The sequence below is a fragment of the Aplidium turbinatum genome, chromosome 15 (genome assembly GCF_918807975.1).
Source record: "Aplidium turbinatum chromosome 15, kaAplTurb1.1, whole genome shotgun sequence".
Lineage (NCBI taxonomy): Eukaryota > Metazoa > Chordata > Ascidiacea > Aplousobranchia > Polyclinidae > Aplidium > Aplidium turbinatum.
The window spans coordinates 15,964,103-16,036,191 of NC_137486.1; the positions used below are offsets into that span (position 1 = coordinate 15,964,103).

Sequence of the window (72,089 nt, forward strand, 5' to 3'; positions counted from 1 at the left end):
AGCTTTAATGTAAAATTTTCAAATTCATTTATTTTTTTCTCTTAGATGTAGGTGTAGCCTATAGTTGTTCCTGATGAGAACACTATGTGGTGTCGGATTTAATATCCGACACCACAACGGTGTCGGCGTTGAATTTAATAGTGTACTAGTGTTTTCTTTTTTTTCTGTTTAATAGAAGATGTTAAATCCGAGTTACTGAGTGTTATGCGTACGGTAGCCTATCTGGTAGGCTACAACAAGTCAAGCTCTCTACCAAGACTCAAACATAACATCTTATTAAAACATAATAAAATTAATCATCTGACCAATAAACTTTCTTCATTGACTTTTGCATTCACCACATGCCTAGCAGAGGTGAACGAAGTCGGTTTTTTTTACTCCGGCTGCGCTCCTGCTTCGACAATATTCACTACGGCTCCTGCTCCGAAATTCATTTTGAAGTGAAATAAGCGTGAAACTACCGTTTTCAAATGGTTGCTTTAAGAATTGGCGCTCCATTGCTTTAAGAATTGGCGCTCCAGTTGTTTCAGGAACGAGGAGGCGACTGATTCTTAACTAGGCTAATTCATCTACTTGTTTTAAAGTATCAGGTTTGGTGGCCGTGCTTAACTATATTAATAGATGCATATACCGAAATATTGGATCCTTTCATGCACGTCTTAAACCATTAAGGTTTTGCCACCTTTTCCTTTTGTTGGTTTTGTTACTGTATTTCTTTTTCACGATATCATTTCTTTTGCATTCTGACAAAGAAAAATGAATTGAATTGAATTGAATAGTTTTTAAAAACAAAAGAAGCCCAAAAATACCCGGGCTTTTTAAAAAAAGCCCAGGTTTTTCTCAACCCTGCTTTTGCTACACTATGCCCCTCCCCCCCAAGAGAATAAACAACTTTTATGATTTAATTTAGGGTGCTTTTAACAAAACATTTTTGGACGTAAAACATTAAATCACCATTTTGGGCCCCTAATTTGTGCGCAATTAATTAAATTACCTTTTTGGGCCCTTTTTCTACATTACGGGCCCCCCAAAGACTACAGAACAACAACTTTTATGCTTGAATTTAGTCATTTAGGATGGTTTTAACCAAACAATTTTGTGCGTAATCTATAAAATTACATTTTTGGGACCCCAACAATTACAGTTTTGGTCCCTCAAGGGTACGCCGTACCCTCCGTACCCCCCTCTCATAGGCCTTGGTTGGATCCGCCTCTGCCAGTACTCGAATATAATTCTTGAAAGTCTACTGACCACTGTTTTTGATATTGTATACAAATGTACTTCGGTCATAAACGAATCGCCACAAAGACGTTTCAACTTTCTTCTACCGTGTTTTATGATCTCAAGCTGTCGCGTTTAGAACTGATTGCTCTTTTTGTGGCAACACTGTGACGCTTGTTTTTGCTTTTTTCTCTTTTCACAAAGTTTTTGCATTGCTCGCCCAATTGCACTCTCGTCATTTCAAGAAACTTTTCAGATTGTTGCGGGAGGTAGCTGAACAAGTTTGTAAAATTTAGTGTTGGAACAGGTCAGTTATCAATACAATGAAGATATCCTTGTGGATTTTCATTGGGCTGTTGGGTATAGTTCAGGCGATAACAGTCGAAGATTTGTATCCATTCAGCGAAGAACATGACAACAGATTGCCAAGTGGAGACTCTGAAAGTTCGCACAAACTTGCTCTGAGCGTCCCTGCAAAATTCTACGACAAAGAGTACGACTATTTGTGGGTAAGTTTGCTATTTTGTCCGATTTTCTTTCTTTAGGACGTTCTCTTTGATACAATGCAGTGCTTGTACGCTTCCTCGAAAGCAAATGAACAGTTGCGAAAGGAACCTGAAAATTAACATGCCAGAAACTTGAATTCTCGAAAGGTTAACTTGCTATGATGCCATACGCAAACTGCACTTTGGTCATAAGTTTTTGTGGTTTGGTATCCGCACATGTAAATATTGCCTCCAAGGTTGATATGTTACATGTTTTGTCTTGTTGCAGCTAACCGCAAATTTGAGCTAAATTTAAATAATCTAACATAAATAGAATGTACTGTTTATCAGGCATTTAATTGTAGATTTTTTGCGTTGAGTGGATAGCTACAGGCCAGGCTGTCTATGATGCTAAAGCAAGTGCTAAAGTAATAAAATTGAAAACCTTATTGCGTTTGTTGGTTTTGTATATTTAAGATAGACTAAGTGGTTAAAATAAAATAATCGCAAAATCCAATTTCACTTTTGACTTCTGGTGATGTTAAAAGTTGAAAACAACATTTTTTTAATATAGTAGCTATAGGCCTATATAGTGCACTGTTTTTTTGTTTTTTTTTTGTTTTTGGTTTAACCGACGACTTTAAAAAAGTGGATTCCTGTACGCAAATTGCGAAGCGTTATTACATTTTTTCCAACTATACGATTATTACTTTTCTGCAGCCTAGCGGCGTGAAATTGGTAGCCTACTGTTTGAACAAGTGAGATTTTTACGACGACCAGGAAAATTAACCTTTTTTTTTTATCTTGGGCGTAACCGTAAGTCCATGTTTATAGAAACGAATCTGACACTTTTGCAAGAATAAAGCTTCAATAGTGAAATTGTTTCAATCGATAAATATTCACGCTTCATTTCATCTTCTAACATGTTTTTGTCATACGTTATGGCAATGTTTATAGTTCAATGGTGAAATAAGTGGAAAACTTGTAGAAAACACGTGAGATATAAATAAATCGTTGTATATCTGCCACGGACATATAGCCTACAAGAAAATATCCAATTAAAGTAATGAATTTTCAAAAGCATTCTTCAAAATGGCATGACTAGTTTGTAGTTTGTTTGAAACTGAATTACTTGAGAGATACGTTTGTCCTACTCAGTTTTGGCTGTTCTCCAGTAGCCCTTATTGTAGTCCAAGTAACATGATGATTGGTCAATCTGGGAAAATAAAAAGATAGACCATTAGCCCCAAAAGCTCAAACGAAGAAGCAACGTACATTTACAACTACAGCACTTCACAATCAACCAAAACAGTGACAAAAATAGCCAATTCATCTCCTCAAGGGATTTGATAGACAATTGAATAGGCCTATGTGCTGTAGGCTCATATCCGAAACAATTAAGTTTTTATTTGATATGTGAAACAGACTTAAGCAATAACACCATCTCCGATGCTGTACGAAAAATTTAAAAAGTGGACGCAAAAGCATTTATTAGAAACTTTTACTTGTAGGCCCGTTTCACAACTCTTTGACATCTCTCTGTAGGTATCATAGCTAATACAGCCCTCGATGTACATTGTACAATGATGTTCCAGTTTGATCGATTTCGTGCATCTTGCCAAATTTTAGTAGGGCCAAATTTTAGTTTGGCTTTTTTTTGGCTCCTCGACATATTTGTTCCTTTAAGTTTTCGTTCTTTCACCAATGCCATAATGATGCCAGTTATTTGTAAAAAAGCGTTAATCTAAAAAGCGTTAGTCATTACTTGCAAACTTTACTAAAGGAGCCATGTTGCTGCACAAGCTTATGTTTGGTTTTGGGACAGCAGTTGAGAAGCAGTCACATACTTCGTTACCTAGGTTTATTTTTTCAAGTGTGGTGAGTTGTAGCTATGCATTCCATTGCACTGTGAAGCTGTGTGTTAATTTGGTGGCAATAATTGTTTTTTAAAGTTGCGCAATTATGGCACTAACCTGCAAAAAGCTTTGCATCGAACCCTTTCAAATAAAAACTTTTACGTAACACGATTACAGATTAACTCCGTAAAAGCAAATGTTTGATAATTGACTGCCGAAACGGCTTCTAATCATGCACAATTATCATTGTCTTTTAGAAATTCAGTCAAAACTTGACAGGTTTTACTTGTAAATTCTATCACATTACAAATATACAAACCGCGGTTTGATCATGAATACAGTTGGTAGACACAACGAAAGTGAAGGTTATCTACTTTTAAAATTTTCGTTTTTGTTTTAGAATTTAGCAGCAATTTACGGTTCATTATCATGTAGAAATGCATTTTTTTAAGAAGACCTTGACCTACTTTATAGTTACCTTATTGTTTCCGATTCATTACCCTTTCATGAAACTTCAAAACTGCGTAAGTTATAAACATAGTTTGAGGTTATGGCATGTGCTTGGAGACCCCTCATTAGTCTGATGCAGACAGACGTTTCCTGATTATAATTAAATTGCTACAAAACTATGGTTTCCCTACAAAGCAAGCCTACGGAAACCGTGTTGTTGGCAATGCTGAGGTCAGCATTGCAAAGTCTCATTGAGCGGGACGGAAGCCTGAAGCAAAATGACGCCATGGTAACTTTCCCTCAAATGCTGCAAATGCTAAAAGATGTTCCTTTTCACAAATAAATCAAAAAAATATCAATAGGAAACTACAGTTTGTCGATCAACAAAATTGAAGATTTCTAATTTCAACTGAACATACAATTTTTCGATGACACGGCGGAAGATATTCACCATAACAGGAATAGCCTACAACTTTTATCTAGAGTAGTTGTTGGTTCGTTCTACGACGGGCATCCGTCATGTCGTTTCAGACATAAATATCTGAATCAGAATACGTCAGGATACTCCGTTTGTCGCCGAGCACAGCTGGTGTTTATATAATACTGTAATGACACCTTTTCCATCCGGTACATTGGATGATTGAAAAAGAATTTTTACATTTGTAAAGTCTGTTTTTTCAATAGTTAAGTTATAAAATTTTACATTGCCTGCTACTTCACTGCTTCGTAGAGCTAACAGCAAACCACAGCACTCAATGAAAACACCTTTTCGGCAATGATAGAATCTGATTTTAAGAATTATATGAATAAATCTAAACCAACCAACTTGAGTACTGAAAAGTTTGGGTGTTCATCAGGAATTGTCCTGAATCAGGATCAGCTAAATAAGTTTCAAAGTGATAAACATTTTCGGCTTTTAGGTTAACACCGACGGATACATTTCTTTCGACCATCAGACGAGGGATGTTCTTTCATCAAACTTTCCTTTCAATGAAGCGTTGCTCTCGCCGTTTATGTTGGACCTTGACACCACAAGCCAGGGACATATTTTTTACAGAGAGAGCAATGATATTGGGGTTCGATTTCGTGCCACAGCGGACATTCGACGAGCTTTTCCTTCAACTGCTGCTGATTTCGACGCTGAATCTGTGTTCATTGTCACCTGGCATGAAGTTGAGGGCCGATCTTTGACAGGAGAGGTCTGAATTTAGTATTTTTTCGTTTATTTAACTTTTCATTCAATCATCTGGTTTATAATGACCGTCGAGATTCGTTGTGGCATGTTCAATTGATGAAGTAATACCGGTGAGCCCCGAGTACTGTACACTGAAACACGTGTCTATCATCATCAATTCCTGCTTCACTTTACTGCTGGACTCTGTGTTGCTATAATTTTTAAAAGTAGGACGTTATTCTTGGACAAACTAGTCTAACTATCAAAGCGTTTTTTTATTGGAAAGAAATCTTTAACAAGGTAAAATTCAATGTAGAGTTAAAATGGCCTTCGTGACTAATGCAAATAAATGAACAAAAAGTTTAAATTAATTTGATTTAGTTTTATTTAATTGATATTGAAGCCATAATTTACTTTGTGTAAGTTTTAGAATCTTTCAAAACTCCTTCTATTGATTTTGTAGACTGCCACATTTACATTCCAAAGTGTTCTTGTGTCCAACGGTCGTGACACCTACGCCATATTCTTGTACCCGGAAAACAAAATGGGAAGTATCCCAGCAGGTCAAAAGAGAAAATCTGCCATGTTCCAAGCAAAGTAAGCATTTTGACGCTGCTCTTACCACAGTTTGCTTGTATCCTGCTGATATCCCAAGGCAATGAACACATTCGTTGGTGTATAGTGTTTGGTAATATACTATAGGCTCAAAAGTGTTTGCTTTCTATACTATAGGCTAGTTCTTTTTTGTTTTATTGCGACTTTTTTAGTGTCATCAGATAATTTCACTGTCTTCCATGGCTTAAAACAACAAAATTATGAAAATAATCGTCAAAAACTAGTCCAAAGTAAAATATAAAAATACACCGTTCATGCGCAAAAGCTTCCAAATAGTAAAAAAAGCAAAAGCAAATGTTTAAAAACTCCTTCACCGTCATGTTTAACTGTGATTAATGTATCACAGATTCTTTATTGATTCAATTTATTGCAGAACTGGATTCAATAAGGGTGATGACCGTTATTTGGAAATGTATCCTGTCGACAGCCTGGTAGAGTAAGTACAGTAACTTGCACAAAACCACAAAATATTTTATAAGATATCGTTGTGCGTTTTTCAAGGGTAGCAACGTAAACGTAATAAAATGCAAGCGCATTCATGGTGACTTTACTTCTCTAAATTTTTTCCAGTGAAGGTTCATCAATTGATTTGCGCATTGCAATTTGGTGTAACATCAATCCTTTGTTATACAGCGGTTGCTTTTTGAAAGTAGTGATTTACTTTTAAATTCATTGTGTGTTGGAAATCATTGTTCATTAGTTTATACTAGCAAGTACATTAGTCAATCATCATTAGTACATTAGTCAATAGAGCAAATCAAAATGTAGTAATTTTCTTGCCTTCTGTTGTGGTTTGCGGTTTCCATGTATCTTTTAATAAATATTCTTAATAGTTGAACGTGTTTTGTCTGCCACCATAATACGTCATAGTTTAAACTAGTTTATGTAAACAGACATCAAAACCCATGTTAACATCAAGTTCATTTTCATGGATATTTGACTGATTCTCCTTTCAATGTAGTACTGTCAAAAATTATAGAAAAGTTCTTAAAAAAAGCAAGTACCATCCCTCCTCTTGATTAATAAAGTTTTTTTCTACTTACCAATTGCACCAGTTTTGTTAGCTCGGCTGGAATTGCGAACTCTCTTATTTGAATCGATCTTGACGCGATTGTTAATTGACATTTTGTTAACTTTCTGCATGATCGAAAAAGAATTTTTACATTTGTAAAGTCTGTCTGTTACAATAGTTAAGTTGTTAATTTTTGCATTGCTTACTACTTAACTGCTTCATAGAGCTAACAGCAAACCACAGCACTCAATGAAAACACCTTTTCCGTAATGATACAATCTGATTTAAAGAATTATATGAATAAATCTAAACCGAATACTGAAAAGTTTGGGTGTTCATCAGGACAATTACCGTTTCTAACACAAGTTACAATGTTCATCTGATGAAAGTGAAAGTAAATACGTCAGTGAAACAATAGATCAACCTGTTTGTTGTTGGTTTTACTTTCACTTTCATCAGATGAACGAATTTCATTTATGATCAGACATTGCATTCAGTGGCGGCTCGTGGTCTCAAAACATGGGGAGGCTGCATCAACCAGTAGGCTAACCCAGGCCCGGATTTAGGGGGGGGCAGAGGGGGCAGTTGCCCCGGGCCCCCCGACTTTTGAAGGGCCCCCCTATGTGGAAAAAATGTGATTTTGTGTTATTTTATTCCTTTTGACCTTTAAAGTTTCTACAAAATGCTGTGCAGTACTGGACTGATGCTACTGTAGACATAGAGATGGTTTCTACGCGCCGTAGGCGCGAAAAATTTTTTGCACGGGGGCCCCCCGATCTAAAAGTGCCCCGGGCCCCCATCAGCTAAATCCGGCCCTGGGCTAACCTAATATAAATAATTATAAACCTGTACCGGACTGAGTTATAAATGCACTGAGTTAGGGTTAGTAACACAGTAACATGTTCTTTTAATTGGCTGTCGTTTAATGTTTTTATCATTTAAAGTAAACTTTTGATAATGGCTTGAATTTGGTCAGGTTTAGGTGGCCACCAGATGGAGCTAGTACTATTATGGGACTTGGTATTAACTTAGTTGGTTAGATCTATGCTTGTGCTTTCCTACGATAGCAAATTTGTTGAAATTGAACTAAAAATGAATAAATGGGAGACAATTTCCTTCAGGTGTTTTTCAGTGCATTTCCACCCCGTACTTCCTCCTTTATAATAGTCCATTCCAACCTGCGTGACGTATCATGACCTCATCATCCAGAGGGAAAGGGCACCAATAATTACAGTAATTGGCTTTACTTTACATCAAAACTAGTCTGTCTCAGTGACTTCTCAAAACACAGATCAAGTAAAGTAACCTACGATCCCTTCACCTAATCACCGATAGCTTCCACACGCTTTCCCTAAAGATTTACGAGAACCAAAGTTGGAATCTCTGACCAGGGTCTGTTCTATTTGCAGTCCCTGCAGCGCTTGTTCAGTGATGCTAGAAAACTTTTTTCTGAAAAACCTACGTCATAAAAAAAAGAACAAGCAACACCGGACCTGCAAAATTTGCAGACCCAGAGTTGCCAATTAATGTTTGCAATACAATTTTTTTTTATTACAAAAAAAAAATATTTAGAGTTTTTTAATTCTTCAAGCGAAATAAATTTAAAAAAACATGGCAAAACTATCTATATGCAATATAATTCACAGATGCACAAAAATGTTGGGGGGCCGCAGTCCCTTATGACGAGCCGCCACTGATTGCATTTACTAGAAGTTTAGCTGCAACACATGATGATTTATAATGATGAAGTTTTGTCTGTTTAGCTAATGCATAAATCTTCATGTGGTAACACATCTCTTCAAAGCAATGCAAGGGACCGTAGTCAACTGTTTTTAAACTATCAATTACAAACTTGCAATAAGGGAGAGCATAGAAGCGGTAGAAGATACCCTAAATTTTAGGGTATCTTCTGTAGGTAGGTAGCTTCTGTAGGTAGCTAACCTATATTTTAGGGCCTAAAATATAGGCCCTATAGCTTAGGCTACTTTTATTTTCATCCTTTTTATAACTCTTTGAAAGTTTAACATTGATTTTGCATTAGAAGAGGTTGCTTTGGAACTTTTTTAAACTGTTTAATTTTTTAATTTAATGTATAGCTACTGATTTTAATTTTTAGTTACAAAAACACCCGCAGCAAAGGAGAATGGATTTTTCAGATTGGCGGTGGAAGAGTAAGAGAAAATAGTGACGTGATAGCTCCTGAGAGAGTACGTCACACAAAGCGGCAAACAGTGCCTGTCATCAACGTCCAAGACGTTAACCGTAAGAACACAATGCCAGTTCTTCTCATTAATACTGTATTATTGTATTACTGTGAGGTTTCACATATTTCGGATAAAGATTTCTTAAAGACAAGTTATTTCATAACGACAAAATATCAAGCAAGTCAAGCTTGGTGGTCTCCTTTAGGCATGTCATTAAGAGTTAGTTCCAAAGTGTTACAGTTCCAGAGAGTTAGTCGGCTGCATAGCCGAGTGGTGAGAACCCTGGAACGGCAATCGAAAGGGCGCCGGTTTGACACCGCTCAAGAGCATGCGGCTGTGTCTGTGGCAGGACACTTAAAGGCATGCCTGAAGGTGGACACGAAGATTGGCATCCTTGCCTTTCCGTCCACTTAATCTAAATCTTCAACCACCGGGTGTAAGCCTGGATACGACATAGCCTACATACATTAAGAGTTAGTGATCTGGGAGTTAGTAAAAAAATTGTATAGGCGACATCAGGATGAAAGCCTTGCCAGCTGCATAGCCGAGTGGTTAGAACCCTGGTACGACACTCGGAAGGTAATTGGTTCGACACCGCTCACGAGCATACAGAGCTATGTCTCAGTAGGACACAAAGACATGCCTCAACCACCATGCGTAAGCCTAGATGCCATGACAATATTAAGCAACTTAAATCCACCGATCACATTACAGTCGAAGACGATGACGACGACGATGATGATAATTTCCAACCTCCTGTTTCCCCACCTCGACGCGCTCGAGACTTCTGCTCCCGTTCTCAAGAACCATGCGTGGCTGAAAATTCAGAATGTGTCAATTTTGAAAGAGGCTATTGCTGTCGGTGTTTGTCTGGACATTTCGGCAACGGAAAAGTTTGCTTGAAAAACGGTAAACAGTGAGGTTTATTGAAACACAATAAAGTTATTTTTTTTCGTTGTTTTATTATGATGTAAAGTGTGCTGAAGTTGTTGTGGTCGTTTGAGACTCTTTTGGACAAGTTTTATAACTCAACATCAAGTGAAATGTTTGAATTACATAAAAAGGATTGTCCAAATCTTGTCTCATCAAATTTGCTTGGGCATATAAAAGCGACCGATTGTTTGTTTATTGATTACCGTACGGTATGTGTCTGATCTGATGCAGACGCTGGCGATTGTGGATTTAGGCCTATACATTCGTTAGACTTTAGTAAATGTTTATTTATAAGTTATGTTGTTTTCTATGAACCAGCGTAATTTTTCTAACTTGCAATGTTTTGCAAAACAGTCCAGTTATTAGGTTAAAATCTTAGCTATCCCACCATGACTTGAAGCAGGGTAGGCCGATTCATTTTTAAAACTTTTATTACGCAATATTCCCTTTGAGATTACGCATTTTCATAGTGTTCAAAGTTTCAATGAAGCATTAAATTAAGAACTGGTATCTTTTCTCTGTTGCTTTCTAGTTCATCAAATGCATACTGCAGCCACTCCCAGACAGCAAAATTCGTCATTTTACATTGATTCAAGGTTTTTACATTGATGCAACAATCTGGGCTGCTAATCATTCTAGTCAGCTAATTACATTTTTACTTTGATATACAGTAGTTCTTTTTTTCATTGATGCAACGTTTGTTAATTTGCTGACTAGGCTGTTTTTGTTGACCAAAGTCTAATGAAGTAGTTCAATACATTTCAGATGAACCTATGAGTGTGAACGGCAACGTATCTGGTGTAATTGACGTGAGAGATGCCAGTGGCTCGGTCGAACGTATTCAGATTTCTAATGTTGCCTTATTTTCTTACGTCATAACAAACGAGGGTCGAGCGTACACAGCGATCAGTGGCGTTGATGCCAAGCTTGGTTTCGCACTTCAACCGATATCAGCGATTGGGGAAATTATTGGCTGGCTATTTGCTTCCACTTCACCTTCAGCCCCCAATGGCTTCCAATTTACAGGTAAGCCTGTTTTGTTATTGATGTTCAAAACTTTGATTCTTGGCTTACTTAAGATTGTTTAAAAATTAAGTAACCTTACTTGCTAGCGCTGAGCCCAGGAAGGTAGTTTAAAATTGGCCGTAGCTACATTTACGGTGCTTTTCTCTGTGAGTGTTGCCAGATAAGAAATTCTACACAAATTAAAAAAAAACTTGAAAACCGTTAAAAACGAATCCTTGTAAGTTGGGAAATTTTGAAGTCCCGGGCAGAAAGTAAAACTTAGGAATTTTTCCAGATTTTAAAAATATCTCAAACTTGAGACAAAAAGATTTTATCTGGGAACACTACTACGAATCAAAGCTCTTTGATTGCACACCATGGCAAAAATCACCGTAACAATAGCCACTTCTTTCAGAGTTTAGTATTCTTCTAAAGTTGCTCTTGCATCTTAGTTGAAGAGCAGCCTCATGTAGGCGTTCTCAACCAGAGGCAAACCTGTAAGAAGTGGAAGATGTAAGATTTTCTCTTGGAGTTAAATTGTCCTAATTGTTTTCTTGGCGTAACAAAACTATAAGCTAATCTATAATAAGACGTTGATAGCAATCTGTATTTTGTATTTATTCCGACATTTACTCCCAACAAACACGACTAACTTTTTCAAGGAGCTAAATTTGGTCTTGCAAACGTTGAAGCCCAGAATCATGTTGCTGCAAACAGCTCAAACAAAATGTAGCCTACGAAAAATTACAAAGTTTGAGACAAAATCCAAAATTTTCAAACAAACAAGCGCTAAATAAACTTAAGCAAAAAAGAAGCTTGGAAGAAAGTTTTCGAGAAAAAGAAATTTAATTTTCTTTTTTCAATGCCATACACTCAAAAAGCTCTTGAAGGCAAAATCTATTTCCGGACAATTTGCTCGAGATGAACGAGTTTAAATGTTCAAGAAACTGTGACTGATATTATTAACCATAACTTCCTGATTGCTTCTTCTGGGCTAGCAATAGGCTACATCGGTAGTAGCCGTTCGTTTGAACCTTTTTCTTCCGTAGAATAAAGCTACCTTGCCTTGACATTTAGCTCAGGTAACCACCAATATTCGAAGGGTAATGAATAAAAAGCTCATTAGCTCATTGTACTGACAAGCGGAATAAAGCAAATGAAAACGAAAAACTGCTTGAACCTACGACTTTAATTTACGTTCTTGTTTAATTGGCAAATCGACTAATTTCAATGTTTCTTTCGTCCCACGCAGGTGGCAGTTTTCAACGTCGGGTGAATATTAATTACGACCAAGGTGGCTACAGATTTGCAATGACCCAGAGATTCCTTGGGGTTCGAGAAGAAGAAAACTCTGATGGGAATGTCATTGTAGTTGACACAAAGTTCGTCGGGATGCTGCCTTCTATTCCTGCCGATGCTGAAGTGACAATGGGCGATTTTACTGAAGATTATGTCAAGTCTTCCCCAGGTAAAGTATCACAACATTGTTTCGTAGTACACCAACAGTTCGTCCGCCCCGTCGGCCCCGCTAGCTCAGTGGTTGCGCGCCCGGCTCAAGATCACGCGGCGCTGGTTCGACTCTCCGGGTGTGCGCTTGAGCAACGCATTTCAGGACTGCTCTCCATTCAAAGGCACCTAGTGAATGGAATAATTCCCCGGCAACAACACTTCAACATCCGGAAAAACTTCACTCTGTCAATCTCGGTAACCGGCCGTGCGCCAAGAGCCTCAGTATGCGAAACTACCAGGAATAACCATTAACCAATCAAGGCTTTGTCAGTTCGAGGATAAAAATTCAAGAACCAACCGGTTAACTATGGGAACAACCAATACACAAGCGGATGTTTTATTCGTTTATGCTTCAGCAGTTGGCGACGGCACCTTTTCTGATCATAAGTTTTGTGCCCACAACAAAGAAGAACGTCACATTTTGTGTCTACAACAAAAAAGAACGTCACATATATCACTGTTTTTAAAAGATTAAAAAAGAAGAACGTATCATCAACTCATGACAAGCTTTTCCTTGTTTAGTTGTTGGCAAAATCTTAAAAAATTATTTGTTTAGTTTTGTACACGCCATTATTAAGTTGTACAAATAAGATCTGACGTCATCAGAAGATGAATAAATTAAAAAGCAGATGAAGAAAGAAAATAGCAAACAACGTTTCGCGTGCCCCAAGCTATTTGGCCTCATTAGCAGTTTGCTGATATGTCAAATTAAACTTCTTGTATTTGTGTCACTTTTTCATTTCTTGGTTTTATTTGGTCTGTCGATCACATATCAGTTTTCAGAAAGTAAAAGTCGTAGTTGAGACAACGTTAATTTTACATGAAAAAATAAATTGATATCTTGTGAGTGTTGCCAGAGTGAATGATTGCAAATAATTGTTTTGACCTAATGAACGCAAACGTACAATCAGTAACAAGAATAAAAAAAAATTGAATAAGGCCGTTCACCAGGCATTTAGTTAAATAACATGATATGCGTTCTTCTGGTGCAAGCTGAACTATCACAAGATGTATAAGGTTACAATCTGCTTTAATTCCGACGTTTCGTCAACCAGACACCCTGGCTGACTTGAAGAACGTCAGTCGTGTCTGAATAACGTTGGAATTAAAGCAGATTATTATCAATTTATACATCTTGTGATAGTTCAGCTTGCACCAGAAAAAGTATATCATGTTGTTAATAAAAAGGCTTAATATTTTTCACCAAATGACATAAAGTGCTGAAAATGTTTGCTGTTTTGTAAAGCGACAATATATTAAGCATACGTAACATATGTGTATACAACTATACATAGCATACTGTAATTGCAAATATTTTGTGGCTAGGTCGTATTTCCACCAACTCTTCTCGCTCGTACACGATTGGCGATGTAACTCACACCTACCGCATCACCCAAGATATTATTTTCAGCGAGTGCAGAGATTCAATGAAAAATGTAAGTTTGATGAATTGTTTCTCTGATCTGGTTGGTGTCAATCTTTTCGTTTTTAATTGAATGCTGGTAGACCTATTTAAAGTTAAATCACAAACCGGCTTTTCGAGCCAAAACTTATTTAATTTTCATGCAGTTAACCTTTCCTGTTATGTTTTTTATGCAGTTTAACTTTATTAAATGTACCCCCTTAGAAGGTTAGTAGAAAAATAGTTTTCTCCTAAAAGGTACACCAAGACAAGAGTTTCGATAAGTGTTGCTAATATTAAACGTTCTTGCACATCAATCGGTTGAACTTTAAAGGCTATGCAGTAGCCTACTATTGTTAACATTATTTGGTGTTATAAATTAATTTCTTGCGTTCTTCCGGTGACGTGTGGTAGTTATTGTCTATCTTACGTTAATAGTTTGTTTATTCTGTATTATTCAGCAATGTAAATCCTTACATAGCCTACTTGTTTTGTGCGCCAAGTGATTTGGCCAAGCAAGTCGTTAGAATACAGTTTGCAAACAGTAGTTTATAGTTAAGAATTACTCGTTTGTTTTTACAGATTCAAGAAACTTTGAAATTGCATGTTTCTAAAATTTTCCTTAACTTCCACGAGACTGACGACAATGTAAGGTACGCCCTGAACACAAAGATGTCTTCCCCAGGTAAATTATTTGGTTTTAGATCAGATAAACATAAAATCACACAAAATAAACTAAATGATGCATGATCTTGTAGTTTCAAACGTAAAAAAGGATTGTGCAAAGTTTTGGTTTGAGCACGGAAACACTTTTCTATTTGGATGCCGCCCAATCTCATGCAAAGCGCGGTGTCGTTTGCAACTAAGATCTTGCTGCTGATGAAAGAAATAGCAAATCCATCATCATGTTGTTACCTTTAGTTTGAAGCAATTAGCAGATAAAACGACGAAGAACTATCAGCGGCTATGCCAAATGCCAATCAATTTACATTCTTTAAAAACTCATTTATCCAAGACAGCATATCACTCGTTTTTTGTATTCAACGTTTGCAGACGTTGAATCAATTTAAAAAAACGACTGATTAGCTAGTTGGGACTAGTAGGCTAGTTTAAACGCTGTCCTTTTATCTTTTGCCTTCACCATTAATTAAGATACATGCGAAGGCTTCAAACACCTGGAAAATCAACAAGAAAGTGTGCTTTGTGTTTGAACAACTCTAACGGACGTTACTTTTCATCTTAACTAAGCTTTGTTATGCACACTTCGTATTCTTCGTTCCCGCTTTGTGCAGTTGTTCTGCGGTTCCTAGATTTGCAACGGCATCTTACTACAAGGCTGTCATCTCAAATTAACTCAATTCAGAGAAAACATTTTGAAGTTTAATGGTTTTGTAAGCTGAAGAAATTGGCTTTTCAGACAGCAGCGCTGTGCCTTCTCATCCCTGTGAAACAAGAAGGCATGGATGCCATCCAAATGCTGAATGTGAACCTTTGGAAGGGCGAGATTTCGTCTGCAGGTGTCGTCCTGGTTTTGCCGGTGACGGAAGGATTTGCGACGACTTTGACGAATGCGTTCGAAGTCCATGTCCTGCGCATTCAACCTGTTTCAACGAGCCAGGGTCATATTCGTGCGAATGTGATGAGGGGTATGAAAAGAATGCTCGAACTCAGCAATGTGAGCTGGAAGGTACGAAGTGGCATTTTGAAAGACAAAATTAAAAACAGTTGAAAGTACCCTTGTTATAACTATTCTTTCGTTGGTGCATCGTTTTTATCAACAATTCAAGTGTAGTAGCCTACTACGGAATTACTTTATCCATCGTCTAATTTTCTTGGTGACAATTGGATGACAAAAAAACAAACAAACGAACCTAACGGACAGAACAACCTGCAGCTTCCGTTCCTGCTCCAGCCAAACTCAGACCATCTTTTTGAACTCCGGCCCGGAACCGGAGGTGTGTGTGCAAACTGCATGTGTGCCTGTGGTCAGTTTCATAACCTTGAATGAATCTTTTTGTATCGTTGTGGGACTGCAGTGATGCAAGAATAGGATACACATGGTACCTGATGGCTGATATCAGGATGGATATCAGGATGGATGGTACCTGATATCAGGTACCTGATACCTGAGGGCTGACATTGGTCAGCCCTCAGCGCCCAAGAAAAAATCAAATCCTCAGATTGTTTTTCAAAAAGGTGTAACATAGTACAACCAATGCAAAATGATTTGTTCATTTTTTTCAGAACTATTCATTTTACTCTCCCAAAGTCATTTCCCATAAATCTTTGTTTATCACAAATCTTTAATATCTTTAAAAAGAATACTATATCGGGTGGATAGAAAACTTTTCTAAATTTGAAATTTACCCAAAAGTTTACTCCTGAATGGATCCTTTTAAAGAACCCTACACATTGCCATCATCATTGCCTGTAAAACCAACATCCTGCTTCCGGCCTCCGCCCAAAATGTTACCTCCGGTGCATCACTAAGCGAACCACATTTTTCTTATAAAATTCAGAAATTTTCCTGTTCTCATTTTGTTAACCAAGTAGGTAGCCTAAAACCTACCGCACACAATGAGTTTGCAAACATCAATTAACATTAGTGCTCTGATTACAATTAGTAAACTGATTTCACATGCTAATGCTTTGCATACGTTGTATTAACGCTTAAGTGACATAATTAATTTTTTGAATCTCAGTTGTGGATTATTGCGGTAGCAGTTCGAATAACTGCGCCGAAGATGCGACATGTACCAACCTTGAGCGCTCATATCAATGCTCTTGCAATCCTGGATTCCGAGGAGATGGTTACACTTGCGAGGCTGTCGGTACGGAAAAAAAATCGAAATATGACTCCTTGTATTTCATAAATCATTTCCTTAACAATTAGAGTATTTCGCTCCCGATGGTTAAGTGCAGGGCCGTTGAGAGGATATTTTGGGCCTGATACAAAATGAGATCGTCCGGCCTACCTCTAAATCAAGACACTTCTTTGAAAATGCAATATACCCAAAGAACATGCGGTAGTTTCTTCAAGTTCCTTAGACCCCTGGAAAGGTTACGGTCCCCTGATATTATCACGGGCCGGATGCAAAAGTACCCTCTGGACTCTTCGGTCAACTGTAGCCTACTGGAAAAGTGAAGAGTTCTGTCAACAAAGAAATGACAGAATCAAGCAATGAAGGTTCGAGTCTCAGCGTGTGCAGACATGCAGTGCAATGCATTTCAAGAACAGTTGTTTTAGCATCGCTTATTTGGGTGAAGAACTTTGCAAACAACTTCATCTGCTTCTCATATTGCCAGTAGGTGAGACCAACGGATAAGGTTGCTTGTAAAAAGCAAGCAAAACTACACAATATTAACGCAGAAAGGCCTAACTGGTTTGCATCAGTGATGGTAACCTACTTAAATCATTTAAACTTGCGAAACCACCAGAATTATGATCTCAATGAGGATTTACCATCCTGAGGATGAAGATTTATTAATCAACCAATTTCTTTTGAGTATCATGTTTTGGCTCATCCCTTTTATTTTCCTAATCTTCACTTTAGAATTACCACCTGGTTTTCCAGAATGTCCTGGTAATCAAGTGTACTCGAATTGTGCCAGCTGTTTCACAACATGCGATGAGAGATCACGTCCAAAGAGGTGCACCTTGCAATGCCGCATGCAGTGTACATGTCCCTTGGACACGTTTTTGAACGGAGATATGTGTGTAACCGCAGAGCAATGTCCAGAGCGTAAGTTCTTCATCTTAACCAAAATATCTCACTTTTGTATACCTTGTGGCCTACCAGTAGGCAGTGATTGGCATTATCGGCGATAATTTATCGGCGATAATTATCGGCGATAAATTTTTATCGCTTATCGTTGTCGCTCAATTATTTTTTCAGTTATCGTTTATCGTTATCGCCAAAGGCAATATTTGATTATTGCCGATAATTAATCGCCGATAAATTTTATTTCGGATCAACGCACAAGTGGAAAGACCATGAAAAGTAATATTTTTACTAGCCACCTAGTTAATGAAACTAAAATTAAAACCAGTTCTTCTTCAGTGCCTGAAGTGTATGTGCACAGGTCGTTGTCAAGGGAGGGGGCACGCCCCCTGCAGCGACGGCCTTGACAACACAATATTTTTTAGAGTTGCAAATTGCAATGCAATGAAATGCATGCAACAAGTCTCTTGTTGTTTTGCTGCAATCGGCAATCGCGAGTTAATTTTACAATTAAAATGTAAGCGCACAGACAGTATACAGATTCCTTTGAAGCGAAGCGAAAGAAATTGGCAAGTGGTTTGTGAAAGTGTCGCAATACGAGGCGCTTTTACATCGGAAACATGGTCTTTCGCGCCACCTCACGATCAACTATTTTATTCTTGTGTTTTCTTTTTTCGTTGGAAGTGTTAGTTTTTAGTAATTGTCGTAAAAAAATAAAATCCCTCTCGTCAAAACATGAAACTAACTGTTTTAAGCGCATTAAATCTTTAGATGAGTAGATTAACTAAAATTGCAAGAACTTGCCTTGAGACGTGCGGTTACGTCACAAACTCAGTTTAAAAGACAAAATTCACACACAATAACAACACAAGATCGGTTATAGACTATAAGGTCGAGTTTTTTCTAGCTTGGCGATATAACTTTAATCCAAAAATAATAACCAAATTCGTAAGTGCCATTTAACTTATAACGTTAACCCATTTGTGCCGAAAGTGAAAGTTGGCTACTTAAAAAAAATTTCGGAAAATTTAAATATTGCATAATTATGACCTGAAGAACATATCACAATTATTTTTTTCCTAATTGTGTTTGTTCTTTTTAAGAAAAAAAACGTCCTATATATAAGACGCTACGCAAATCCGTTATCAAATTTCACAAGTTTCTTGTGCGTAATGCTTAAGCGTTATTACATTTTACTTATCGCTCAAAGTGATAAATGGGAAATGTCTTGTTCATGTCTTGTCATGTCATTATTGTCATCGAGCATTTTATTAAAATAAAAGTTCAAAAACTTTGAAGATGAAAATTAGCAAAGTAACACAATATCACTGAAAGAAGTCGTTGCGGAATATGATATTGCTTGAAGCATTTGATAATTGACATGCAGACCGACATCACATTTTTTGCATCTTGTAGTAGTTTTTGCATGACAATAGGCGCATCGAGTTGCGTGGTAAAATCAGGGATATCTAAAGAAAGGGATACGAAGGCTTTTATTACGTCTGACAATAGAAGGGCTTTTGTTTATCGTAAATAATCTGTGTTTATTGTAAAATGACAATTGGCACCCGACAGTAGTTTAATAAATCTTGTTATGATAACTTGCATTGCACTATTAGCATCAAGCCTGGATATTCACAGCATGCTCATGGTTGCTTGTTAATTCAACTACCCATATACTTTCTTTACATCTAGCCTACTGCAAAGGCTTTGTTTAAAAAAACAGCTTACTGGTAACTTTCCAACTGTCTTTGTAAACAAGTATTCTCTAAATATGCTCTATGTAACGCTTACTAACTGTCTTTGGTAGCTGACTGTACCAGTTGCACTACAAAACTTTCTGCAATTTTGAATAGAACCTCATATTTCACGCGCTACAAACTACCGCCCTGGTAGTGTCATGAGAATAAGGCAATCACTGCGAGCCTTCGTATCCCCTTCTCTAGATATCCCTGGGTAAAATTATGCTAAATACAGTATAACCTTTCTCATTTAGGCTACCTATGCGACCTAGCCTACCTCAATCAAATATTTTTATTCCCACTAATACAGTACCTATATTGTAATTCTTATCTCAACAACTCAGCGTTCTGCCATTGCTTTAATGAAGGTGTTCACAAAGAAAACAAAAAAAATTATCTGAAATCATCAGTAAATTACAATAAAAATGTGCATACTGTGGATTTCACAGTATGCACATTTTTACTACCAATAACGTTTAAGATTACTGATAAATTTTCAAGCATTTTGCGTTTTTTGGAATTTTTTCAATTATTGCTGACTTTGCTGCAAACAGCCCGTAGAAAGCAAAATACAAAGTTTAGAATTTTTTATGGTATTTTCATTTGATTTAATTACTTTTCCTACTGCACGTAAGCGGCAGTTAAACTCAATTGATAAAAGCATCCAACTGGTATCTGAAGGTATAATTATAAGCACGGCGGTTACCTCAGTGGTTTGATTCTGGATCAAGAGGTTGAAGATTCGATACCTACTGTCGCTGTTGCGATTCTATCCATGCATAACTTACAAAGTTTTGTCCCTTTACAGTATATTATGTTCGATTTTTCGTCATGTTGATGAAAACAGTTCGTGCTGCATGGGATGGGGTAGCGCTAATCAAGAAAAAAAATTATCGTTATCGGACATTATCTGCGATAATTTATCGCTTATCGTTATCGCTTAACTTTTTTTTGATTTATCGTTTATCGTTATCGCTTTAGGCATTTTTCGTTTATCGATTATCATCGCTTAACTGAAAAATGAGTTATCGCGCCCAACACTGCCAGTAGGCTATGCGGAGCAGTCATTAGTCTTTTCCGTTTTCAACTTAAATATTGTGGGTTTGTACAACATACTTATTAGAAGTGCTGTAAAACCAATTAGCATAGCTTACATTTTTTTTTCAATGTTTTGTTACAGTTTTTGATTCATGTTTGTTGCTGCTGTGCATCGCAATTGAAATGTCATTTCCAATAATAAAAGATTACCTTTATAAAGACAGCAAGAGGAAATAATAGTAGTAGCCCACAAAGGCTCAAAGCCCTTGCATTCTATCACAATTCTTTCTAGTTCTCACATGTAAAGATACTTTGAAAAGATTGATGACGTAGTTTATTGGCATATCAAATGTAAACAGTCAGATAAATGATCGAATAGTTCTACTTGTGAGATGATAGATGAAATGCTTAAACTGACGATTACTTTACCACTTCCAGCACGTAAAGAAATCACATTCTAATCAGCAAACGTTTTTGTCAATTTCAAAATAAATAGAGACCACTACTTGCAACAGCTAGTGGCCGAGTGGTTTCGCCGGCTCTGGTGCTGGTAGATCTGAGATCGATTCCAGGTCGGGTCAAACCGAAGACTTTAAAAACGGTACCGATTGTGTTCTATCCTGCATAGCGCAGTGAGAATGAGTCGGGTAATAATGTGATAACATCGTAAACCTGATATAAATTAAAAATGAGCCCTGTCGCTAAAAGACCTTAGCTGTTGTAGAGCGACAATAAATAAAAACCATAACATTATTATTACTTGCAACAGCTACTTTACAATTGGCAATAACTTCCACTTTTACAATCTATTTAATATCGGCTGGAACTCTACAATCGTTTTCAATACACTTTTCAATCACAACTCTAATCCTCATACTACACAACTCTCAACAAAACTCTGATAGCTTCCAGAGGCTATGGTAACATCACAAAAATTCATTCTTCTGGTCAACAAGTCAAAGAAGTTTCCAGAATGTCACGTACACAGAAACTTTCTAGAAGCAGATTTTACAATAACAGATTGCGTAACTAAAGTTTGCTATCGGTCAGTAATCGTCAAAACACCACAGCAGAAGTACGCAATAAAATAGTTCACTTATTCCAGAACAAAATGTAGTTTTCGCCCGAGCTACGCATATTGATTGTGACACACTGAATAAAGTGGCTGTTGCATTGTCAGTACAATGCCTTTCAAAAAGGTGCTGCTCTACATCTCCATTACTTTTATTGCGTATGTTGTTGCATGTTTTAGCCAGAGAAAAATCACGATGCCAAAAAGCCTATGACGCAGCCGAGAGGCTTCTCAACGAAAACCCTACTTTGCAAGACGGGCCTGATTTTCCAACGTGCTTGTCCAATGGATTGTATGCTCGAAAACAATGCAACGAATTCACTTCTACCTGTTGGTGCGCGGATCCAGAGACAGGAGCTAAAGTCATTGGCACTCAAACTGGTCTCGGATTGGGCGATACTTTAGATTGCGAAGGTAAAAAACTGATCTCAAAGTGGCACTTCTGTAAACTTAAACGGTTAAGCGTTGACCTACCCTTTTGTCAGAGTTATTAAAACTAATATAGGCCTACTGTATCCCAGCAGTGAAATGCATTTTAACTAAGTTGTAATTTTATCTTTTTAATATCCAGACTGTAAAGTGAACGTTTTGTTTCTTTAACGTTAGATTTTCAAACCTTTGATTAATTAGTTAACATTATCACACAGTTTTACGTGATAAATTGATAACTCGTTTTATCAAATTTCAGCCATTTTAGACTTATTATGTATGTTAGATGTCATTGCTCTGCCCGACAAGCCCTGTAGTAGGAAACGTGCTGAAGTCGAACGTTTTCACCGAAACAACCCTAACATCCAAGACGGTCCAATTTACCCAAAATGCACAGATGACGGTAAATTTTCCCCAAGACAGTGCAATGGTTTCACCCAGGCGTGCTGGTGTGTTGATATTCAGACAGGAGCTATAATTCCAAACACAATGACATTACCAGGAGAGGGTGCGGGCCTTGACTGCTTTCGTAAGTTACTCAAAATAAATCTATAAAAGTTACATTTTAATGTGAGCAAAAATTAGCTTAGTCTATAGCTCACCACTGTTCATAGTTACCACACGTTACGTAGATTTTAATAGACGGTTTCATCTGGCAATGCTACTGTTGCCTAATCATCTTATAAGCTTTCCAATCAATAGGTTTTCACATCATGTCTTTTGCACCAGTCAAACTTACCAACTGTTTTTGATAAGTTTCCGCCTCGTTACTAATTGAATCTTTATTTTTTTGTCTATAACGGAGAGTTTTTCGAATTATTATTTTTTTTTCTAAAAGATTGGGTTAGGGTTTTTAAGTATGGATTATTTTTCGACTTTAAAGTGTTGTTACAATCACTACAGTACTGTTGTTAAGTAGATTTCATAGAATGGTTAAAGGATCCTTTGATTCTACGTAAACCGACTTTTTATAAGCTATAATTTGTATATAGTCATTGAGTCAGCTGTTTCTATTATCTTTGCAAACGTATAGCTCGCTTTAACAAGTTCCGGTCTATTTTACTTGTAACTTATTTGGTAGCTGCCATCACTTCGCACGACCAGTCCCCTTGTATTCTGAAACATGCGGAAGTTGAGGAAATCCACCGAAACAATCCTGACATCCAAGACGGTCCAATTTACCCAAAATGCTCAGACGACGGTACATTTACCCCAAGGCAATGTAATGGTTTCACCCAGGCGTGCTGGTGTGTTGATATTCAGACAGGAGCTATAATTCCAAACACAATGACATTACCAGGAGAGGGTGCGAGACTTGACTGTTCGGGTAAGACACTGAACTAAATCTACTTTTTAATGTAAGCATGGAAATGGATTTTTGACCAATGTAGGCCTATAATTCCTTGTATGATCTGTTTTATCTCCGTTGCTTGCAATAATCCTAATATTACGAATGGCAATTGACTGTTAGACCTGTCTTCATGGTCGTCTCGTCTTCCTGTCAGCATGAGAACTTGCAATGTATGAATGCAACTTGTATATTTCAAACATGTAGGCTACTCTTCCTGTTTCATTTCAGTTTGGTTGAGTTTGTTTTTTTGCTGACCATCACGACGAAAAACAAGGTAGGCCTATAAGCTACCAATCACAACAGTGGTCTAGAAAGAGGTAGAAGCAACAAGTATGCTTCTGGTATCATAAAACATTGATTGATTGACTAAATGTAAAGTTACGATTTCATTTTTTTCTGTTAGCATATCTATTGCAGTTGTTTTATACTTAATGTTATGTAAGTGAAATGTCTTGGTAGCCTATATAGAAGAATATTTCTTAATTTCACTAGAATCAATCTGTAAATTTAAAAAAATATTGTGAATTCTTCTGTCCTTCAGATATTTACTGTGACTCTTTTCAAACTGCAATCCTAACTTTTGTTTGCTTTTAAAAGCACAAAGTGAAAACCAAGGCGTTGGTTGATAGAGGGGATAACTGGAGATTTCACGCTTTCTGTTTTACAGCAAATCGTGGCCAGGATGTGCCAAGGCTTACTCCGTGCCAGCAGCAGAAAGCTGAGGCCCAAGAAGCACAATCACGGGGTGGATCGGCAAGAGGACCCATTTTTCAGCCCATCTGCACCCAATCGGGGGCTTTTGAACCCATACAATTTCACCCGAGTGGATACTTCATGTGCGTTGATGCCGACGGGACGGAAGTGTCACGACATCGGACTCAACCTGAGTGTAAGTATTTGCCTACAATTTTTTTTTGTCATTTTGGAATCAAACGCTATCACGAACTAGAGGCGCCACGAGGGGGAGGATTGGGGGAGCAATCGCCCCCACAAAATTTTATCTTGTTGCCCCCTAAAAAAGTCTTTAATATCATTTACATGTTTAATGACGTTTCATACATGTTTGGCTGCATTCAGTAGCTATATTTTTAAACTAAGTCTTATTTCAAATATTAAAACTGCCTCCCCCAAACAGTTGATTTTGCCCCCTTAAATTTTTCTTTCTATCTGCATCATTATCGCGAACGCAACAACTGACAGCGTACAGTGCGCACACCTGTTGTAAAGATTATTTGCTCTTGAAAAGTATTTGCGACTTAACCCTTTCCTTCCCAGTGTTGCCGTTCGGCAATCAACGCAGTGCGCACACCTGTTGTAAAGATTGTTTGCTCTTGAAAAGTATTTGCGACTTAACCCTTTCCTTCCCAGTGTTGCCGTTAGACAACACTAAATAAAATAAACAAACAAAAAAAACTTTTTTTTCATTTTTTTTTTGAAGTCATTACTACCCCATGAAAGCTTTAGAAAAATTTTCCCGCCCAAACGGCGTTCCAGACAGTTTGATAAAACAGGCAAGCCAAGAAGTCAAAGAATGTCGTAGTTGCCCTGTAGCACTGGAAAAAGCGGCGGCCATTACAAACTTCCTGGGTTTTTTACTTGCGAGAAATTTATTTCTGATTTGCTGATGCATGGTTTATTTTTGTTTCAGGCTTGACGCAGTGTCAGTTGCAAGCATATTACGCTGAAGCTGACAACAGGTTGATTAACGCCAACAATTTCGTTCCACGGTGCACGGGTGACGGAAGCTACAATACAGTGCAGGTATGTGTAGGCTAATGTAAATAAACTCGTTTCTGCAAAATGTGGTTTTGCAAAAAAATATGGTTAGATGGAGTACAAACAAACAAATCAGCACAAGATTTTGCTAAAAATACGATGGGAAAAACTTTAGTTTTTCCTTGTTTTCGTGGAAGACGTGTAGGCTATTGAAAGTTACGATATTCCTATTTTTAGGCAATGTGCGATTCACTTTTTGTGGTCTGATCTTTGCATTCAAGTCACTCTCAGACCTTGTGTTGCCTGTTTCGACACAGTCAAGAGCACTTGCCTGGTAGTTTCGCCAACATAAAGTGGTACTGAATCTTGTTCCTGTTCGGCACTTAGCAATGGAATAGATTTTTCTTATTACCCGAATATACTCAGTTGCGCGTCTATACGGCTGCATTGACATTGTCTGCTTTGTAGCCTACTATTTACACACAGCGCTACATAAAAACAATTATTATTACTCGTAGAGGCTTTGAATCACTGACGCATCGCCGGTCACCAAGATTGACAGAGTGAAGTTACCTCTTGTCGTTGGTGTTGCTGAGAATTATTCCATCCACCAGGTGTCACTGAATGGAGAGCAGTTCTGAAATGCGTTGCTCAAGCGCACACCCCGAGAGTCGAACCAGTGCCACTTGATGTTGAGGTGCCGTCGCGCGCTCAACCATTGAGCTAACGGGCGGATCAATAAAATCTTCAAAACGTATTGATAAAAGCCTTTAAATCACAGTGCGATGCAGCTTCCAAAACATGCTACTGCGTTGATCGGAACGGAGAGGAAGTTCAGGGCAGCCGAATCTCAACCAACACTCCGGAAACTGCGACTGAACAATTACTCGAATGTTCACGACGTAAGACAGAGTGACAATGACAATGCCATGACCTGTTTTTATTATCAGGTTAACTTACTATATGTTTAAAGATCGCTATAGTCAGGGGCAATAATAGAAGATCTTTTAACTATGACAAAACTACATCCAATTGCAGCAATAATAAAATCAAAAGTTTTAAAACTGTTCGGCCACACTAAAAGATCACAATTCGGAATCCGCAAAGTTTGCACAGAAGGCAAAGTAGAAGGAAAAAGGAAACGTGGCAGACAACCAAAACGATGGCAAGACAACATTCAATCATGGACCGGACTCCACTTGACGACACTGGGCGAGCTGGCTCAAAATCGCCACTCTTGTAAGCAAATAAGCCATGTTGATGCGCAATCTGCCGCAGGCGGAGATAACGACTGATGATGATAGTCAGGGGCATATCCAGCAAGTAGCCTTAGGGGGGAGGTGATTTCAACAAAACACGATAATGTGTAAGTCCACATTAATCCGAACTCGCAAATACGTCTACACCGTGAACAAAGTTACTTTTCTTTGTTTTAGGGGGTGATTGCCCTTCCCTAGATCCGCCACTGGTTGTAGCCTGCTTACGGTGGTTATCACCGCTATAGCCTACTACAATTTAGGTGGTTATCACCGCATCGTCAGTAGTGACATATACTGTTAAGATGTCCAAATGGCAGGTTTTAAAATATCAAAACAGATAGCCTACCTACAGCGCTATGTATTAATCACCCAATTAAGAATTTCACAGAATTGAGCATCACATAATCCGTTGATTTGACCATAGAAGCACAACAACATGGAGCAACATTTTGTTTTATTGTCGAATCGTTCAGACCACGTCTCATGACAGTTCGATGAACTGTTGTGATAATACCTCACGCTATTAAATCGGCATTAACTGCATTTGTTGCACATTATTTGCTGTTTCTTTTAGTCACTAACGTACAGAAGTTTCTAATATTTTTTTTTCTATTTGCAGTTGACCCATCTCGAAATCAAAATACAAGAACTAAAGCTCAACTCGTCTTTGCTCAATGTTAGTAGGCTATGCATCTTTTTCAGATTTTTCTGGTTAGCTTCATGCAGAGTGTAATTGTGCAGTTTGCATGTTGCCTTTAGCCGTTAGCAACACAGACCACTGGGCGGTTTTATTGTAGGCTGTTTTTTGCACAGCATAATTATTGATTAACTGTTACAACCTTTCTTCTTGGACTGCAAAGACCTCTTTCGAAGCTTAATCTTGGCAGTTTGGCATACTAGTAACAGTTTTGAACCACCGACGCACAGGCCTGTAAATTATTTCAGCCACTACATGTTGCTGACTGGAGAGTAAGTTGTTCCATTAAAGTTTAAGAGCGATTAGCTTGATTTTGCTGCCGTTTCTTCGTTTGCAGAGCGGGTATTTATTTACTGTGAGCTATCAGGATGGATTCATGTATTTTGTCAACGAGTTGGTAGTCTAAATGCGATTGTTGCGTTTAGCGTAGGCTACAATGGATAAACTTAAGGTTATAAAACAATGTAATTTGCATCTTCAGCAATGGGAATCAACACGGTTGACTTGCCTGTAACCGCTGACAGCGTCGCCCAGCGGCTGTACTCACGTGTTGGTCATACAGCAGTAGGTGTCGCCTTTGATTGCTCATCTCAGAATGTTTACTGGACTGACGTTTCTTCTAAAGCAATCTTCATGACGCCCTTGTCTAATCCTGACGCCATCACTAGGGTCATCGACACAAACATGAGAAGCCCAGAAGGTCGGTAGAACTCCTATTATTCAAATTAAAAAGTGTATGTAACAAGTCTGGTTAAAGTCATCTGGTTTTTTACATTTCAACAATATGCAAACAATTTAAACTGCGTTTTAAAAAACACATTTTGCAATTTTCGCTTTAACCGAATCAAAAAACATTACAGTTTGCTAAATACTTACTTGACACGTAATATGCAGTAAGTAAATCACATGAAATTATTTTAACGCACCACTTTTTTGATTAAGGCGTGGCTGTGGACTTTATATCTGGTAACATATACTGGACGGATTCTGGAACAGACACCATTGAGGTGGCCAAAAAAGACGGCTCCAATAGAGCTATCTTAGTATCAAGTGGTCTAAGAAACCCACGTGGAATAGCTGTTGATCCGTTTGGAGGGTAAAGTATTATTCAAAAAGTGTAATTTTATCGTAGTATTCTTCATGAAGAGACTAAGTAATTTGTTGCTGCATCCAATGCAAATATTCACAATACTCAACAAAGCAAGGCGCAGCCGGGTATATTGTTCCCCTGAACCCATTCCATTACTGAATGCCAAGCATGCATAGGATTCATTGCCACGTTTAAAAAAGTCTTTAGTATGACCCGACAGGGTATCGAACCCAGGCCTACCGATTTAGAGGCGAATACTCACCGCCAACATGGGGTCACAAAAAGGTTTCAAATGATCTTACAAAGACGACAACAAAGCAAAAATAATCGGCAATTTATAAATTTTAGGCAAATGTACTGGACAGATTGGAACCGAAGAGACCCAAAAATTATGACTGCCAATTTAGACGGGAGCAATCCTACCGTCTTTCTACGTACTGACCTTAACTTGCCCAATGACATCGCAATTGATCCATTTAATCGTCGACTCTGCTTCGTGGATGCCGGTAAAATTAACTTGCTTTGTTCAATTATCGCTTGTTCATCGAGCGACAACGAACTTTTGAAAGTAATCAATCTCATAAGAAATTGATGATATGAGCCACAGTACGGTAGATAGATTTTAAACACAAAATATCGTTGATTTGCAACATTATTTACAAGTTAAAGCTTTGGTAGAAAGTTTGCTTTGTTGAACCATGGAGAATTCTTTATTTACAAGTCCCACCCATTAAATTTTATTAACAAGCATCGAATCAATGTGAAAAGGGTGGATTTTGTTACTTTGGGTAGACTATAACTGATAGTTTTGATAGAAAAACTAGCTGTTTACCAAGTTACTCACAAACAAATTAACAGTAAAGTAACTTAACGTTAATTCTCAAGGAACGAAAAAAGTAGAGTGCACGAACTTGGAAGGAAATGACCGACGTGTGGTGCATGACCTGAGATCTTCGTCATCACCCGGTGTCAAGAAACCGTTCGGACTTGCAGTTGATGGTGGAAAAGTTTATTATACTGACAGGAGGGGGTAACTTTCAGACATTGCTGTGGTAACCTTACAATATTAGAATTGTATTGTGGTCACTTTACGTTATCCTTGTGCTAATCTTACGTTGCACTTACGTGTATTGATTGGAAAGAAAATCCAACAATTAGTTAGTTACTTCGTTAGATAGTGCATGGTTTTACGTCCTTTGTTCCTCGTATTGCGAGGATTGGATGTCAGTAACTTTCGATCCGGCTAATTGATGGGGGCTTTCCTCGTACACCTATTTTGAACGTTGACCGCCACAAGGTTCCCCTTTCGGAGGCCCGGAGTCCTCTTCCATTCGTTGCACGTGGCCGTACCAACGGAGTCTCCTCCACCATACGACCTCTTCTACTTGGTGGATGTCAAGCCTTACATTTTCCGCCTACAAAAAGTCGAATATCCTTTGGCATCGATGCAGAATATTAAAACTGTATGACAAGACAACATGATGGAAATACTGTGTCTAGTTCTGAGAATCGAAAGCGCTTAATCCGGACTGTTTTCTGTGAATAATGAAATATGTTTTTAGTCAATTTGCGAAAATACTGTACGTAGCCTATACTTGCCCGAGTTTATATATTGGCAATGCATCACAAGTTTGTTTTGGTTTAAAGATGCCTTGGATAAGTTTTCTTTTTAGTTAACAGCAGTACCGTACGTGTTACGTGTATTTTATTAGAGAATGTTTGAGTTTATAAGCGTTCTTATAGCCTAAATGGGTCTGCTACTGTTCGGTGAGTCCGATTCGGTGAGATCCTAACCTCTAACCACTACCCCAAACCCCTAACCCTAAAACGGCAATAATAATTAGGCTACGGTACCCGATAATTTAAAAAAAAAATTGAAAAAATCCCCCGTTAAGAGATCGGACTCACCGAAACGGGCCATTCCGAGCCTAAATATTACCTTACCGCCGAACTAGTTGGAGTGTTTTTTTTTCTAGTGATCGTTTCTATGCTGTGGACACCACAACAAACACGGATAGAAGTCTTCCTGGGCCACTTGGCACTCACGGCCATATGTACGGAGTCGCGATTGCCTACTCTCAGTGCGCTTACGGTGAGCTATGAATTATGTGAACGATTTCCGTTTTTATAAAATAGACACTTTTCTATATTTTGTTTCTATTTTAATAAAACCGCAATATGTCGATATCAACATTTTGGATCTTTTTGATGGACTCTTACATCTAATATAGTTTCGGGAGAGAGTTTGCTTTTTTATACCAAGTTTACCTAAGTTTACGAAATCACAAAAATTGTAACTCAAGTAACTCGCAAGGGTAGCTCATGCAGACGCATGCAATTGATGCAATAGTCAGGGATATCTAAAGAAGGGGATACGAAGGCTTTTATTACGTCTGACAATAGAAGGGCTTTTGTTTATCATAAATAATTTGTGTTTATCGTAAAATGGCAATTGGCACCGATAGTAGTTTAATAAATCTTGTTATAATAACTTACATTGCGCTATTAGCATCAGGCCTGGGTATTCACAGCATGCTCATGGTTGCTTGTTAATTCAACTACCCATATACTTGCTTTACATCTGGCCTACTGCAAAGGCTTTGTTAAAAAAAACAGCTTACTGGTAACTTTTCAACTGTCTTTGTAGACAGGTATTCTTTGAATATGCTCTACGTAACATTTGCTAACTGTCTTCTGTAGCTCATTGTACCAGTTGCACTACAAAACTTTCTACGATTTTAAAAAGAACCACATGTTTAAAGCACTACAAACTACCGCCATGGTAGTGTCATGAGAATAAGGCAATCGCTGCGAGCCTTCATATCCCCTTCTCTAGATATCCCTGGCAATAGTTCACATATTTCAGCTCAGATTCATTTTTTGCTCTCGCGTTAGTTAGCGATAATCATAATCATATCATTTTATTTTTTATCATTAATCCGTCCGGGACAAAAAAGATAGCCTACTAGGCTACTAACTACAATAGTCGATATACCAGCACGTTAATGAACGGGAAAATGAAGGTTTCGCCAATGAGTAGAAACATGTAGATCTTTCAGGAAAACAAAAACCAAGCAATGCTTGATCAATTTCATGGATGGTTAATTATTAAGGATGCTCCATTGGCTAAATATAAGAAATAAGCTACAACTTCCTTATAAAACAACCACAATTGTGCCAGTTGTAGCCGACATTTCTGGGTTGAATTCTGAGCGCAAGCAATTTAGATTGTCACTGTTGTGGTAAAGGAAAGGCAACAAGATGTAGGATTGTAGGCCACCATGATGTAGCCTACGTTCACACGGAGTAACAAAAACGCGCTTAACTAATTAGCACATTACCAAAGCTAACTAATTACCAAAGCTAATTAGCATTTTTAAGTGACATTTTCAGATATTTTTGGATAGCGAAACCTTTAATTGCAAAGAAATTGCATGGGAACTGAAAAAGGAAAATTGTTGATCTCGTGCGAAAGTGATTTCAGCAAAAAATGTTAATTCTGGGTCGTGGCGAAAAAGGGCTAAAAACATTGACCTGAAAACAAATGCATTGTTTTCGTTATTGATGTTCGAAACCGAAAGTCACCTGGCTTCTTTTGGGCGATTTCATAGGGCTGGCTATATCACTCAAAGTCAAATAAATTAAACTTAACTTAATGACTGCAATAATGTTTGTTTAGGCTACAACAGATGCAGTCGGAACAATGGAGGATGCTCACATCTGTGTCTTCCGATTCCCAATGGACGGACTTGCAAGTGTCCAGATGGGGACTCCTCATGCACAGAGCCGTAGAATAATAACACAGCAACAGCAAACAATCTTTGCGAGGGTGTTGTTACAAACTATTGAAAGATGTCTTTGTATATATAGTCCACGACATAACTTGTTATCTCAATCAAACTTGGTAGAAATGTGTGACCGAATGTGTACAAAAGTCAAAATATTGGCTCGACAGTGTTGTAATAAGTTAATTTTTATTTTCGTTTGCTAACTCTCCCACTGTCTTTTAATTTGGAACAATCTATAAACTAGCTCGCAGATCATCCCAGTTACATCAGTAATTTTAGTTTGTGTGGTTAGGCTAGGTCAGGGGTGGGCAAACTACGGCCCGCGGGAAATAATTTTCTCAGAATGTTATTAGCATATTATGTTTAAACATGTCTCCTTTATATGTTACTTTGCTAGCAAAAATAGAAATTTTACCTTGTGGACTTTGTTTGAATTATTCGTTTGGTGCCTAAACATTCTACGTGCTGACAATTATCATCATTTCATTATCGTGATGGCTTGTAATAACAGCCAGCAAAAGTTGCTGGTAAACTGTAGCAAAAACTGAAACAATGCTCAAACGATGTAAAAATTTAACTTTAGTTAGATGGAAATTAATTTATACCAAAATATTTGTAACGCCTATTTAGATATTAGTTTGTAAAAGACATCATTTTTTTCTCTGAACGTCACAGTTTGTTGTGATATTCTCGTCATAACAACAATTATTCCGACAAGAAACAACTTGCATGCAAGATAAATTTAATTTTACTTACCGGTAGCCTACTGATAGGATACAGCATGAATCAGTTTAGGAATTTGTTTGCTTATTTAGGCTGTAACTATCATTTGCAAAGGTTTGTTTGACCATGGGTATGTGTTAGACACTTCCCATTTTTGTAACTTAAAATTCCTTTTCACATGTATCTTATCAATAAACCCGTCAATACCACGCAATATGAATATGCTACAGACAGGGATATCTATAACTACGGGATTGGAAACTCTATTCAGTGCTATACATCAGTAGGGTCATCACATTACTACGACTACAGAAAGATTAACAAAATAAAATGCCGACTAAAAGGTATACAAAATTCGATTTTACAATATTAATACAAAATATATACTCATATTAAAACTTAATTGAATATAAAAGTACATTTGCGCTGCTAGAAAAAAAACAATGAATCCAAAAAATGAATAAATGCAACAAGTCCAAAACCGCCTACTGTTGTTCTTTAGCATTTTGCGTACTGCAATTCGGATCAGAAGTACGTAAATGAGGAGTGTTCAGCAATCAGTGAAATATGTTGTTGTATCATCAACTTGTTCACAGACCAATCCAGTACGAAACCAATTCGTTTAAGATGTCATCAGAACTATAACCAATAGTCAGTCTGGAAATTTTTTAAGCAGCAAGCAAAATACAACATGACCACTAATGGAATATAAACAAACCAGGCAAGAGTAGATTTTACAATTTACAGCAGGTGAATTGATTGTTACACTTTTGGTTGTTCGTTTAGCCTACTACTTGCTGACCTTTGAGATCAATTTATGTGATTATTTATCACAGCAGCGCACAAAGAAAAGTGACCCTACTGGTGTATAAAATGGTTTTCAGTTCCATAGAGTTTCCAATCCCGTAGTTATAGATATCCCTGGCTACAGATAGGATACGGTACCGTACTATTAGCCAAGCCAGGTATGAGACTACCATAGGAGGAAGTGGGGCAAAGCAGAGCAATTTTTCAAAATCCCATATAGCTTTCGCTATATGAAAGATACGGACATTGTCCTATAAACGGGAATGGGCGTGAGCAGCGAAGCGTGCGACTGTACAGTCAACGTCACTATAGACTAGCAATCAGCTGATCGAGCAATAGTTGTTACTGCGGGCGATTTAACTGTAGGCTATGCATGCATGTACATCAGACAGTTTTCTCAAAACATTAGATCTGATGTTAAAACATCAGTTGTGGTAACGTGGCTTTTGTTATTGCTGTCGATGTAGTGACGTTTTTTATTTATTTTTTTTGACGTAGCCTATTCTCGAGCAGTGTTTCTACTTTTTGGTCATTTTGAAAAAAATAAATGAAACAATGGACTTTGGGCCTTGCCAGTGTCATGGAAAACATTTTTTTTTAAATGTATTCTTGAATGTTCAGTTTACGCATTTTAATGCTTAATTCCCGTTTGAAAATTTCATTCAGTATGCCTTGAATAAGAAAGAAATTTTAAATTCTAGTTTTCCAAACCTACACTTGTTTTCTCAAAGCTCATGCATCTCTTTCTTCCTTGTTAATTGTATAATAGTTTATCTTTTTTTCGTTGCAACTTATACATTCTCTTTCTTTTTTGTTAATTCTATGGTCATGTATAATGGTTTACCCACTCACACACAGCTGTGGCACTGGCGCGGGAAGAACAAATCATAGGCCAAATAATTATCATTTCTCTATTGAGATTGAAAACAAAGTTGTAATTCCAGCAAGAATTTTTCAATAGCAAATACTCAGGGAAGTTGGAAAATGGGTTGTTTGCAAATGACACTGGCGTTGGTAAAACCTGACATCGCAGCAAACCCTCGTGTCGTGCAGAGAATTGAAAAAATTATTTTAAGAAACAAGTTTTTCATCATTCGGCGTAAAACCGTGAGATGGAATAGAAGAAACGCAGAAAAGTTTTATCAAGAACATGCTGGACGTTTTTTTCATAAACGTTTGGTTGAATTTATGTCAAGTGGGCCCATCATTGCTTTGATTTTAGCCAGAGTCAATGCCATTGCTGAGTGGAGAAAATTGATGGGACCTACCAAAGTATATGAGGTTAGCTAAGTTTAATTTATTTATTATGAAACTTTTTCCAGCTCTTCATGTCAGTAATAATATTAACCTGCTCTAGTCTAACAAGTTTACATGATTTTCTTTTTGTGTAGCTTGAACATTTATAAAATCCAATGCATAGGCTAGTTTTTCTTTTCTAATGATCTTGGTGTGAAGTATGAAAGACCCAATTTTTTGAAGGTGTCAGACTATAAAGGCGAGTCATTTCTTAATATCAAATCAAAGAATTTGTTCTGATTAGGCCTATATGACTATAAATACAACTTAGTGAAACGGTTAAAAGAATGTATATTATATATATTTGAGTTTGGCCTGAGCATACGAAGTTGCAAATGATAGGGTGGCCTATTTCTTCCTGGAGTGTCACTTTTCTGATTCGAGTGTGACCAATTTCAATTAAACAACAGCTCATACTGACATTTGTGATGTACATGCAGAACAACAATTCTTGTTGTCATTGAACTTTAAATGTAGTTGAAAATGTCTAAAAGTCAGGGGCTCTATCCACTTTTAGAATTCGGGGGGTGATTTTTGGACAGTGGGTTAAAATCATCATAGTCCTTTCAACTTCTGGGGGGCTACGCCCCCCAGATCCCCCATTGCAGCATCAGCTTCATTGATCATCAACGTACACAGGGGGTCCAAATGGTTTCACAAAGTATGTTTCGATAGGACATGGCATCGGACGGACTTTGGGTAAGCATTTACCTAAGTTAAAACTCCACAGTGTAAACGCCTGTCTCGTAGTTCAGGGTTACCAAATTAAAGAAGTAATAACAGCTGAAATATTTTTTTTTCAAAATTCCTTTAATACAGTAAAATATCACAAAACCTTTTCAAAGCCAAATGAGTGGGGGGGGGGGTGATTTTGCATTGCCCACCCCCCACCAATGAGTGGGGGAGTGATCATCCCCCCTTGGATAGAGCCCATGCTAAAAGTCAAAATTTATTTAATAAATGACCTACAAAAATGGATGGCCTAGACCAGGGGTCACCAAACTTTTTTCTCTGAGGGCCCGATTGCTGCGAGATTAACAGCTGCAGGCCGGGTGCAAATTGCGAAAAGATATACAACTATTTAGAATTTCCATTGACTTGAATTGTCCAAATCCTTCTGCTTATGATGTCTAGTCTGGCTGGTATGATTTGCCTAAATACAGATATCGCACTGATGAAACATTGGTGTTTTGAACAACAAAGTTTGTGATGTCAAAGAAGAAACAATATGGAAAAATCATTAGCAGGTTGCGTGTAGCTCAACAGCAATGTCAGTGCTTTACAAAAAGTTTGGTAACTTTTTTCCTTAATAGTTGTAGTCTTCTATCGAGTCTTCTAAAGTTTGTTGATACACCACAGATTGACACATTCTTCCGCAACGGAGTTATACACTGAGCCTGCATGTTCGACTCCAGCCACCCGCACTTGCTGTTGTTTCTCTGGGCAAGAAATGTTACGATAATTGCCTCTACCCAGTGATCAATTTCGAGTAATGGGTAGTACCAAATTTAAGTCATAAGTAGAGTAGACAACCGGAAACAGACATTGCCGTCGGCTGCAGCGTGGGTCAGGTGTAAGTTGGAAGGCGTACACCGATGCATAGTGCTCAAGTCCGCTTTCCCGCAATGCAGGATAAAGATAAACAAACAAACAAACTGACAGGTCCCACCTACTGCACCGGGTGGCAAGCCGAGGGCAAACAAGAAGGTGGTCCGCTGTTTGGGGCTCGGTGCCACAGATACATGCAACATGGCCCGTGTCGTAGCCCCACTCCACTATTGCAGACTTAGTACGTCCAACACCGGTTCGGAGTCGATTTAATGTTTTCCACTTTGCCCAAGTTTTTCCACTTTGCCATAGTTGTAGTGCAGCTGTTATTTCCGCAGCACGTGGCGGGCCGGATAAAATCAGTTTGCAGGCCGGTTCCGGCCCACATGCCATAGTTTGGTGACCCCTGGTCTAGACAGTAGACACTGTGTACAAGGCTTCAGATCTGAAGTTGATTAACAGATAAACATGATTAACAGATAATGAACATGATTAACAGATAAACATGTTATTCGGGTTTTGGGTCCTTTATTTAACTAAAATGTTTTTTCAAGTGTTTTTATAATTGTTTTAGTGTTCAAGAGTTTTTTTTATCATGAGAAGCATTAGGCTAATGCTAGAAAAAAATCATGGTAGCATTTTATCAAGCCATGTGTAAACACAATTTATCAGTTGAAACCTTGAATGGAATTCTCTCTATATGATATAGATTCTATTCTTTGTATTGGCGGATATTGCTTTATCATTTATCAATATGCTAACATTTAGACTGCAAGATAAAGTAACAGCACTGCATTCTGCATACTAAAACAGTTGAACACTAAAAACACTTTAAGAAACATTTAGGCAGCATGTACTGTATACACTTTAATCAATAAAAATGGTCAAATGCTTTACACAAAATTAGGATCAGTCAATGGCGCAGCGTGATCGTTTTTTGGGTGTTCGCCTTTTTCAACAAACTTTGGTCTGTGTGTATTTAAAAGGCCTTGGGTGTAGTTTAACCGAGTCAGCTTAACTGTTTATTTATTTAAAGACAAGGAGTTTGGGCTGTATAATGTATATACTTCAAAGTTTACTGAAAAAGTGATCAGCAAAAAATGGTCACGCTATGCCACTGGAATCAGGAGGGCTAACTGTTACTGCTTACCTTTATGTGAATAAGAAAATTTGTCTTTGGTCATGGTCAAGCGTCAAGTTATGAAAATTATATATATATATATATGTTGTTTGCACAAGTCTATATAATTGCAATATATCACAAGGTTGTTGTGGTTAAAAATATGCACTTGACCTTTTATGGGTCAAACTGAATAAAAAAGTACAGTCCAAGATGTGAAAACTGATTCATTTCAACAAATGTTTCGAAAACTACAGTACAATCTTTAGTGCTATAAATGGATGGATAAGGGTCACACAAATTTTAACTTAGAAATAACATGTCATGAAAGCAAATAACAAAAATAATTTCAATAAATAGTCCATTTAAAAGTTGTGGCTGATACATAACATAAATTACTTAAAAATAAACAAAAGCAGCACTGAAATGGGTATAACACTGATTTCAAAATGGGTAATTTGAAAACGTCTGCACCAAAACAGTTGCCTTTGAATCAGTGGCGCCGAATTGTCATAGACCCTTGGCACTTGTAGTGGTCGAAATTTTTTTGGCAGAATTTGATGCTGATTAATTATTATTACAGTGCTTTCTCGATTAACCGGCATTCGCTTATCCGGTCGCTTTATTTTCTTACAATATTTCAAAATTTTATAGTTTTTTAGTCGTTGCACAAATTGTTTCCCACAAATTTACTTTACAATAAATTCAATCATGGGTGCATCACTTTCAGTACCGCCGTACCGGTAATGTAGCATTGTATCACCATTAAAACAATCAGGGCTGCTTCCCTGCGGTGAAGTCAGCTATTGAGTTGCAACTGCTGTATGCTGTGCTGGACCGGAGGGCCTAATCATCGTTAAAGTTTTGAGATGGCTTTATTACCACAAAAAAAGTGTTGCATCTGTTGAAGACAAGATGAGTGCCGCACCACGGCTCTCATCACTCGACTATGTAGCTGACACGAACAGCCAACCTCTTATATTGATGGATAGTTTCAAGCTTTATGAACATACAAATGAATACAGAATAGTTGATTTTGTTTTAACAAAAAAAAAAGGTCTATACATGTAATGATAAAAAGAATACAGAACATTCAATGCAAAAAGCACAATGTCCTGGTTCTTATGCAGAGGCAATGCAAATATTTGACCACTGTCCAACATGGCTCCGTTTTCAACAGGAGACAACAGTTGCAAATACATCCTCATCATTGTTGCGACATAACGAGGTAGTTGCCGAAATACCCGAGTCTTCTCGCAAACAATCTAAAATCAATTAATTTTCCAGTATATCTACTGTTAGAACCGATATTCAAGCGAGCAAGTTTTTGCTACAATATTGAACTTTATCAATTTTTGTACTGTATTGTAGCAAACCATTATATACTTTTTTGTTTTCTTGACTTAAATATAACAATTCAATTATCCGGTTTCTTTGCTTATCCGGTCAAACTTCTGAAACCATTGTCCCAACAAGACCGGATAATCGAGGAAGCACCTGTACTAATAAAGAAATGAATCTGGACTAATGACTGAAACGTATGACAACATGGAAAACATATCAGAAGTTAATTAGAATGATCAGAAGTTAGTTAGAATTAATCAGAATCAGAAGTTAATTAGAATTAACTTCTAATAGAATTTGTGTTTGTTAAAAAATAAGTGTATTATATAATTCGTGGTTATGTTGTTATTGGCTTCTCCTGTGCATGGTTGAAGAGATTTTGTTTGTTTAATGACTGAAATGAAAAAACTGTGTTTTATCCAGACCCGTTTTACTCACTCGAATACAATCCGTGGACAATTTGGATTGACCGATACACGGAACACTGTTCATGGGTCGGATTCAAAGAAATCTTTATTGAAAGAAACATCACAATTTTTTCCAGAGTTTGATATGTCACAGTGGTATGAAAATGAAGAACCTTTCTTCAGGCGTAATGACGCCGTGTACGATGCCACGGCAGGAATTCATATTACAAATGCTGATCCCAAAAGACATATTACTATAGGTAAATTGGAACAGATGGTTCATATGTATCAGTCAGTAGTTAAATTCTCTTGGAACCCAAAATATAGTAACACTGCCACAGTGAACTTATTTTTGTTCCAGTACCGTATTTAAGAATTTTGTTGTAGAGGCACAGTCATAGAAAAAGTTCATTTCTTCTTTCGTATGAGACAGTATGTATTGTTCAAATTTTAGGGCAGGTGATGGAAAGCCAGGTAAGTGTAGCTTCGTCCAGTGCTACCATACCATGCATTTCATTTGGTGCCTTGTAAATGGGACATTCAAGAATGACATGGTCAGCAGTTTGTTCCTCTGCGCCGCATTCGCAGACCGATGAGAGAGCCAAACCCCACTTGTACATGTTGGAATGGAAGCGGTCGACACCTGTTGGAATTATGTTAAGCTTAACCCAAGTCGGCCAGGGCAGGTCCTCACCAAGGGGGTGTGCCACCGGGTGAGGTATAAAATCACGGAGTTTGGTGTCAGCGGCATATCATGCTGCATTCCAAGTGTCTTCCATATAATCTGCTGCGCTGATGGTATGATCGCTGAATGATTGTAATAATTCAGCGGCAGCTGGTACAAAGGGGTGTCTTGGCTTTAGCGAGGGTTCCTCAAGTGGGACGTTGAGTTTTAAGTGGAGCAGGTGGTTGGGATCTTCTGCCCGGCGAGCCAGATGTATAACGGCTCCCTTACAACTCCTGAGGCATCCAACCGAAGCTCAGCAGGTTGGATGCCTGCAAGGATTGGTAGGTACTCTGTTGGAGTTGGGCGAGACATCCAGTCACAATTCGCAATGCATCGTTGATTGGTTGGTCGATGAGGAAGTTATGGGCACTACGGCACCAGGCAGACCGCAGTATTCAGAAGTAGAGTGCACCAGAGCCAGGGTTGCAGTACGCAAGGTGTCAGCGCCTGCACCCCACGTTGTGCCTGCCAAGCGTTTTAGCAAGGCGACGCGAGATGTCAGTTTTTTGCGCAGTGACTGCAATGGTGGTGGTATGTGAGTGACCTGTTAAGCGTAACCCCAAGGACGGTATGTTGGCTCTGGACAAGATCTTACCGTTGATGGTCGCTTTTAGGTCACGTTGAGCCTCCCTGTTGTTGAGATGGAAGGCTGACGTCACCGTTTAAATGTTCAGTAATGGCTTAGTGGTCAGTGTGTCGTTTCTGAATCGGTAGGAATGGGTTCGATACCCTGTCGGATCATATCAAAGGCTTTTTAAAAGTGGTACTGAATCTTGATCTTGCTTGGCAATCAGCAATGGAATTGATTGGAGTAATAATGTACGTAGTTGCCCCTTTCTATGGCTGCATTGACACTGTCTATTTATAAAGCGCTGAGGAGCAACGCATACCTGCGATGGATACAGCGCTGTATAAAAACACGCATTATTATTAATTGCGTGGCTCACTTCAAGCCAGCCATTTGAAGCTACAAAATAGTTCGGTCTGCTACTATTCGGAGACCCCGATTCGGAAAAAGTCTCTTTCGGAGATTTTTAAAATCTCACAGCGGCATCTGTTTATTGAAAGGAATTAACTTCTAATAGAGGTTAATCAAATAAAGTCTCAGCGAAAATAATAAAACATTTGTCCAGAATCCCTGCATTTGTCAAACGGCGTTTCGTGATTAGCAATAGTGATAAATCAAATGAAGTCTCAGCAAAAATGTCTCCACTAACGTTGCTAAATATGCTGGATATCGCTATAGCCCATACCCGCAAGATATCAGCTAATTTACATCTACCTCACCGAAACAATAACTTTCTCGTTTGCATGGGTATGGGAAGATAAACACAAAAACCGCTTACTCAAATGACTACAAATTCTCTAAGTAAACAGAAACCGTCGTTGGATTGAAGACATTCCCGAATCGGTTTTCTCCGAAAAAGGCTGTCTCCGAAACGGCCATTCCGAATATAGTTGAGTTAGGGATAGTAAAAATAGGGGATTGCTCACTCAAAAAGGAGATGGACAACTGGAGGGTCATGGTATTATGACAAGATTTGGTGCAACTGCAGCTTAAGGTCTAGCTCCATATGTCGAATACCCAGGTGCAGCGTATGTGATCTGCCTGCGACCTGCGTGTGTATTGCAAAAATAAATGCATAAAAATATGTGATATCGTGTTTATGTAATGCTATACTAGTCATAATAATGCAGCAATAGATTTCACACTGTAGTGGTAACAGTAGTTAGCCTCACACTGCAGTAGCAAGGTTCTGCCGATGTTTTAGCATCCTAAACATCACGCAAAATATAGCCATTCATTTGATAATAATGAATTTACGCCAAAGCAAAGAAAACTTTGTGAAGTTCTACCAAATTTTAAATTTCGCAATGACCCTCCAGCTGTCCATAGCGTAAGAAAAATCAATAAAGCGAGTCGTCCCGGTATTCTACCGCCCCCTAAGTTGAGTGAAGAAACATGATTTGAAACATTTAAAAACAAGCCACCAAAATTTACGTGGTGGTCCAATCTCCAAAAGAATGGCGTTTCCATTCTGGTGGGCTGATCCTCATACACCCAGACTACACGCACCGGACTTGACGCAACCTATTACGAACGGAAGTACATCACGTGCGTCTCTGATTCAACCGACCCGTGTTTGAAACGCCCACACTAGTGTGCAAAGGTATTGTAGAAACTTATTGTATGTGCTGGGACTGCAATGCATGGTGTATCGATCTATGCCCGTTGAGAACTCTTCAAACTCGTTTATATACAGTATATTTGCCAACTAACATTAGCTCTTTTTTTCACTAAACACAAAGTTTTCAAATTAGAAAATTGCTTCTCATTCCGAGGATATCGCAGAGCAGATGCCGCTGGATATAGCTAGCAAATTAATCCAAGTTGTTTTTATCCATCCATCTCCCATAGTTGCTTAAAATTGCAATTGCTGTGAGTGATAGTTTTGTCTTAAAATATGAATATTCAATGACTGAATATGATTGATTAATATTATCAACACAATGGAGGCCTTAAATGAAAGCTTAAATCGTGGCGCAGATAACATTCCGTTTTAACGCTGCCATACTGATGTATACAGTGAATATTTTTAATTGTTTGATTGGTAACCTTTATTAAACAATTGCAGGCATATCTCCATCCACCATGGGAACACCATATGCTTGGTCAGCGTATTATGAAAACAAAACCCAACCTGTGGAATGGTTCACGGATTATGATGGGTTGCACGATCACTTGACTGAGATTTTTCAACAAAACAAGTCTTACAAGTCGGTGGTTGATGTCGGCTGTGGTTTATCCCTTCTTGGTCCTAAACTTGCAGAGAAACAGCCTTATTTGGATGTCTATTGCATGGACGTGTCAGTCAACTGTTTAGAAACCCTGGCGTACACCCGGTCACATGGAAATTGTACGTTTGTGGTGGGAGATGTGCGTCAACACTTGCCCTTTGAAACAAACTCAGTGGATCTTGTGATCGATAAAGGTACAATGGATGCTATTACCCGACACGAATGCGGACAAAAGCATCGGGAGTCAATGCTGAACGAGATTAGACGTGTACTCGGTGAAGATGGCACTTTGTTGCAAATCACGACTGAAGTTCCTGAGGTCCGACTCGACGAACTAAACGCACTCAGTTATGTAGAAAGCGTATCGTTTTCGGAAATGCTATGCATTTCAAATGGCTTACAAGTGTACACTTACGAAATTAAGTTCTCTTAAGACTTTAAGTCGATTGTTTCCAACCAGTGTTTTACAGCCTTCTTGAGGGTCCACCATTGCATTGATTTGTGAAAATTGCCAGAAGGATGTTGCTCATAGCTCGAAGCTGCAGGTTTTCGTCTCACTTTCTTCAGGAGCTATCGTCAGAATGCAATAAACCTAAATGTGGTGAAGTATTTATAATACAATGTAAATTTGAATAATCAGAAGAATTCAAATTAACGAAGGAGCTTTCAGGCTTAAACGAATTCCTTTTGGCGGCATAAGACTGGATTGAGAGTTTTTATAAAGATTGGTGAGGGGTAAAGAGAGGTGAATTGCGCTGTGAACTTTGGACTCAAAAATTCTTGCTAAAGGCCGTTCTTCATTCAACTTTGCAGCGCTGAAAGCAATTTTTATAAAAACTCTCAACCCAGTCTTATGCTGCCAAAAGAAATTCGTTTATGCCAGCCCCTTCGTTAATTTGGATTCTTCTGATTAGTCAAGTTTACATTTCGTTTTTCTTCTACTTTAAATACTTCACCATTTAGGTTTATTTTATTCTGACGATAGCTCCTGAAGAAAGTCAGACGAAATTGCATTGATTGTAGAAGAAGGTACTAATACTGTCATGTATGGTACGGTACTGCATGTTTAGATAAATTTTTATCAGCAATATTTCTCGTCGCTGTGTGACAGACTATGCCTTGTTTATGAAATTGTTGCGAATGCAAGTGGAGAAAAAAAAAATTCCAATACCAACGGAGTGGGAAAATGTTGGCTTGTGGAAGCCAGCGACCAAACATGGCGTACCGACGCGGTAGATTCGGCGGCCATGGCAGCCGGGTTTCAGCATTAAGGCCTCGTACATTCCATGTGCCGATGGTGATTTCCCATTGTATAGTGTTGGCTGTTGGGCCTTGAAGGTGCTTGTTGAAAGTTAGACATCTTTCCGAAGGTTGGCCGAGGGTTTATCCTTTTACCACCCACTCGGTGTTTATGCGGCTGTCAGCCCGCAAGCCTAGACGATGATTAGCTTCCTGAAAAATCAGTACTGACAGGGTAAACCGCGAGAAGGTTATCGTCTTTTCCCACCCCTTATCTCGAACAAAAATCTCTACAAAATATGCAACAGTGAACCATTGTCTTGCAAGATCTCCACCATGAGATGGAACATGTTTGGACACATTCTGAGACTTCACCAGGACTCACCTCCCCAGAAAGCCCTTGAATTTGCAATAATTGGCAACAAAAAGTACCAAGGCCGAACCGGACGTCACCGTACCAATTTATTACAACTGCTGAGATCTGACATCAGAAAAGCTGGCCTGGGATCCCTGCTCAGCACACCACATCTCCATCGATTGCAAAACATCGCAAAGGACAAAACAGAATGGAGATCCTATCAACCTTGTTGAAAGACTGATCGAAGCCAGCGGATGCCAAACGATTTGGCTACACTGGCGGCGGAGACAGTTACAATAATGGCAGCCGGGAGCTTAGAGGACAAATAACGTACGTTTTATTTACCGACAAATGTTAAATACGGTACCGGTACTGTATCTTACAAAGTGAAATAAGCAGAAGTTTATTCATGCCATAGGTATAACAGGTCCACATTGTTACTGTTCTGCAACGATAGGCATTTAAGAATACATCCCCATTGAAAAGAAAAACAATCTTGATAAATATCTGCAAGTCACTGTCTTCTGACAATTACCAACAATATCATGCTGTGCCAGTCTACGTCTTCCACACGTCACGTGTATTTGATCCGTTTTTCTGCCGGGGCTTTTTGTTCCTGTTTAACTTGAGCAGTCCCGGGAATAGTTCGCGTTGTGGGTGCGGTCCTGATAGTGGAAGTTGAAACTACAACTTTCTCTGTTTTGACGTCAGCTTTAGGAGGGGTAGGCTCTGGAACAGGTACAGGCCCTTCGCCACTATTGCCCTGGTAATGAATTGTACATAGTTAAAGCGCATATTTATTTATTTATGAAGTTTTTGTTATTTGATTACAAAAGATAACACTCTACCTGTGCGTATTTATGGGGGAATTTAGCCGTCAGTGCAGCTAGTAACGCATCAACTCGCGTGCATTGGAAGAGGGATCCCAGCTCCTCTTGCTTCTGTTTCTCAGGTTTCTTTTTCTGCTTGGACTCTTTTTCTTTGAACTGCCACGAGTACCCTTTTGCTGGGTGGTAACGAGAAAACGATAAAGCTGAAACAATGACGAAAGCACTAATCAAACTTAGTTACTTGAACGCATAGTTCAAACTACGCAATTCCTGAAGTGCAAGTTTTACACGGTTGCCAAGGCAAGGATGCGTTAAACAAAAGTGTTGCCAGTCGTACTTTTAAATTTCTAGCAGAAACGTTATTTTATTAGCCCATTAAACTGCACAAGTAGCTCAGAGCATTTTTTCTATTATCAACTCATCGATAATATTTTTAAAGAGACTTCGTAAGTAACTTACAAACAATGATGAATTGGCAGGGATTTGTTAAGAGAAGCTTTGCACGGTCAAGCATGAGTTTACCTCTATAAATCAGCACTTCTGCTAGAAATTTGAAAGAACGTTTGGCAACACTTTAGTTTAACGCACTTGTACCTTGGCAAAGTCAGTTGGCAGTCCCGTTATTCTATTCTCTGAGGTTAGCCTGTATCCTGCAATAGATTTGCATATGACCTTGTTACGTTCAACTTGCCTTGTGTGAATGCAGATTCAAGATGGTGTAACGTTGTCATCTAAACAAAGACGAAGAGTTAATAATTGCATTTAATTTAAAGAGTATCTGATCAATGGAGGGAACAGTTTTTTTTCGGTCATTTATCGGTTATTGACCGATTTTTTAGCAAAATGTCCGAAAAAAATGTAGTCAATTCGGTCAAAATGTCCGAAAAAATATATAGTCAATTCGGTCAAAATGTCCGAAAAAAAACAACGTTTCTCAGCAAAACTTAATGTTGCAGCTAGTCAGGAAGTGCAAATTTTGGTTTGTATCAGCTACTTGAAAGGAAATATTTTCATCAGAAAAAGTGACCAAAATAAATAAAAAATGACCGAATATTTTCAAGTCAAGTCTCAGCGAAAAAAAAAACCCAGCGTGGGAAGTAGCCTACCCCACTGATTTGTAAGATGGAAAAACAAATCAGTCACTCAAGCTTATTTGCTGTTTAAAAAGTAGTTTTGAAAGAAAAGACGTTAAGACCAAGAAATTCCACACTACCGGTACCAAAAAAAAAAAATCATTTTAGTTCGAAAACTGTTTCGTCGAACAGGCCCATGCCCTGCATTTTTAACGAATGTTTATTGTTCAGGAATGATTACCAAGACACCTTTCTAAAACTATTATCCATAAATCATAGAAAAGAAAAACTTGAACAGCATATTCATATGAGCCGCCGATGTCTGGTGCAGGCACTTGAAGAAGTTAAGTTTGCTACAAAAATCGATGTTGTCGACAACTGTTCGATATTTAACATTTGTTCTGCTGAAACATCAATCAATCATTTTATTTTTCGTCATTAACGCGTCCGGGACGCAACTTTCCAAAAGGTACCATTAAAAAATCCCCTTTGAGCAGTGGTTTGACCAATCAGAGCGGTGCTGATCAGTGGAGCATGATGATGACGTTTCTAGCAGGCTCAGCTTTTCAGCAGTGCCAAGAAAGGACATACAGACACAGTACGGTATGTCTTTGAAACTCGCTTGTTTGTGAACAGAAAAGATAGGTTTGATAAATGGCTTTTGGTTGATTACGAAAATGTACGACTATCTAGGCGAATCATACGAAATGAAGTAGTTGTTTCTGAGACTTACGTTAGCATGACTATAAACAGTTAAAAGATGATGGAGTTTTCAAATTACTAAGGAATTGAATTTTGGCTTCTTCAGCAGAAGACCAAAACATAGTTCTTAAAAGGCTGGTCAGTTGATAAACTTTTCTGATAGGAATATTAGGCACTGTTTAGTTTAAAGGAAGGCACTTGTTGCCAATAGAAATGGACCTAGAATCTAAGATTAAGAAGTACTTTTGTCTATTCAAAGTTTATAAACATATATGTACAATTGTACAGGTATTTATTCTGAAGAATTTTTAAAAGATGTTGATTAGATTAAAATGTAAATCTAGATCAGACATGTGCAAATTATGGTGCACTGGTCAAATCTGTATTATGTTACAGTTACTAATCATTTGTGATCTGCTTGACATACAGTATGTTGAAAATTATCGATAACTTGTCAAATTCAACAACTTGGCAGTTTATTATGAATAGGTAAATTACAGTAAAAAAATTGCCCATTCTTCTAGGTTAGGCCCAATCAGTTTATTCTAACTTTCCATTGAATATTTATTGTTTGTCAGTTTACACTACATCTGTACTGGAAAAAAACTTTGTTGTTAACTGGACTGCTAAAAAATGTAAAGTTTTGTATCGTACGTAATACCTATGTACAGCTGCGTAGCCGAGTGGTGAGAATGTCTGCGTGACGTTCGAAAGGACGTGGGTCCGACACTGCTCCAGAGCACGCGGCTGTGTCTCTACAAAGACACTTAATGGCAAACCAAACTCAGGGGAGCAGCTGACTCGAAGACTATAATGTCACTTCGCTGCTTCCTATCGTCTGTTGTATCGCATCTGTGATCGTAATGTAACTTACTGTATTTTATCGCTATGGGCGCAAATAAAAGCATGATTATTACTACTCTCCTTTCTTGTTTTACTTAAGATATTTTGCACCAAAATGAAGAAGTGCATTTGACATGACACATTTGTATATAATATACTATGAGATTTTATTCACTAAGGGAACGTTCAAATATTACGTAACGCTTTTTTTCCGAATTTTTGACCCCCCCCCTTCCCCCATGTAACGCCAACGTAACGCTTTTTTCAATCCCCCCCTCCCCCATGTAACGCTTTTTCACTACGAATTCAGCACAAAAAACTACCATTCCGTACTCGAAAGCGTTACGTAACGTTTTGCTTGAACCCCCTCCTCCCCGATGTGACGCTAACGTAACGCTTTGCATAAACCCCCCCTCCCCCTCGAAGGCGTTACGTAATATTTGAACGTTCCCTAACCATAGTTGATTTTGAACCAAATCCACTAAAAATAAGCTTGTGCTAATTCTTGTAAGCACATAAGCAAAATATCTATGTTTGAATTAAACACTGGTGTGCTAAGGTATTAGTACGGTAACTTACTTTTGAATGCAAACAACTAGCTTCATTGAAAAGGAAATACAGCAGTTCTATATTTCGGTTATGTTACAATTTAGCATGTTACTTGTGGGCCTGCCACTCTTGATATAGAAAGCAATTTATATGCATAACACAAATAGAAAATGTTCATAAATGCAGTATATATGTATTACAATGCAGCAATAAGTGTACCGAAAGGTTTTTAATTATATTGTTTTTAAAAGTCATTAAAATGTTGTCACAATGTTTGGAAGCTCTTCAAGACATGAGTGAAGAAGAACTTATAATAATTTTTGATGAGGTATGTAATGTTGAACTAGACTTGTTTACATGCAAAATACTATTCATTTAACTAACTAAGGCTCTTCGAGACTCCTATTATCAATATAAAATTTGGAAATCTAGCCAATGAATTAAACTTAACTGCTTCAGGGTTGGCCTTCAGGTTGAAAAAAGTTAGCTTTCAAAAATATAATATGCAATATATAATACACCATTATTATGGTGCTACTTTAGAAGTACATTAATTCAATAATTCCGTAGCTATATTTACATTTTGAAAGATGTATTTACTTGCATATGAACCTATTAGATTACTTTGTACCTGTATGACAAGTACAATTTAAGATGTGTTCATTTTTACACCAGAATGAAGACTTTGTAGAAGAGGTCACATCGAAATGTCACACCAATCATCTTAGAAATTGTCCGAGAAAAGTCAAGACTGAATATTGAGGTAATGAACATTTTTCTTTGGGTGTCATTTTTTGCATACTATAGCAATTGCATGTGACTTATTTTACACATTATGATATGCATTATAATCCATTATATTACTGATAACTTATTCTAAGGAACAATGGCATCACATAGTCACCTAAGTTCGGAGAGAATAATGGCACTTGATAAAGATGGTACATTACTAAATTTATTTGTATTTTGCAGTTGAATGAATATTTGGAAGGTGGAAATTATTATTCTGAGGAGTCATATTTTTATTTCTTATTCTGAGGAGTCATATTTTTTGCCAAGTGCTACAAAAAGTCTTCTTACACTAGAAGCAAAACAGCAAAACAATCGCACAAGCCAAACAGTGCGCTACGTAGCACTCTGAAAAGTAGAAACAATTCCAAAAGCAAACATTGAAGGAGTATTCTTGTTGTATTTTGTTATCCGTTTTTGATTTGTACAATAAATATCGTAACATACTTTCATCATATGCTTTTCAAGCTGATTTCATAGTATATACTTTATTAAGCACATTAATTAAATGGGACCTATCAATGTACAACTCGGTTGCGGAAGAATGTGACAACTTGTGGTGTATCAATCAACTTTAGAAGACTCGATGGATGGAAGAGACCGCACCACCTTACTTGTAGTCACTTTAAGTACGGTCATTTGGTATAATGGTTCAGCTGTAGGGTCAATGGCCGTTTATAGCCTACTATGCTTTCAAAAGATATCCATAATTAGAATAAAACACCTAATCTAATTCACTGTTCACTTCTGACTGACCAACACAACAATAATATTCAGCACTAACAGAATCGATAAGGTCACAACAATTCAGAATACTTACAAAAAGTTCTTTGCATATAATAGAAATGTCTGTTATAGGCTACGCCCAACCATGGCAGTAGCCCAGATAATTTACATGGCGGTTGTTCACCAAATCTACATGATAGCGTTTACTGAGAACAAATCGTTCTCAGGTATGAGATTGTCTTATAATGACCCTTAAAATATTTCGTATAAACAGATTCTCTTACAGCAATTTTCTCACACTTATGGAGTAATTATTGATAACCCAATGAAGTAGAAATCAACATAAATATTATGTGATGAAATCATTCAAAGTAGCAGTTGTTATTAAAATATTACCCTATAGACAAACTAAAGAACACATTAATCCTAATGTAGGATATTATTATAGCTACTACATTTTCCCAGTAAACAAGTTATAGGCCTTCTATAAAAACAAAGAATATGTGTAATTTAATGATAGCCTATAGTGATGGTTTATGTACGAACAGGCATGCTGTAATTCAATTCCTTTGTCATGACAGGCCAGTCATGTTGAAGAAGGTGCCAGTTTGAGGCATTAAATTTAAACAGCAAAAGAGTCATCATGAGTCCAACGAGTCCTCACAGAAAAATTTGTAACAAACAGTGTTTTTAATAAAAAAGGAATCTGATAATACATTTTGTATGCGAAGCACAAATCCCTTACTAAGTTCATTGCAGCTATAAGGTCCATAGTGGTATTGTCCTATATCATGAGCATTTATTAACAGTTTTCTGTTCACAATCGACCCATTTGGCAATGGTAAATATAGGATCTTTACTAAGCCTTTAATTGACCAACAGTAATTTGGACAAGAATTCAGCCTTGAATGGTGAAGAACGCAATCTCACGCTCCACTGACTGTTGAGAACAACATATCACGCTCCACTGATCAGCACCGCTCCGATTGGTCAAACTATTGTTGAATCTCGGTATAGGGGATTTTTTTATGGTACCTTTTGGAAAGTTGCGTCCGGAACGAAAAAGATACTAACTACAAAGGGTCTGCTACTATTCGGTGAGTCTGATTCGGTGAGTTCCTAACCTCTAACCCCTAATCCTAACCCCTATCCCCGAACCCTAAAACGGCAATGATAATTAGGCTACGGTACCCGATAATTTAAAAAAAAAAATTGAAAAAATCCCCCGTTAAGGGATCGGACTCACCGAATCGGACTCACCGAAACGGGCCATTCTGAACTACAAAAATCGATATAGACCTACCAGCACGTTAATGAACGGGAAAAGGTGGCAAAACCTTGAAACAACTAACAATCGTTTAAACTCGTCACGATACAAAGTCTTACAGTTCTCGCGTTCATTATGGAGGCGACATCTGGTGCTTGATAAACAGTACCATCGATGATGTAATAGTCGGCAATTGTAGACACTGAAATACAAAAAGCTTTGGTAGAGAGTTTGCTTTGTTGAACCATAGAACCTACGTGTCGAAAACGTTTGAGTTTATTTTATTTTAATTATGTTATATTTTGTGTGAAATAAAGTATGTTAAACCCGCTAAAGTTACTAACCGGTATGTTTTATTTCTCTATGAAATACAAAAAGGAAACTAATATATTTTCCACTAAACTAATTGTATGTTGAAGTTGTGTTTTCACATTAGCCGCCCAAAGCCTTTGGTCCAGAGGAGAAGTAAGCCAATTTTGTTTTAACAAAAATCTTCTGACTGGTTCGATCGGTAGCTTCAATTTTTACGCCTTTAGTCAAGTAAACTTATAAAAAAAATGAATAAAACCACTTCCAACAAACTACAATAAATTTATCTTTCGCTCCAACCAATGCATGATCGTGAAGTTAAATTTATCTGATACTAAAGGAGCCGCAAGATGGCAACAGAGAGAGGGTTAGACATCAGAATCATTTTTGTCGCCGAAACGTCATTTTATATTTTGCCAAATGCGGGGGTGGGACAAACCACCTCTCGGGTAACTTTGAAACAATTCTCCCCAAGATTGCTTACAGCTTAAGTCCATCAAAATGTACTAAACGAGACCTTATTTTTAGTTATGTTAGTAGGCTAGTATTGGCCAGACGAGCTCACGCGCAATGACCAATCGATCGAAAAAGCAATAGGCTTAAATTGTTTGGCTTAAAACAGCTTAAAAAAAACTACAGCACATCGAAAACACTACGTAGTAACTGCGCCACTCTAAAAAAGTAGCAAAATTAACTGACAATATAATTATGTCGACATGCTCGGTTGAACAATACAAAAATAAAAACTTTTCATTTATCGAAACACAGATTCTTGCGGAAGAAGTTTTCACAAAACATAGCCGATTTTCACGACAGAGCAAGAGCTTACGTCATGCTCTAGGATGCGCTCCTGCGACGTACAATGAAGAACAACCACTGGCCTAACTTGCGTGTTACGTCAGTGGTTTACTGCAGTCGCTACCCAAGCATGCGCAACTGCCGTGAGCACGTTTTGAAAGCTTTTTTTGGTGCATACCTGCTTATATACAGGTGACATCATGTAGTAAATCACTAGAGCGAAAACAGTTTCTAAAGTAAAGGTGAAAATACCAGACCACATTGACCTCCAACAAAACGGGGACATGAACGATTTTCAACGCTATTAACTTTGCAAGGAAATTCCAAGATTTAATACGGTTGTTAAGTTTCAAAAATTAAATCGAAACAAAACTATATCTTACTTATAAATTTTACACGCTTAAAACATGTTCTGCTTTCTTTGCTAAAAGTCGCACAAATGGAAGAAAATCGTGCAAAACTATTAATAAAAACGCTCAAAATAAAAATAACATGCCGTTTGTTTTCCGTATCGTCCTCACGCATACTTCTCGGACTTGCACAGATAGAGATATGGAGTATCGTATTCTCGCATTAAATCAGCTAAATTTAAATGGAAGACTTTTACCGATATCAACAAAGTAAAAGTTTTTCCAGCTATCGGGAGCTGAATATTATGTTTTGTGTGTGACTTGTTGTTAGCTTTAAACACAAACCCAGAATATTTTTAGCAGTTACCAATATCATCTTGAGACGTGAAATTAACACTAAAAAGATCGACTTCGTGAGCTGATATACTTGGGAAATCGCATTTCCGTGCTCGAATTTAAGTGTCAACAATTCGCTGTGATTGAAACCAAACCTTGCTTGGGAGATTGGCGTCGGCGTTGCTTTCTTATAACGTAGAGAATCGGCTCTTGGTGATGCAGTAAAACGTATTCAACTCCGGTCATATTTCTGCAACAGATGGAACGCGTCAACCACAGCATCTTGCGTGTACTGATCTCAACTGCTAACGTTGAAGCGACATGTAAAAAGCACATTGCTATAAGTTGACAGCGTTGCAATTCTGTGCGTATACCGTCAAATTATGTTGATCTTCCTACCTTTAAAAAGGAAACTAACATGTTATCAGAAAACCTGCAAAACACATTAGCGATGGACAGCATCGTCGAATGGTTATGAACAGAAAATAAATTGAAAGACGGAGGTTTTAAAGTATTTTATAAGGCAGACATGATGTATACCCAAATAGCTTTAATAATAAAACCTATAACAAAGATATTTTACACCACAGGATTTAGAGATACACCTTGAAATCTACCACGAAACGTAACGTTGAAAACACTGGGGCAAGGAATATCTTCGGCTTAATCATTCAAGCACACATAATCTCATTTTGCAAATTGTGAAACAATTACGTCACCATCGTTAATAGAAATGGCTACTGCAGTGCAGCGATGTGTAACATCTCAAACCATAACTGTTGCCAATAGAGTAAAAAATATTTTCCTAAAATTTCCAACCCCTTGTTGCAACATCTTACAATGGAATACCCAGAAAGGAAAGTTAATGTATGAGAAATCTTCTAAAAATACATTTAAAATTTTTGCCTTTTTCTAATATAAAAAAGAGCAATATCTTTATACACAGATAAAACACAAACACAAGCAATCCTCCAAAATCGCTGCTTTTTTACGATGGGAATGTTTGGTCTAAAAAAACATAGCTTGTTTGACGTAACCATGGGCAAGCATGATGGCGCCGAAGTCTGTGAGCTTGTCGGTTTGTTCCTTCAAAACAAACTCTCTTATATCATTGACCAGCAGTTGCCAGGCTTATAATACCGTGTTGGTGGCCAAACTGTACTGCGCGGCTTATCTGGACTCCAAATAAATCGTGTGCGTAAAGATGTTATCAAACTGTTCCAACATCATAGCTTACGCATTACTGTGGACGCTAACCTTATAGAAACTGATGTCCTTAACGCCGCTTATAGTTTAACTTCCGGTAAATTCTGGCAATACCACAGACCAAACAGCAACCCGTTCTATATCCATTTGTACTCAAACCACCAACCACACATCAAAAACAACTCCCTGATCTCAAAAAGACTATCTACCACATCGTACTGCCAGGCTAAATTCAATAAAACCGCACCCGCTTATGATGATGCTCTTGCAAAAAGATGTTTCAAAGATAAACTTTGTTATCATCCCAATGAAAACCAACGACCACCCAGAAAAATACAGCGTAACATTCCATGGTTCAGCCCCCCTTTTAAAATCGGCAAAGAATTTTTCAAACTTTATCTGTTCATTTCTCACCCCACCATCGATTTCACAAAATTTTCAATAGAAACACCAATAAATTGAGTTATAGCTGCACTCCTAACATAGCAAGCGTCAAGCTTTCTTTCTACTGATTATCAACGAGCCGAAGCTCTGTCGATCTCGGTAATCTAGTCGATGGCAGTGGTTTGAACGAGACGACCACGCGAAACTACTAGGATTATGCTCTCAAAGAAGCTGTCTTAGTCTGAAGATGAACATTTCCAAAATCAGTTATATATAGTACTGTAAGTTGATTGTAAAATAATCTGGACACAGCTTCGATGCGACACAAAGCATAAGGTAGTGTATTCAATATGCTATAAGTATGAAACACACATTCATACATTGAATAGATAGTTGTAATCACAATGACTTCTTACTCTAAATGTTCAAGGCCAAGTCGCTGCATTTTGATTGTCTCATTATTGCAAGTCCGGTCATAAAAAGGGTTGCTCCTCTCTGAGAAATAGTCCAGTACATTGTCCTTGTTGAGAATGGTGACCAGAGCAGAATCGAACCATGATATGCCCAACTGGTTAGGTGCTGAAAGAAAATAGCAAATTGAACCATACAAAACTGTATGGCCACTATCATAGCCTTCCAGTGAAGTCTGGAAACATCGTTAACCTGAGGTGGTAAAAAGATAGATAAGATCCTCGGCCTGAAAAGCCCAAGCGAAGAAAACCACTACTACAGTACTTCTAAATCTACGTAGGAAAGGAATGATAAGCTATATCATTTTTATCCACCAAAGTGGGCATACTTAAACATAAGATACCAAACAGCTTTTAATACAACTGATAAACAGAAAATAAATCAATAGCTTTTTTTCCCTGATATTTTCCCTTTTTTTTTAACTGATAAACAGGCACTAACCTTTGTCTACATCTGCACCAGCCATAACTACCGAATGATGATGATGTTAAATCGAAGAAAACACTTCACTGAAGCATTTTGATAATGTGCAGTTTGTATGAGTATTTTTACAAACGATTACAGTTAACTTCCCGTCTGTGACAAACCAAACAATCCATCAACAATTATACTACAACAACAACGATATGAGTTCTATTCAAGGATAGATACAATACTTCCTATTTCAGTACAATAAATTTATTAAATCAAATACAGTAGAACTCGGTTAATCCGGATCTTCGCCAAATCCGGATAAAACTGGAAGTACAAATGATTTGTAATCTTTTTCTTCAGAAACAGCTTTGGATTATCCCGATTATTTAATCCGGATCTTCGCCTATTCCGGACAAAAGTTGTGCTTTCTCATTCGCTTTATCCGGATTTGCCCGTGATTACTTTGTTTGACCGTGATTTTTTGTAAGTTTTCCATAGAAACTCGTCTTCGGTAACTGTTTTCAAAAGTTTTGAGTGACTACAGATTATTCTGACACGCATGTCTGAAGATGCAACTTTTGCCAGTGTGTTTACAAATACTAATACTACTAGACGCAGAGTCTACAAATACATTCATTATACATGCATAGCCTACTGCATTTTAAAAGAACTCTATCACTGGGTCGCTAATGTGGTGATCGCGCGTCTCGGAATTGGCAGATGACCACACTAATGCGTTCAATTTCGGTGATTTTTACCGATACCCTCCTATATAGGTAACGTCAGGCATGATATAACCGTCATCGGTTAATCCGGATCTTTGCCTAATCCGGATGGAATAGCCAGTCAAATCGAATTTGGATTTAAAACCGAGTTCTACTGTATCTAAAAAAATTACAAAAATGATGCAGATCCATAAAAAGACACTGACTCTGATTCTGTATTTGAGTTAAAACTTCGCAACATATTTATCGTATTGTGCATAAAAAGCATTCTGTGATTGTTACCTACCACCGAAGGTGGTGGTGTTCTTGATCACAATGTGATTACAGATATCAAAATCAAACCACTATTCTTCAACTCTCGGGTGTGCACATGTGCAACGGACTTCAGGGATAGCTAAGATGGAAACTCACCACGGGTCAAAATATCCAAGCACTCAGACATGTCAAAATTAAGCTAATTTTATATTTTGTGGGATTTGTATTTTGTTTAAGATTTAATGTTTTGAAATAATGGTTCGAAATTACAAATACCCATGCTCAAATTGTAACAATGCCTGTAAAACAAACCAAAACTGCATCTGCTGTGATTTATGCAACAGGTGGTCTCATTTAAATTGCATAAGTATGACTGTCCAGCAGTTTCAAAGCCTTTCTAAATCTGCCAGTCCTCACTTTTGTATAACATGTTTGAATGAAAGCCTTCCGTTTGTTAATATATGCCCCAAGAATTTTTCTGATGAATTTGCTGTACCACTTGAAATGCACAACTGTTTTGTTGCTGATGACGGTGATGATTATTTATTAATCTCTAAAATGAAAAATATTTTTCAAAATTGTAAACTTCAAGACCTAACAATCATTCATTTCAATACCAGAAGCCTTGGCAAAAATAAAGATCGTATCGAAGAGTTCATGCTTGAAAGTAACTTTAATCCCTCAATTATAGCCATTTCAGAAACAAAAATAAGTACTAACTGAGTTGACAATCTCCATCTCCCTGATTATAACTTTCTTCATAGTGACTCAACAACGAAAGCTGGTGGGGTTGCCTTTTACATAAAAAAGAACATTCCATATGCATTGCGTATTGACCTCAACCTTAAATTGCCAGAATGTGAAGATTTATGGATAGAAATTCCTCAAAAAACAGGTAAAGCGTTTGTTATATGTGTCATGTATCGCCATCCAAACTACAGCTTCAATCACTTTCAAGAAAAAGTATGTAATTCTATATCAGCCATAGAAAACTCTAAACAAGACTACTTAATTTGTGGTGACATGAACATCAATCTTCTTCTAAAAAATAACAATATAACAATCTATAAAGAGTCATTGAATTCACTTGGGTGTAATTCATCATCATCATCCGTTCAGTCGTTTACGACTCTCGGTCACTCTATATGTTATCTTTCTCCACATCTCTCGATCCCACGCAGCCTCCTTCAATTCATGCACTCCCATACCACTGTCATTTACAATCGTGTCAAGCCATCTTGTTTTCGGGCGCCCCCTTCCTCTTCCTCCGCTCACCAAACCAAGCATGATGTCTTTTTCCATTGATTTGCTTCTCATTATGTGGCCAAAATATGAAAGTTTCTGCCTGACGATTCTAGCTTCTAGGGATATGTCCGGTTTAATTTGTTCAAGAATTTTCTCATTTGTTATTTTGGCTATCCAAGGAACACGCAGTAACCTTCTCCAACACCACAATTCAAATGCGTCAATCTTTCTTCTGTCTGTTTTGTTCATTGTCCATGTTTCGCATCCGTAAGTTGCAATTGGGAATATTATAGTTTTGATCAGCTTCTTTTTTTGTTTCTAATTTTATATCCTTGCTCTTCCAAATGCTATTCATTCCAACAAATGCATTTCTTCCCAGCGCTATTCTTCTCCTTATCTCTGGTGAGTTATTAGAATCCCAGCTTATTTTTGAGCCTAAAAATATGAATTCATTCACTGTTTCAATTTCTTGATTTTCGATCTTGATGTTTATGTTATCTGCTTTACCAGTTGTTATAATTTTTGTTTTTTTGATGTTGAGTTTCAATCCAGCCCTTTCACTTTCCTTTTTCACTTTGATGATTAAGTCTTCAAGATCTTGTGCGTTCTCGGCCAAAAGGGTAGTGTCATCTGCATATCTCAAGTTGTTTATAATTCTGCCACCGATTTTCACTCCTATATTGGAATTACTCAACCCTGCTCTCCTCATGACCATTTCTGTGTACATATTAAATAGAGAAGGTGATAAAATGCACCCTTGGCGTGTTCCTTTTTCAATTTTAAACCAAGCTGTATTTCCGTATGCTGTTCGAACTGTAGTTCGGGTGTAGGTGTAGTGGGTGTAATTGTCTCATCCAAAATGCAACCAGATTTCTTGTTAACAACACTCCTTCTCTTCTTGACCATATATGTACTCAAACAACTGCAAACAAAACATTTCTAGTGGAATTTGTAAATATGACATATCTGACCATTTACCTGTTTTTGCAATCGTAAAGAATTCTACTGTACGTTTCTCTAATGTACATACTCAATACAAAAGGTCATGGAAAAATTTTGTTCTTGAAGATTTTTTGCTAGAATTGCAAGATGGTATGCAAAATATTGAAAACAACATAGCGTTAACTGATGTTGATGTAAACAGCAACTTTTACCAATTTATTTCTCACCTACAACTTATGATCAACAAACATGCACCTCTAAGACAATTATCTAGGCGTGAAAAAAAACTAACACTTAAACCCTGGATAACTAAAGGCATTTACAAATCAATCAAAACAAAAAATAAATTTTTCAGATTGTGTTACAGGCATGATGATTCTAAACAGATTCTTTCCTACAAAGCATACTCTAATAAACTGTCACACTTAAAAAGAATTGCAAAAAAAACAATATTACTACAATCTGTTTAACGTTAACAAAAATGATTCTGGAAAAATGTGGAAAGTGATTAATGATCTAATTACATACAAAAACTCTTCCTCAAAAAATAATTTACCTCAACATATAATCATTGATGACACAACGTATGAAACTGATTCTATGAATTTTACAAATCTAATCAACAAACATTTCACTGAAACAGGAACAAAAATGGCAGCTAAAATACCATCAGTACATCCACATAGTGATATAAAAAGTCAATTAAAATCATTTGCTTTTGAAGATATTATTGAAAGCGAAATCTCTGATTGTATCAATGGCATGAAAACAAAAACAGCTCCTGGTTTGGATGGTGTCTCCACTAAAACTGTTAAATTAGCTAAATGTGTCATTACTCCTGTCCTGGTCAAACTATTCAACAAATGCTCAAGAAGTTTATCCAGATTGTCTAAAACTATCACAAATCACTCCAGTACCAAAACACCCTCATCCCAAAGCCTTAACTGATTTTCGACCAATTTCTTTATTGTCGACATTCTCTAAAATCTTTGAAAAAATTCTATATCAAAGAATTAATAAATTTCTCAACAAACATAATATTTTGTCTACATGCCAGCATGGCTTTAAAAGTAATGACTCCACTTCACTAGCCACAACAAGAATATATGATGAACTGTTATCTGCCATGAATCAAAAGGAATTTACATGCTCAATTTTTCTGGATTTAAGCAAAGCCTTTGATACTGTAGATCATAAAATCTTACTAAGTAAACTTTACAATTATGGCCTTCGAGGTAAAGTTCTGAATCTTTTAAATTCCTACTTATCTAATAGACAACAATGTACTAAAATACTTGGAAATACATCTGACTTTGAACAAATAAAATGTGGTGTCCCTCAAGGCTTTGTTTTAGGGCCATTACTCTTTCTATTATATGTGAATGACTTACCAAATGCAACAAATTTTAAAACAACATTATTTGCTGATGACACCAATTTACATATGACAGATAAAGACTTAACTTGCCTTCAAAAAAGAGTAAATAAAGAAATGAAATTTGTCGATATTTGGATGAGACAAAATAAGCTGTCAATTAACTATTCAAAAACTGCATACATGATAATATGTAAAAATCCTTTCAAAGCCAAATCATTTCAATTGAGTATTAATGGAAATCCTATTCAACAAGTAGATTCAATTAAATATCTTGGTGTTACCCTTGACAACAAGCTATCATGGAAATCACATTTAACTTGTCTTCGCACAAAGCTAAATAAAACTTGTGGAATTTTATATAAGCTCAGACATTTTGTACCACTTAGTACATTGCGTGTTGTTTATTTTGCTCTTTTTCAATCTCATTTACAATATTTATTAATAAATTGGGGTAGAGCTGATAAATCTATTTTACATCCCATAGAAATTATTCAAAATAAAGCTCTTAGAGCATGTTTATTTTACCCCAGACATGCCCTTGTAAATTTATTATATGTTAAATTTGATGTTCCCAAGCTTAATGACTTAATTGAAATTGAGTATGCCAATTTTATGCACAAATATAAAAATGGACTTCTACCTGATTGTTTTAGTGCTTATTTTAATGATTTAAATAATATCCATCAACATAATACTCGCCACAAGATAAAATCCCAATATTTCTTACCCAGAACTAATAATAACTCCGGGCAAAAAATGCTACAGTACTTGGGACCCCAAGCATGGGGTAAGGTTCCTTCAGAAATTAAATGTTTGTCTCCCTTTTCATTCAAAAAGCAATATCAAATGCACTTGGTCGGTTGTTACTCTTGCTAAATGCAACTCTGTTGTGTATTTTTCAGTGGATTTGATCTGACATGTCTGACACTCTGACAGCTTTTGAGATCTAATTTGTGTTTTGTTTGAATTCTCTGTTTTTGTTTTTTTATGTTATGTTCATATACAATCTTCTCATGTTTTGGCTTGCATTTACTAACCCCCACATTGCGATTGTAACCTTATTCGTTTCATTATTTTCTCTAAGTACTTTCAGTATAATTTTCATTGGTAGTATTTTTTTTGTAAAATACGGTACTGCCGCCGGGGTGGAAGCTGACTTGGTGACCTCATAAGGTCTTTTGCTTCCTTCCTCTCTCACCTCTATGTAATGTACCAGTGTATTTGTCGTGATAATTTGAGAAAAAAATAAACCAGTGATTGATTGATTAAGGATTGCATGCTAGACAAGCTCTCGATCTAGCGGCATATTGTAGATGGAGAAATTTAACATTTCCATTGATGATCCTAAGAGTTTGCCGAAGTCGTTGATCGCAGTTTCAGCAAATATTTTAAAAGGGTTAGGGTTAGGAAAAGATCGAGAAGAATAAATTAAAAATAGCCGAAGTCGCTGATCAGAGTTTCCGCAAACAAACAAACTCAAAAGATCGAGAGAAAAAAATAGAACAAAGCCGAAGTCGCTGATCGCAGTTTCCGTTTTTCCGCAAACATTTAAAAATTTCTGGTAATGATCTTAAGAGTTTACCGAAGTCGCTGATCGCAGTTTCCGCAAACATTTTAAAAAGGGTTAGGAAACGATCGAGGAAAAAAATATTAAAAAAAGCCGAAGTGGCTGATTGGAGTTTTTGCAAACAAACAAACTGAAAAGATCGAGAGAAAAATATAGAACCGTTTTTCCGCAGTTTCCGCAAACATTTAAAAATTTCCGGTAATGATGCTAAGAGTTTTTGTTTGTTTGCGGAAACTGCAATCAACGACTTCGGCTTTTTTTAAATTTTTTCTCTTGATCTTTTCAAGATACGAACTGAGGGTACGAACTGTTCAGGGTACGAACTAGGTTGCATCCCTTAATATGTGGGGACTACTGCTTTATCATACGTTGGTTTCCATTTTGTTGGCATAGCTAGTAATACAGTACAGTAAATTTATTCAAGAGAATATGTGTTCTCAACAAGGTACTGTTTGTAAACTTCTTGGAGAAGGAAGGAGTCAACATGCTACATTGGTAATCTACAGTAAAATTTTGGACATCAAATACGTAAAGTCATATAAAAGTAAAATCCTGTTAAAAATATATAAGCAAAAATATATTAAAAAAGTGAGGACATTTGAGAATTTTGAAGTGTACTCGAAGAACAATTTATGTTTTTTGAAAAAAAACAAGTTCTTTAAAAAGAGGACATATGCTATACTATTGACGTTGTGGGACTGACAATGCTAAAAAACAACAACAAAATTGATTTCTTATTAAAAATAAAGCTGGTAAACTATTGCTGCATTATCAACAAGGTAACTTCAGCGGGTTTGGTAACCAACATAATCAAAAAACCAACTCAAACACTTTCGACACGTACGTGTGTCCTCATGAGAAATTATTTAAATCTGCAATATATAGTAAAATAAAAAATTATAAGATAAATCTGACTATGCACTATAACTGTAACAACACTCTGGACTGAAAAGTACAAACTGAACAAGTGATACAAGAATGATTACGAGTAAATTATCTGGTGGAAACAGATCACATGAGGTGTAAAGTAAAGTATGTAAGTCAGGTGGAAAACAATTAGAACACACACAAAAAGAATAATGAGCCACAGGCGAATAAGTTCTGCCTGTTAAGAGACAGATTATTCCGTTTGATTCTTCAGGCTTCCATGATCTTAGTCTGAAATTCAGATTCGCCTTAAGAAATGATTTTAAACTGGTCGATCGAAACATTGTCAGTGCGCGATACACAAGAGGGGATGTGCTCTTTAATTGCACTTTTTGTTGTTAAATTTGGGTTTAAGTGCTCCCTGGCCCTTGTCAACAAATGTCTGGTTGACATATCAATGTATGTATACGGTAGTTTACATCACGTAAACAACTAAACGTATACACAGCATTCGAAGAAAGAGCAAAGGGGGTAGGCGACTTCAGTTGAAAACATCGGTGCACTTTAAATGTTTTATATGTGTACAGACATTTGTTGACAAGGGCCAGGGAGCACTTAAACCCCAAACTTGATGGTTGCAGCAGGCAGCAGCTATAACAAAAGTAAGATGAGAGATAAAACAAAACTTTGTGACAAAAATTAATGTTGGGTTTGAATAAAAAATGTTTGAAACAAGGCATTGCTTAGAATGTTTGAATCATGGTGGTCTTTAATACAGACCTCAATAATCGTGCACGGACATTTTGCCGAAAGGACATTTTGCCGAAAGACATTTTGCCGAAACTCATTTTGCCGAAAAGACAAATTGCCAAAAGGATTAATTGCTTGTGAATGTTATTTATGCGTTATTAGGTTATGATAATACATATAGTACGTTTGTATAATTTCGGCAATTAGTCCTTTTGGCAAAATGAGTTTCGGCAAAATGTCCTTTCGGCAAAATGTCTTTCGGCAAAATGTCTTTCGGCAAAATGTCCTTTCGGCAAAATGTCCGGGTACCTCAATAATACATTGTGCAAACTTTGAATTTGATTCAAGGCAAACTTGTTTGCGTTTGACTACAGGAAAAATTAGGCTGCTTGTCTGAATTGTAGTTTATAAACACAGTCTAACTATACTTTATTTAATTTTAAACTATCTTTTTGCCACTGGCAAGCCAAATGTCAACTAGATTTTGGTAGTTGTACTGTTCTGTAACTGATGAAACAATCTGGCAACACTCGTGCAAGTAATTTTTTTTTAATTTTATGAAAGGTAAAACTAAAGCTATAGACAAAACTCGATCAAATTTGTCTATTTATTGAGTACGAAGACAAGGTATTTTATCAAAAAAGTATGAAGACATAACTCATTTAAAGTTTTAAGAAGTTCTTTGAAGAAAATATGTCTGCCAATCTTTAAACTGCTCCCTATTGCCAATCCCTTTATCAACCATAATTTTGAAGCTCACTCTGAAGGCTAGTTACCGGTATATAATTTGCAAAAAGAGTTTCCACTGCATAATATTCTACCCATTTGCAAATTTTCTCAACCAATTTCGAATCAACATGCCCCCTTGCAATAGCAGCAACTTCTGGACTGCTACAGAGGAGTAACAGTCCAAAAGTGACTGCCAGACCAGAAGCAGCAAGAGCTTCCAGGCGCGTCCGCAAAGGATACAAAAGCAAAAATTTTAAAATTAAGTTAAAATAACTTGTTGCTCTAAAACTAGTGCCTAATTTTTCAATTAAAATTAATCAATGCTTAAAATTGTCACTGAGACTTTTTAAGTTTTTGAGAGGTTAGAAATTTTATTATTTTTCAGAAAAATAATAATAATCATGAAATATTTGGCAACCTTGGGCACTTTTGGACGGCAGTAACTTCTGGACCGCTACACCGGTTCAAGTCAGAGGCGAGTAAATTTAATCTGGACATCAAAAATAATTTCCAAAAACACTGTAGGCTATATCAAAAATGTTAATTTGTTTAGCTTTGTTATGATTGTGTAGTGCAAACATGTTATTGTTCAAGAGTGGTGTCGGGTAGAGGGGCGTATTAACCGCCCCTCATAACTCCTCCTGGGGGGAACAGTTGTTTAGGGGACCGCGTTGCTCCCACAAATCCCGATCAAGTTTTGCATGGTTGAGAGAGACTTTCAGCTGATTTTTGTATCTCATTTTTGGTCTTCCGGGGGATCTTTTCCCTGTCTCTACTTCACCATATAGCATTATTCGAGGAAGTCTCGTTGGGTCCATTCGCACGACATATCCCTGGCACGACATGTCCTGTCCAGCAAAGATGGTGTTGAAATGTGATGGTTTCTAAACTGCTGGGTAACCTAGCGTGATCAATTGATTGCATCGTTGATGAGACAATCTTCCCAATGAGTGCTTAGCATTTGCCTCAGTTTCCTCTGCTGGAAATTTTCAAGACGTTTGATGTCACGGCGGTATAATGTCCATGTTTCACAAGAATAGAGAAAGGTAGATAGAACAACTGCCCGGAAGACCATAATTTTTGTTCGAAAGGATATTGGCTAGTAGCCTATGGTTGTTTAAAACACGATGGTTTTAAGTCTTCCATAGGCCCAATGTGCAGCTTTTGATGTTCAATATCCTTTGCACATATTGGTGCTGTTAAAAGTATGCTACCAAGGTAGAAGGAGTAGTCTAGCCTACTGACTACTTCACCTACAAGTAGACAGTGTTGTACGCGTCAATGAAATAAATTGACGGCGTCAGCGCGAATTGCCTAAAAATTTTACGGCGTAAAGTAGGCTACTGCATCAGCTCTCAAAGAAATTGACGGCATCAGCGCTAATTTCTAGCACTATTTTAGCCAGGATCTCACAAAACGGAAGTATTTCAACCAAGTTTAGGCTAACAATAGCTATGAATAAAGAGCAGGTATTATGTTTTGAGACTGTATTGTAATCAGCTGCTTAGCCTATTAGTTATTTCCTTGTAGAAACACAAGCACTTCAAAACGTTTGTCTGACAATCTTCTGCGTTTGGGACGCATAATGTCGTTTCCAAGTGAAAACATGTGTTTCACAGCAGTGCTGGATGGTATTGGTGTGTTGTATTTCAAAAACAAGCCTTGAAAACGTTCACTCGGAAATGTATCACTGTTCCAAGCGTGCTGTGATGGTTTAGCATATAGGCTACAAATCTTTTAACGAGGTCCACTGCAACAAAATCACTCTTTTCAGGGGCATAGAGTTCTTGAAATAAAGTATCATCAACCTCCGCGATGACATTCATTGATTTTTCGCTTTCTCTCTCTGAAACCCCGTTCTCGATATAGGCTACAGCCAGGGATTCATAGTATAGGGATCGCCAACTCGGCTGGAAATCCGACAATCGGAGTGTAAAAGTGTTGCCAGATATTTTTTACATTTTTAGAAAAAATGTTATTTTGGCATTTTTAAAGATTAGTGGTCGCCCAAAGCTTGTCCGTTTAAAACTAACCTGACGTTTAAAGTTGCACAAGATTGAGTTAAAGTAGTTTGTAGTTGTGTTACTTTGCAATAAAAATGTGCTAAATTTATGTGCAAAACTTAAATAAAACTTGCAAGTTTAAAAAAAATTATACTAACCAGTTAAGAACAAAAAAAATTGAAAAACTTAAAAATACACCTCAGGAATAAAGAGCTTCATGTTTTAAGTGTTGAAGCCGGTAATTATTTTTCAAGTAATATGTTTTATGTACAAGAGAGGTTAAATTTGCCAAAAATATGATAGTTTGATTTGTGAAGAATAAAATTGCTTTAGATTAGTTTTAAAATATTTATTTACGGGCAAGTTTTGGGCAACTACTACTTTACAAAATGCCAAAATAATATTTTTTTCTAAAAATATAAAATCTATCTGGCAACACTTTTACACTCCGATTGTCGGATTTCCAGCCGAGTTGGCGATCCCTACAGTATGAATCCCTGGCTACAGCTCACGATATGAGTGATCACCGTTTGGCGAACTTCTTCCGCTTGTATTCCAGGTAGCCATCAGTGGCGTACCGTGACCACATTGACAGGGTGTTCAGTGACGGCAAAGCAACAGCGGGTGGTCTGGGGGGCCTCCCCCAGAAAATTTTTAAAATTAACATTGAATTTGGTGCGTTCAGAGAGCATTTTCAGCACAAATTGTGAACATGAACAGAACTGACAAAAATAATGTTGTCGGAATGGAGAAGAATACAAAATAGATATTTATTTGACAGCGCATTGAATGAAAGACTTAATAATATCAAACATTAAGTTGCATTTCTAAAGTCACATACTTCAGTTCACTTTTTATTTCCGACCATCAAAACGAACAATATTACTTGCCATAACACAGCAGGAATCTGAAAAAACGCGAAAGTTAAAGCGTGCTCGAGATGGAAATGATTTAGGCTACTTCATGCAAGGATTAGGCACGGTCGCAACACCTTGAGAAATGTACAAGCGAATTAAAAACAAACAGGTGAAAGTTAAAACAAAAAACAATAGCAAAGCAACTCGATAATAAACAAGAAAAGAAAGTCGATTGCTATGTTGGTCGGCTTTACTTTTATCCGCCGTAGCCTACTACTTAGTAAAAACGAAAGTGTTTAACACCTCGACTACAGAAGGAAAATTCATCTATAGCATAAATCGATTCTTCTTGTTTGTGCAATAAATTTTTGAATTACATCGTCGTAGAAAGCTTGCTTTTGCTTCAGTTCTAGCAAAAGTTGTTTCCAGCGCTGATCACCTCAAACTCTAATCCAACAAGCTAAAACTTGCTATTGCTTGGGATTCCCCCAATGACGCGCCAAGGTGTGCAGATCAGCGAGTGCACAGCCTGGCAGACCTAAAACCATTGCTGTTTTCACTGCCTTGTGACGTCATTTTTCTTAATTGTTTATTTTAAATAGCACTCGCCAAGCTGTCAGTGCACACCCAGCTTAAAGGTAATGACCGAAAAAAATTAAAGGCAATGACCTCAAACGTTGGAGTATTAAAATTAGAAGGGGACGAGTTTTGCAATTGAAAAGAAAGCAATCAGCATGCAGCAAGATGTTAGAATATCATGAAAGTAAAGAACATTGACAACCGATGGAAATTTTCTTTTTTTCTGGATTTCTTGGGGTGTGCAGTGCACACCTTGAACACCCTGAATATACGCCACTGCGGGTAGCCATTCCAACCAACGCGAAAGCCGGTAATTTTGTTGAGTTGCGCTGGCCAAAGTGCATTGTGAAACTCTCATTGTGAAACAAGATAACAAAAACTGACGCATAGCGCTTGACGCTTAAAATCGGCAAAATAGTTGACGGCACTATCACTTCTATCAATTAAAAAATCAACTGACTGTGCTAGCCTCAGCGTCAACAAAAAGTTGACGCCGTCAACGTACAACACTGCAAGTAGATCACCTATAGGGGAAGGTGGCATAGCATCTTTTCACATATAAACTAGGTGGGCAATTGCCCACCTAGTCCCTTTGCTTGCCCCCCTAGTCCTTTCTTTGCCCCCCTAGTTTGAAACTAGGTGGGCAATTTTTAACACTTAATTTTTGTTTAAGTTAGATCCAAGTTAAAGAATGAACAGCTAAATGGAAAGCTTCAGCATACATTTAGAACTTATGAGCCTACCTTTGACCTTCACGGTTACCTACTTATAATATCCTTTAAAATATCCAGACACTTTAAAAGCTTCCATAAAAGAATTCGCCATCGACGTAGATTCGTGGAAGACTTAGCCGCAGAACGACCAACATGGCGCAGCCTTATTTATAAAGGCGCAGAATCAGCTGAGAAACATCGTACGCTATCTGCTGTCAAAAAAACGAGAGCATCGTAAGGCAAGAGCCTCATACAACCCTGGCCCTAGCCAACCATCCTTCCAATGTCCATCCTGCAATAGAAGTTTCACCGCACAGATAGGCCTCATCAGCCATCTCCGCACTCATGAGCCAGGGACGGAGGAACCACGTGGGCCTCGTGGGCCCACTTACTTTATTTTCTGGGTGGGCCTGGCCCACCCACTTTTGAAAGCCAAATATTTTTGAAAAGGTAGCGAAAGATTTGACCAAGATAACCTGCAGTTTTTGTGATATAGAGAAAGTAATTTTAGCTGCAGCAAGGGTAGAGGATGCAGCAACTTTGTCTCTAAAATAAGGCATTTAAACCAGGCTAGGTGGGGATATTGATGTTAATTCTCTCGAAAACAAACTCAAGCTGTTAAAATAGATAAAACATTTACATAAATGTATCAAAACTGATACAGTTTTATCTGGAAATCCCTATATTTAATGCTACTGCAAAAAGATCTTTTTAATTCTTTTTTAATGCTACTGCAAAGAGTTGGATTGACTTTGACTGCTGGGCCTTTGGGCCCACCTACTTTTAAAATGGTTCCTCCATCTCTGCATGTAGCCTACCAAAGCCCACACTAAAAAAAAAGCTTGATCTCAGTCTCATTGGCCATCTTCGGAAACGAAGGGCGAACATCACGTATAATATCCTTAATGTTCCATTCAAGCAGATTGATTAGCAATTTGTGTTGTGAGTAGGCTACTTCAAATTTTGTGTGAGATTCTAAATGTCTGAATTAAGTTTGTTTCCTGATTTTCATCAAAATAAAATACCAGCTCTTTAGAATCATCTAATTTTGCAAAGATTCAACTCATTATTATATCTTAAGCGGTTGTGTTTTATAGATTAATATTATCCTAGTTGTTTCTTTTTACTTTAGTACAAGAGACCTCTGCAACCAAATGTTGCTAGATTAATTTTATTACATTATTATTTATAAAATATTGTGGGCGGAGATGAATATAGGAATCAATTAGGGGTCTCAAAAGTTTAGTCTAGGTATAATATTCCTTTTTACCCACAATTTGCCTGAGAAATCTACATTTTTAAGCTTATCCTACATGTTTTACGCTCGGGAAAAAAATCCCTTTTTTCCATCATTTACGCGCGAAAAGTGCCCTTTTTAACATAACTCTCGCGTTAAAAGTGCCCTTTTTTGAAAATTTGCCCACCTAGTCCCACTTTGTGAAAAAATGCTATGGAAGGTGGGGCAGGACGGGACGCTTAACTTTAATCGATGTTTTGCAGAATTCCTTTTTATCAATATCGGCAACTTCGGTACCATGATATGTCTATTGCACACCACTACCAACCAGCAAGATATAAAGACTCAGTATCAGTATTGCATGACCTCATATTTAACAAAAAAATAATTTGTCCCATTTTGCCCCACACCTGGGGCAGGATGGGACACATGTCCCATCCTGTCCCATTGTCACCAAAATTCATTACAGTATTGTTTATAACTTAGGGAATCAACTGTAAAACTACAAATCCACTGATAATATCTTGTAATTTCAAAAATGTCTTGCATTTACAGCACACATAATGACATCAGGGCAAAATGACAGACTACTTTTTTCCATAAAAATCACATACAAAATTGCCACGCCCATTATAAGTAGAACAGTTTTCGTGGTACCATTTTTTGCACAAAGAATAACTATCTTAGGCTTTCAATACAGACAATTACTAATAGGTGCCTAACTCTCAAGTTACTAGTTGACTTAGCATTTGCATTACTAATAAGTGCCTAACTCTCAAGTTACTAGTTGACTTAGCATTTGCACTAGCTAATAGGCCTTGCCTACGTGACAAGTTGGGCTAGCATATGATTGAAAATTGATAACTTCAGTGGGGCAAGACGGGACAGATGTCCCATCCTGCCCCAAGCAGCTCTGTCCCGTTTTGCCCCAATGACTGGTATTTTGAAATTTTCTGTTTGTTTACTATATATGCAACTCACATTTAAAAAGTCAGATACCCCAAAAAGCACCTTTATTACTGTATCTCTAGACCACGTATCATCTTCCAGATTTTTCTGAAATCATGCTAAAATGTGAAAAATTTTGATAAGGTTTCTTATAGCAACTAGCCTCTAATCAGTTATCTTGCTGCCACGACCACGTTGTTTCTCTGAACATCTCTTTTTTTGCAAGTCATCGAGAATCATGGTATCATGTAACATCTAAATGGGTAGAGGTTGCTAAAGCTAATACTTTTAAAAATATCAACGGTGTCCCCTCCTGCCCCACGTCCCATCTTGCTCCACCTTCCCCTAAATAAGTTATGTTAAAAGTTTATCCATCTACATTCTAAAATATACCGCTAGATGGAGAGTTTGTCTTTGAGAAACAATCTCTAAAGTATTTTCTTGCCCAGAGAAACAACAGCAAGTGCGGGTGGCTGGAGTCGAACATGCAAGCTCTCGACTGCAAGCCCAACGCGCTAACCACCCGGCCACGGCTTCTTCTATCGAGTCTTCTAAATTTCGTTGATACTTGTAATGTAGAGGCTTTGAATCACTGACGCAGACCCGGTCACCGAGATTGACAGAGTGAAGTTTCCGATCGTTGAAGTCTTGTTGCCAGGGAATTATTCCATCCACGAGTTGCCGCTGAATGGAGAGCAGTCCTGAAATGGGTTGCTCATGCGTATACTCCGAGAGCCGAACCAGCGCCGCGTAATCTTGAGTCGGGCGCATTACCATTGAGCTAACTGTAGGCTACTTTATATCCCTCAGGCGTAGTTTTCATTTTCCGGATTTTTTCAGTTTAAAAGGAAATATTTTTCAAACTTGTAGGCTACGGTAATTTCTTTTTAGATCAGTTTACAAACATCATTGCAAGGATGAGTTAATTGCAAATTACTCTGGACTAATTTTGTTAACCTCAAATTCTGAGTTAGTTTTCAATGGACAAGATTTGATACCGATACCGAAGTCACACGCATGCCATCAAGACCATTTTCATATCTCCTTCACTACGTACATTTTTCATTGATCATCACTATGATATCATGTTCAAATAATAATCAGTGTATATTCCTGAACCCATCAGTTATCGATTCCTGTTTTAAAACTACACCACTGTCGTTGCTGCGAACAGTTCATTTTATTTAAAAACGAAATATAGTTTTTAGTATATAGTTTTTTGTATTATAAGCTCACCGTAGGCCTACGTTTATTAATGCTCGTGTTTTTTATTTTTTTGTATTGGTTGTGAGGTTCAGTCGTCCCCACATGGCTTCATCAACTGTCACATCTCCAGTTGCTTTAAGTATGTGGAGCCAACTGATTCCTTCAATTAATTTATCTATTTTAAACTGTTAGGTTTGGTGGCCGTGCTTAACTGTACTTTCATCGACGTATGCTTTAAATCTGCATCGCATGCACGTTTTAAACTTCTGTGGTTTTGCCACCTTTTCCTTTTGTTAGTTTGTTCCAGTAAACTATTAGTAACTTTATCATTGCTGTTGTTTTCCGACAAAGAAAAATAAATTGAATTGAATTTGTGCGACCACCACTGGAAAATAGCGTTTCTGTTTGAATTTTTGAAAATATCTGGCAACACTTTGTGTTAACTCACTCCCTCCTTGGCAGGTAACGTAGCCTACTAGGAAATTACGTTCTTGTGAATCCCTGTAGGCTGTAGTGTACCTATTCCACTCAAATTTTTTAACTAAAACAAATACATCGTCAAAATTTCACACGTAAGGTACGCTAATGCAGAATAGAAGTTCTGCGGTTAGTAAGCTGGCTGGTCTTATTTGGTTATTGTAATTTGGATAACAAAAAAGCCATCTACCTATGCTACTTTACTCTCATCATAAAGTAGGTTAAGCTATAGGTCGACCAGCAGGTCCCTGTGGAGAAGTAGTCACGCTTCACACTAAGCGTAGCCTACATACAGAAACTCTCTGCATGGTTCAAAAATTTTGACCGGTTTAGTCAAGTTTATTAATTTAACGAATTACTCACGTTAAACAAGGATAAGCAGCTGAGACTTCATACCTTTTATGATGTTTATCTGCAGCCTTTTAC

General features: G+C 37.5%; 3 protein-coding genes and 1 long non-coding RNA gene across 4 annotated transcripts; 3 read left to right on the forward strand and 1 right to left on the reverse strand.

The window, feature by feature from the left end:
- Positions 1-1,489: 1,489 nt before the first annotated feature.
- LOC145784316 (nidogen-1-like) lies at positions 1,490-33,860 on the forward strand. The gene is made up of 26 exons (XM_082596114.1): positions 1,490-1,730; positions 4,933-5,211; positions 5,650-5,783; positions 6,175-6,237; positions 8,930-9,075; positions 9,732-9,926; positions 10,716-10,976; positions 12,208-12,423; positions 13,791-13,900; positions 14,449-14,551; positions 15,284-15,553; positions 16,569-16,697; positions 17,442-17,609; positions 21,621-21,854; positions 22,156-22,398; positions 22,951-23,196; positions 23,888-24,109; positions 24,869-24,981; positions 25,718-25,838; positions 26,815-26,871; positions 27,374-27,592; positions 27,835-27,988; positions 28,331-28,488; positions 28,868-29,012; positions 29,959-30,074; positions 31,662-33,860. Exons 1-26 carry the CDS (start codon positions 1,545-1,547, stop codon positions 31,772-31,774), a joined length of 4,401 nt encoding a protein of 1,466 aa, XP_082452240.1. The 5' UTR covers positions 1,490-1,544; the 3' UTR covers positions 31,775-33,860.
- Positions 33,861-34,284: 424 nt separating this feature from the next.
- On the forward strand, positions 34,285-44,247 carry LOC145784323 (uncharacterized). The gene is made up of 3 exons (XM_082596123.1): positions 34,285-34,581; positions 39,032-39,275; positions 42,379-44,247. Exons 1-3 carry the CDS (start codon positions 34,285-34,287, stop codon positions 42,972-42,974), a joined length of 1,137 nt encoding a protein of 378 aa, XP_082452249.1. The 3' UTR covers positions 42,975-44,247.
- Positions 44,248-44,430: 183 nt separating this feature from the next.
- LOC145784324 (mediator of RNA polymerase II transcription subunit 6-like) lies at positions 44,431-55,349 on the reverse strand. Its single transcript, XM_082596124.1, has 7 exons — positions 55,213-55,349; positions 54,717-54,879; positions 52,866-52,960; positions 51,037-51,119; positions 45,660-45,699; positions 44,987-45,171; positions 44,431-44,901 (listed from the first exon to the last, which is right to left on the reverse strand). Exons 1-7 carry the CDS (start codon positions 55,235-55,237, stop codon positions 44,713-44,715), a joined length of 780 nt encoding a protein of 259 aa, XP_082452250.1. The 5' UTR covers positions 55,238-55,349; the 3' UTR covers positions 44,431-44,712.
- On the forward strand, positions 48,341-49,433 carry LOC145784113 (uncharacterized). Its single transcript, XR_014290979.1, has 3 exons — positions 48,341-48,463; positions 48,811-48,898; positions 49,108-49,433. It is a non-coding gene; the product is annotated as an uncharacterized LOC145784113 (long non-coding RNA).
- Positions 55,350-72,089: the final 16,740 nt, after the last annotated feature.

What these genes read in the sequence shown, in the direction of transcription:
- LOC145784316 (XM_082596114.1), top strand. Translation starts at nt 1,545, where the DNA reads ATGAAGATATCCTTGTGGATTTTCATTGGGCTGTTGGGTATAGTTCAG. An exon ending in TTATGTCAAGTCTTCCCCAG is followed by an intron (nt 12,424 to 13,790) that starts GTAAAGTATCAC and finishes TTTTGTGGCTAG; the next exon opens with GTCGTATTTCCACCAACTCT. An exon ending in TTACACTTGCGAGGCTGTCG is followed by an intron (nt 16,698 to 17,441) that starts GTACGGAAAAAA and finishes CTGGTTTTCCAG; the next exon opens with AATGTCCTGGTAATCAAGTG.
- LOC145784323 (XM_082596123.1), top strand. Translation starts at nt 34,285, where the DNA reads ATGGGTTGTTTGCAAATGACACTGGCGTTGGTAAAACCTGACATCGCA. An exon ending in GACCTACCAAAGTATATGAG is followed by an intron (nt 34,582 to 39,031) that starts GTTAGCTAAGTT and finishes TGTTTTATCCAG; the next exon opens with ACCCGTTTTACTCACTCGAA. An exon ending in CAAAAGACATATTACTATAG is followed by an intron (nt 39,276 to 42,378) that starts GTAAATTGGAAC and finishes AAACAATTGCAG; the next exon opens with GCATATCTCCATCCACCATG.
- LOC145784324 (XM_082596124.1), bottom strand. Translation starts at nt 55,237, where the DNA reads ATGGCTGGTGCAGATGTAGACAAAG. An exon ending in TGGTGCAGATGTAGACAAAG is followed by an intron (nt 54,880 to 55,212) that starts GTTAGTGCCTGT and finishes ATTTTCTTTCAG; the next exon opens with CACCTAACCAGTTGGGCATA. An exon ending in TCCCCCATAAATACGCACAG is followed by an intron (nt 44,902 to 44,986) that starts GTAGAGTGTTAT and finishes ATTCATTACCAG; the next exon opens with GGCAATAGTGGCGAAGGGCC.